The 72,089-nt window shown below is 43.5% G+C and overlaps 3 protein-coding genes across 4 annotated transcripts; 2 read left to right on the top strand and 1 right to left on the bottom strand.

The window, feature by feature from the left end:
• The first annotated feature begins 46,825 nt into the window (after positions 1–46,825).
• On the top strand, positions 46,826–60,710 carry LOC117216618 (obg-like ATPase 1). Of its 2 annotated transcripts, XM_033463480.1 has the most exons (11): positions 46,826–46,961; positions 48,717–48,898; positions 55,209–55,269; positions 56,724–56,851; positions 57,195–57,370; positions 57,953–58,030; positions 58,108–58,205; positions 58,347–58,487; positions 59,696–59,792; positions 59,859–59,981; positions 60,099–60,710. In XM_033463480.1, exons 2-11 carry the CDS (start codon positions 48,718–48,720, stop codon positions 60,207–60,209), a joined length of 1,194 nt encoding a protein of 397 aa, XP_033319371.1. In that variant the 5' UTR covers positions 46,826–46,961; position 48,717; the 3' UTR covers positions 60,210–60,710. The 2 variants fall into 2 exon arrangements, with proteins under 2 accessions (XP_033319371.1, XP_033319372.1); XM_033463481.1 differs by lacking the exons at positions 46,826–46,961; positions 48,717–48,898 and adding an exon at positions 53,753–54,496 and having other exon boundaries at positions 55,192–55,269.
• On the bottom strand, positions 60,399–64,282 carry LOC117216620 (uronyl 2-sulfotransferase-like). The gene is made up of 7 exons (XM_033463486.1): positions 63,793–64,282; positions 63,035–63,244; positions 62,350–62,510; positions 62,135–62,206; positions 61,899–62,059; positions 61,554–61,824; positions 60,399–61,425 (listed from the first exon to the last, which is right to left on the bottom strand). The coding sequence occupies exons 1-6, from the start codon at positions 63,946–63,948 to the stop codon at positions 61,676–61,678; spliced, it is 909 nt and encodes a 302-aa protein (XP_033319377.1). The 5' UTR covers positions 63,949–64,282; the 3' UTR covers positions 60,399–61,425; positions 61,554–61,675.
• A 635-nt stretch (positions 64,283–64,917) lies between these two features.
• On the top strand, positions 64,918–68,743 carry LOC117216621 (protein kintoun). Its single transcript, XM_033463487.1, has 5 exons — positions 64,918–65,594; positions 65,680–66,334; positions 66,620–67,167; positions 67,239–67,666; positions 67,746–68,743. The coding sequence occupies exons 1-5, from the start codon at positions 65,070–65,072 to the stop codon at positions 68,020–68,022; spliced, it is 2,433 nt and encodes an 810-aa protein (XP_033319378.1). The 5' UTR covers positions 64,918–65,069; the 3' UTR covers positions 68,023–68,743.
• The last annotated feature ends 3,346 nt before the right edge of the window (positions 68,744–72,089 follow it).

Here is a 72,089-nt window from a genome sequence, read left to right as displayed (position 1 = left end):
AGGGCCACGACCCGCCCCCCTCGGAGCGACCTTAACGATCGTCGTTATTGAATAAATCCGAGGCGTTATACGTTGCCGGGCCGACGTTGCGCGTCAACCTCGAGGACCTCCTTCGTCGAATGTACGCCCACCGGACGAGTGATCGATTCCGATAGACGAGTCTCGTATAATGAACCGTCGTCGAGGCTTTAACACGAGGAAGTACGTAATACAGCGTGAAGATACCACGGATAAAGAAGCAACAACGCGAACGAGAGAGAGAAAGAAAGAGAAAGAGAGAGAGAGAGAGAGAACGGGACTTTGGAATAGGAAACTGCGTAAAAAGTATCGGGCCCGTGCTTCGTGGACGAAGGATCGAAGCCAATTTAGCGAAAGAGAAAGGCAAGAAGATAGATAAGAAAAGGAGAGGAAAGCCGATTCGATCGCGGTTTTCACAGTTACTCGGGAATATTGCCAGACGAGGACGATTCCAGAGATCCGTTTCGACTTGGACTTGCACGAAATCGGTTCCATTAAATCGGTGATTCCGTGATGGAGAAGCGAGACGTTCGAATCCGGCGCTGTCGTTGAACTCTCTTTGGACAGTCGGGGAGAAAAAGAAACGGGACGCGATCGTTTTTGCGATGCCGGAAGAAAGAACCGACTACGCTCCACTCCACTCCACTCCACTTAGACTCGACTCGGATTCGACTCGACTTGGACTCGACTCGGTGAGTTGCGTGGAATGGAGAGGAATGAAACGAAGGACCAAGAGGAGAAGAGAGCGAGGTGGTGCCGGCGGACGGTAGGACGACGCGCGTTATATCGTGTGTGCGTGGCTCGCGGTTCGACAGCCTCGAGGCCTCGGGCCGATCTGAATTCGCGACCGCGTGTATGAATAAGGCATTGCCGTGACAGAGGCGGAACAACAGCATTGCACGTTACGTCCGCCACATGCGAAACATCTGGCATTTTTCACGTGAAAGAGAAAGACCGGAGAGGCCTGACCCAAAGACGAATTTCTGAAACCGTGTACGCCCCCCTGTCATGCTTCTCCGGGGAGACACACGCCGAGACCCCGGGGAATTTGTATTGTCGCCGCCGCTTTTATTCTACCGGACACGAGAAATTATATCGCGATTGTTCTTTCATCTAACCGTTAATTAGAAATCAATGAGCTCGTTCGTGCGTGCAACGTAGTTTAAACCAAGCGATTTGCCGCCGGTTTACCACCGCGAGATAAATCGCGATTGTGCCAAGGCGTTCGTTCGTTCGCCAACGATACCGCTTCCTTAAACGATATCAACGAACCGTTTCTAATCGCCGAACAAGCGCGCCACGCGCCATGCGTTACGATCTACGATCTTACGCGCATTGCTCCGCCCGACCCGAGCGTTTCGATTTAGAAGGGATACACCTTTGGTTCGATTATGTTCACTCGTAGAAAATTCACGCTCGAAGGAAGAGACTTCGAAGAAGGAAGAGCCTGTAAAAGCATTTCGCGCGTAATTTTTTTTCTCGGTAAGAACAATTTGCCGGTAGCACGGGCCACTAATTGTCGGGCAATTCTATTGGTCGTCACCGACATTCACTCTGACCAGTCGGCGTAAGTAATCTGCTAAAGCGTAAGACAATGCGCGAAGGTGTGGCACGCAGCGGACTCATTGTTCAGCAATTAAAAGCACTTTTTCTTCTTTGTACTTCGCCACCTGCCGCTTTTGTTTGTATTTTCGTCGCGATTAAGCCGCGTCACCGCGCATTTCGCAACTCGCTGGCCACGTCAGAAAACGTTTCCCCGAGCCTCGAACGATTCGATGCGACAGCCTTACCGAAAACGATTTCGCCATTTCCGGCCTGGATATCGGATTATGTATACGCTAACGCCGATTACATGATCGAGAATATTCGCAGGATACGGGTAATTAGGTTCGCGCGATCGGACGATGTTATATTCTCGATAGAGCGACTGCTTGTCGGCTCGACGGAACTCGATGAAAAACACTTTGATCGAGCTACTTTGTCAAGCGAATCGCATAATACTCGTGGACCTTGGATATTGCTTCTGTTATTGCCGTTCTCTGAAACATGGAATTAGCCCTAATTGAATCGAGCTCGAAACGCAAAAAGAGAAACACGCGGAAATCTTGCGTTGCACGACCTTCTCTCGCTCTTAAGGCAGTACAGTGACATTTTAATAATTTTAAGAACATTCGAATCCTACTATCGATGTACCAAATTAATTTTACAATCGGCGATCTTAATAAACTAACAAGATGCGAATTGTAATTTTATAATTTTGTACCGGATAGGATAATCGAGTAACTCGTAGTTTAAAAAATTTCGTTTCTTTGTAATAAAATTCATCAATAGCAACAGCTTGTCAAACTAGAGCTAAGACTTTTGTCGCAATTTTCTCAATTCACGATACACTTTACTCTGTTTTTTCGTTTCAAAAACACCTTCGATTTTATCTAATCTGTTCCCGAGTTAAAGATTTTTATTCGTTTAATCGTGACAGGCGTTCGGAGTAAACCGACCCTCACGATGCACGTTGTTTCGCATAAGCCGAAGCAAGGCTATTCAATTTCCACGCTTTCCTAACAGGGAAGAACCTACTTTTGCCAAAGAATTTCCTCGTTCTGTAAAACGCGATCGACCAAACGACACGTTTAACGTGCAGCTGCAACTTTGCACGATGAAATTCCTACTTTGCGACGGTTTCGCCAAAACGAATCGGCAAATTGAACGGCGAGCAGTTATCAGTCGACGCAACGACTGTAATTTCCCAACTGCGCGCGTACTTTCTCGCTTCGTGGAAAATGTGCTTCGATTTTCCCTCGGCCGTGTAATACCAACGTGGAAGAATTGCTCGTTTGTTTGCAGAGGCGGGCAAGGGTGGTCGCACAGGCAACTTTTACGTCTCGCGTTCTACAATATCCGCCTTTGCTTCTATCCCACGTAATCGTTCGAGAGACGCGGCTCTCTCATTTCGCAATGGAAAAGCATGGCTAGTCGAACGGTACGCCCCGCGTGTGAAAAGGAAAATAATAATCGGCGGCCAAAAACGATCGCTTTCGCACCCCTCTGGCTTCGCGACAAATCCCAATGATTTTCCTACGATCGTTCTATGAACAAGGGGCGTGTACAGACACCAGTAATATACGAGGACATGTGTTTGCTTTCGATCGGTCTCTCTTAAGGCAATCCAACTGTCCTTTGTAGTTCGTTACGCTAAACGGAAATATGGATAAAACGCGAGGACAGAAATCGCTTTTTTTCTAACAAATATACGCTCTGTTCGAATCAGAGGAACGTATACGTACTCTAACGTGTAATTTTTATTTCACCGTTTTCCTATGGAAACGCCACCCATAATCTTTTGTAATAATTTTGTATTTCGGATATTCATCGTTTGGTTGAGAACTTTTGCGTAGACAATATAATTATGGAAATTAAAATTGTTTTACCCAGCTACTGGGTACTAAATATTATAGAAGATACTATACTCCGGATGTTCCATACTGTCTTGCAAATTACTTGGACTTTGCACTTTGCATTTCTGCACTTTCAAATTTCTCGTAAACGCATAATATCCGCAGTCTACTTGTGACTTCTCGTAAAAAGCCAAGTATGTACTTACTTGGTATTATACTTAAGTATGTACGCTTAGTATGTACTTATCAACGAAGGTGCATATACCAGAAGAGGAAATTTTTAGGCGAGGACACTTGCCGAAGAGGTTCGTCGCTAAGCCCGAGAGTATTCACGCAACGAATTTGTTTGGGTCTTCCTATTGGCCTCTTTTATTTCTAGACCCACCGGATCGACTTTCGAGAATACTTGTGTGGTCACAAAGATGCGGTCGCATCCTGAATGGTGGTCGCGTTACAAACCTACCGAGAACGACGTCTTTCTACGTTTGTTGGAAGTCGATAACGACTTTACCCAGATTCGTTCTATGCTTTGTTCGACAATGCGCGTGAAATATCGTGCGGCTGGATGCACGAAACGAGCACAACCCTGAATCCATCCTATCTCGTCGTGTAAATCGTTCTTAAGGTTTCGGATGCCACGATTGTGCCATCGAACGACATCGTTAAGAAGACGGATTTTCTACGAACAGATTGCAAACTTCTATACATTTGTACGCGTACGATCGGAAATTACCGTTACGTGTCGTTTATTTTACTCTTAAAATTCGATTAAAACTTAACACGAACGAATTTCCATCGCTCCTAGTTCTGGTCAGCAGCGTAAATATCGCAAACGAGAAGATGCAGTTCGAGGAAGAAAAAGATCGGATCGATTCAGATCGTTCATTTTGCAGCATCGTTGTCAGGGACCGTACAGCAGTTGGTGGACGATGCGAGAAACGTTTCCTGCTCTCGGTTTTAATCGGGAAAACGAGCTGTTTCGTATTTTCCCGCGGTGGGTTCCTACCGGTGCCTGTGTCGGTCCTAGGAGGTTGAAATGAAAACGCGCGTGGAAGCGGGCAAGCGAATCGTTCACGACATCCGAAGCACTGCAGCGCAACGTGTCATTCCGGTAATGCGGCGCAAAGTACGAGCGTAACAATGCCGCGCATATAGACGTTTAATTATCATAGAGTAATGCGTCTAATGACATACATTAGTCCGCGAGTCGCCATATGGGGACCCTTTTGTTCGCCACTATATACGGTATATAATAATAGTCGCTCACGGAAAGAGTTGTGCACGCGCATGCGTGGCGAGGAGACCAGCCTCCTCTTCCCTTTGCAGGTCTTTCGGTCTTTCCTCCTTCCTTCCATCGCGTTTCCATCGTTTTCTCGTTTCCTCCCTTTCCCATCTAGTCAAGCCGACCTCTCGCTTTCTCGCTCGAGGCGCGTCCTTATGCCACTGTGAATCATTCCGCGTGCGACTGCGTGCCACTGATTACCGTAATCAGTCCGTTCCTGTTCCGGTATATCGGCCACTAATTATAATCATCGATTCGCCCGACGTCACTTCCTCGTTTTCGAGCTGACCGCGGTGCCTAGCTCCTCTCTCGCTCTCTCGCGGATATACGGCCAAACGGATTCAACGGAAAGCCTGTCATTCGTCCACGTCCACGTTCATGACTCGACCGTGTACGCCGGAACTGCGAAACTAAGTTTGCAAACCGACTTGGGGCTCGTCCGACGGTTTAAACGTGGAATTTTCTATGAGCGTGACGCATATCAGATTCATAAATTCGTAACGCAATCAGCCACGATCCTGTTGCGACGTACGTAGTTATTAGATACATTCGCAGCAATCGAATCGTTTCGCGTAGAAGAATTGAAAAGTACCGGACAGATGTTTAAAGATCTTTTGCTTGTTCTAGAAAAACACTGTTTTTCCTACGAGCCTTTTAATTGTCGTTTAAACGCCACGCAATTATCTCGTGATAACGTCCGCTTCTAATGTAATTCGTCGTATAAACGCAGTTCTTCCGCGACATAGTTAGACGTATGTCGCAGCAATTACGTAATTTCACGAATATTTCGACTCGAAAGAAATTGAATGAGAAACGCGAAGGGCAAAAATGGCCATATATAACGTGAAATATCGGACGAAGAATAACATTTGTTTGGACTTTCCGATAAATATCCGATGTCTGGATATCCTCGGTCAAAATACTTATAACCAGAATGTATGTCGCGTTTGACTGGAGACGCTCAAATTTTTGGGCAAATACGAACGATACGAAAAGATACTTCGAATTTAATCCGTCCGAAAATTGTAACGTCAACTTTACACGCCGTCTCGACTACGCCACACGACTTTCGTCCGCAACGCTTTTTCCTATCATTTTTCCGGATATTTGAGTTATGGACGCGTATATGTACGTGCTACGTCGAGACGATGGAACGCAAGGCGCAGAGGAACGACGTCGAATTCAAGGAAGAACTTTAATTCCTGGGCTTTGTGCATCGTGGAAAAGTTCGCGACGATTCGTCCGGATTGTTCGCGACGGGAAAGTCGTCGGAGTGGTTCTAGCCGACAATAGCCGTGGAACTTTTCGTTCGTTTTGGTCGAGCCGTGGTTAAACGAGGTCAAAAACTTTCGCGAATGTGCAAAGTTCTCGGAGCCCGCGAACAGAAGAGAGGCGGGCACGAAGAAATCTGTTGTGCCTGAACGACAAAGAACCGCGCAATTATAATGCTATTGTCGGCGGTCCTATTTTGCATTAAATGCGTTCTTTCGTTGGAACCACCGGGGACAATGCATCGGTCGAACGGATCGCTCGAATCTAAGAGATGAAAGAAATTCGCAAGGGAAATGAGGTGAAACTGGCGCGGAACGGCACGGCAGCATTGAAACGGAAGGCAGATCGGCGGTTATCCAACTTCTTTTCTGCTTCTCGAATTCTGGAGCGAACCGGCGCAACTGGGTCATATGCGACTAAATACAGGATGCAGCAGCAGATCTCGCATGCTCTGCGGTCGCGCATATGTGTATCAATTGGTCAACTTTCGCTGGTGCCGCGGTTCTTCGTACTTTTTTCCATATCCTTTTACTAACCTTTTCTACTCTTATCGACCGGTTGTACGGCCTGTCGGTCGGGTGGCCTGAATGGTCGCGCGATTCGCGACTCGCCGCATCTGCAGCGTCGTCTGCCGCGAAACCGCAACGTTCGTCGCATCTGTTTCCTCGAGGTCTGGCAATCTCGCGATGCATAAACTGCACGAGAAACACGTACCCCCTCCGATAATTGCGATCATATCCCAGAAACGTAACCATCCCTTTCTCCTTTAAGCTTTATTTAACAGATCGTAGTCGACCCAGTTTCGATTATTTATTCGCTCGTTTTTAATATCTATAGCCGTGTACGTATCAGTGCATCTGCCTGACGACCCCTGTGCGACACGGGGTACGACACGAGTGAATATTAGGGCACGTAGATCGGGGCGTGTCCGATGGTGTCGTTTCCTACGTGGCATTGTACGTCCCGGGACGAGACGCACCTGGGAGTGAACCTACCACGCCTCTGAACTATGGCCATGTAAGAGGTCTCCGTCGATGTACCCATAAAGGTACGCATACACATATCACGTACACGAGTGCACGCGTGCATTCATACCGTACGTGTAGCTAGAATGCATTCACGAGACACGATTCTCTAGACACGATTTCCCCGTGAGCGTTGCTCGTACATTCGACGACTCGCGCCTATGACATACGGGATCGTGCGAGAGCTACGCGAGGAGACACAATACGGGCTGGTCATTACGCGCCCGTAGGCATTGTTCGGGATATATAACGCCGAATACGCGGAGATCGAGGAAAAGTAATGGCGCCTCGAACCAGTCGCCGATGTCTAGCCTTTCGTATCTACGCAGCACGTTACGCGTAATACGGTTTTCGGTGATTCGGCGTTCCGTGGAAACGAGAGGGAAGTTCGAAAGGGGATGGGATTACGATATATCGTCGCGTCTTGTTGCTAAACGAGTCGAACGATATCCTGCGGTACCGTGCAGCGTTCGCACGACCCGAATACGCCCGGGGGCGGCTAGGGCGGAGGCGATTCCGCCCCCAGGTGGGTCAGGGTGGCACCCGGCACATCTCGTTCCACTTGTGCATAAATAACGCGACTAGGAGGATATCGGCCGCGTCGTAAATCGTACGCTTAAATAAGGAAACGTTGCTCGTGTTTGTCGGCCTGCTTATTGCATATCCTTTTTACGTCTCTCTTGTTTTTCAACATGGGTACTCATTAGTACACACGCTTGCAAATAGCGTTTGCGTACAGTGTACGTAACATGTTTGCGTACATTTTACGATCACTCTACTATTTTCTCAGCAACTCGCGGACGGTCAAAGTCTCTGCGAACTGTACGCGAACACGAGCAAAGATGTAGTTTTAGAAATCGGATCGAAGAAACGTCGGAAGCGGATGACAAAAGATACCTTATGGCGTTTCCGCACCGCTGTTTACGAACAATTCGTTACGTGTTCGCAACTTGTTTGCATATTGTTCGCGAAAACGATCGTTCGACGAGCCGTTCTTTCTTCCCAACATTCGAAATTCCTTACTCGAAAAGTGTCGATTACACGATCAACATGCGCGATATCTCGAGGTATACTCGTACCCTAATAAAGCGAAATTTCGCGAGGATGTCGTTGATATCGCGTGTCTTCGCTACGTATCGATCGTGTACGCGTATACGACCAGTTCAGTCGGAGAATCGCACTCCTCTGACTTCCTCTTCGTTCGTGTATCTTGCGAGAAGGTTTTTGTTCGCCGTCAGGCAACAATAAGGTAACTGTAATTCTCGGAGGGCAGCGCAGGCGACGCAATGGCAACAGATGGGGAAACGCGTTCGGCGTCCAATGTCTTCGGAAGCGTTTCCTTTGAATAGCTGTCACACATATGCCTGAAGGAATAATAGCACGACCGGTCGATGGAAAGAGAGTTATACACGCATGCAACCGCAGATAGGCCTTTGCGACTCGGAATCCTCCTTCCGCTTGCGAATTGCGCGTATCGTCCTGGCGTGTTCGCGCGACGGAGCCAGTCGACCGTCCCACGGATTTAATAATCGACGTAGAACGATCGTAAAAAGTCGAAAAGATTAGTCTGGTCGCGTTGTACTAACGACCACGGACAGATGGTCCTCGGCTACAGCTATAATCCAAAGATGTATTTCATTAAGCGATCGTTAAACGTAAATGATCTCGCGGTAGTAAAGATGAAATATAATACCTGGAACACACAGGTAGACGTGTAATTTGCGAGGATGTGTGCGTTATTCGTTGAGCGAAATGTATCGATACGAACGTACGAAGACGGTACACGAAGGGGACGAATCGTCTTTACGTGCAATTAATCGGCGTCGTTTTGTTCAGGATTGAAGGAAACTGGCGAACGATCATCGATTGTAAGACGATCGGTTGGTCCGTTGCACGTGCTACGCGGCATTTAACAAGCGGATCGTAAAGCGCTGTTTACAAGGCGACGCCGATAATAGATGACAAATATTGGCAGATGCTCGAGCGGAGAGCCGCGAGGATGCCCCCGAGCGTCTAACTTCGTCCTTTATTGCCGCCACCAAACGGGGGTACCAAAACGCCGCACCCCAAAATAGAGGATGACATTTCCGTGGTTTCTTTTTCGGCTCGGTGTATTGTCGGACTGCTGGTTGGTTTCTCCAGCCCGGACCGGAATGCATAAATCAAACTGAATCGGTGCGAAATGCCGAGCAACAATGTTCGACGCGGATCGCTCTCCCTTTCGAACACACAGAGAGGATAGAAATTCCTGACCGCGGTATTTTCGTGGCGTAGAGGCGCGACCATAATGCGCTATGATGACAAATGGTATCCCTACGATAGTTCGGGCTGGAAAACCTGCAAACGGCGTACCTTTCGTTCGCGTCCTCGTAGGAAAGAGGACACGACATGGTTGGCCATTGACGAGTCGAGAAATCTTTCGAGTAGCCGAACAATGCAGCCCCTTTTCACGCGGCTACACCGTGTCCTTCTCATGCTGTTGCGGTAATCTAGCACGCTGTATACGGTGAATAGCAGCGAGGAAGAATCGAGAGAAAAGAAGAAAGAAGAAATCGAGAGAAAAATCGATCGACGCTTCTACTACGTTGCATCGCGGTATTTCGGCAGAGTCGTTCGTCAAATCGTGGCCAACATACCGAACGCATTCCCTATTGGCGTATAATCGTGTGTTCAAGCACGTGAGAAGCCTCGGACGATCTGGAAGCTTGCGTGGCTCGCACCGTTGCCGAAAATAACCGATCGGGCGTCTCCGAAATCACGTAAAAATGTCTCGAAACGGGTAGAGGCTCGGTACGGTGTCGCTGGTGTGAAGAACTGCTCGTAAGAGTTACGAGTTCACCGGGCGATAAAGTTGGCCCTCCGTAACGCCTCGGCCAGACCCAACCAACGGATTTCTGTCTACGCTAGGCTTATTTTATGAGTCGGTCGGCAGACCGTCAGGAGGAAGCGCGTCCTTCTTTCTGGTCCATCTGCGCTTTACGATCCTTTAAGGAATTCGACGCTGAAAAGACCGATGACGAATTACTCGCTACGCTATTGTCAAAAACACACGGCGATCTTCGAAAACAGCGTAATCCGCAAAATTTTCCAACAAAGAAAGACCGTGTCTCCAGTTAGGAGAATCTAATTCTGATCCGAACGTTCCGATGGCGATACGCGTTGGCTTTTGAGAATCGGCTCGGTCGAAGGGGGTTGGACGTCGTGCAGAAAGAAACACACGGCGTCGAGGTCAGGTGTCAAACAGCTCGACACCGTGGAGAATTCGTCGGACAAGGTTCGCAGGCAAACGCGATGGTAGCGATGGATTTCTGGCGATCCGAGAACGGGGTTTACGGCCTCGTCGAGGCCCAAGAAGAAGCTTAAGAAGATTCCTGGAGGAGAAGAGGGGGGCCGTAGGTGTCTCCGACAGCATGTGCTCTGGGCGTGGACCAACGCGAAAGAGATATACTGCTTCGCCCGAGTATTTATGGCATATCCGCACTTCGTCCGATATATATACATCGGGAGCAGCGCGGAATGCGCGAACAGCCATCCCGAATAATTGTTTCTGGAAGTGCGAACTGCCGAGCTTATTAACGACAGAACCATCGCGTTTCCCTTCGTCGTCGTGTTGGCGACAAAGCGCGCGAACCGAGCTTCACAACACCTCGGAACGTTTATCGAAAGTAAACGAGGATATTCTTCTTTCGAGGGACGATAGGATCGCTGTGTGATTTAAAGAAGCGTTCTTTCCCAGGCAGGATCTGTTCAACGAACGAATATCTGTTTTGGCGAGGACAGAATGCAATTAACGGCTGGGGCGGAGTAAAGATAAACGCGTACCGCGATTCTTTCAAAGTGACTGTGCAGTATAAAGCCGTGCACGTTCCGTGCTGTTCGTCCGTTGCGCCACGCTACCGCTCTCTCGCTTCAGCCAGTATTTTTTCCTGTTCTTTCTTTCCCCCGCGTCCTGTCGTCTGACTTCTTCATCCAAAAGACGATAAATCATCCGGGAATATATGCTTCTTTACACGCAATCCCGTATATAGTACGTTATGCACGTAACAAATAACGTCGGAGCATGCATCTCGCGAGCTGCGATTTCGACTCGCTCGCCGTGCGCCGGTGTGCTTTATCGGCTCCCTCATCTGCGAAATGATCATTAAATTGCACACTGGCGACAGAGGAATCGCCCAAGGATGCACGGACAACCTACAAAAACCAGCCATTCCATCGACGATTTTTATCTCTACACGCACGGTGCTTTCGTTCGGGAATTCTCTACTGGAAACTGGACGATTACCACATTTGTCTGACTCTACGCTATACATACAAACACCATTGTGTACGATATTGTTGCGTCGTTGACGTTTTCGTGTTTTTATTGATAATTACGTCCCGATGATACAATATTTCTACGTCCACGAATTCTATACGGATTGAGCAATCGTTGGTTCAGCGATCGTAGCGGCGTAGATCAAAGTCTCGAGAATTTACAGTATACAAATTTGAACAGCATATTACGCGCTTCAATTTCAGATGGACGCATCAAAATCAGACTATTCATGGATCGACGTGACGCTTATCCGTACGATATGGAACTCGTACGTGACACGTTCATTACAGATAGTTTAATAGCCCACTTAGGTTCAGCCCCTTCGTGTAATCACGACTTCTTGCTTCGCTGATACTACTATAACTAATACTCGTTCGAGCAGACTCGCCACGCGTACGTTTCTACCGTAATCTGCCATATAATAATCACGATCCGTGCAATTAGCTATCAAAGCTATTTTTATATATCCGAAGGTAAAATAGGTTACGCAAACGTAACCCTGAAAAGATTGGATGGATAAAAGGCGGAGAAGGGCAATTAGTATCGAATGTCGATAGGTGGCGATACGTATAGCGACCCGTAAGAATTGGGACTACGGGTTTCTCAGCGGGACGCAACCTGTGCGACTCGCAAGGATCGAAAAAGAGCGACCGTTCATTCATCTGACCAAGCAGGACGCTAATAGCTCACCTTCGGTTCATTCAGAACGAACCGCCGGGGATCCGATTCATAGGAAACCAAAGGGATTAAGCCGCGTTTTTTGACGCATTGCGGTCTCCGACAATCATCCTCTGAAAATTATCTCCGCTAAGAAGACGCGAGATTCTTCGTGGTCGTAAATAAAAATTGGGCAACCTTTCCCATTCGAAGGTATCGACTTTGCCCGGGAAAAAGAAGTGTTTTTCACGGTCGTAAAAAAATCATGGATCGTTGCGAGCCGTTTACATTTTCCCTGCGGTTTTCCTCACGGATAAACGTCCGTACTATTTTCACTTTATGACCACTCTGTGGATATTATTTATCGAGAGGCACAGACGCGCGTGGACCACCCTTGGGATTCGACCAGACTTCAGATTTGCCCGCACGATAAATATCATTCGTTCCGATACTCGAGGACCCCTCGGGTCTCGCTCGAGTTCTCTGTGTAACTAAACAGAATGCCTGTTTATCACCATGTGTTTCCTTCCTTCCAATGTAGGCGTATTTTCGAGGCATGTACGAGAGAAACGATATGAATATCGTTGCAGATACGTCGATATACACCGTAGGTTCACGAAACGTTGTACTAACATTACCAAACAACCCTGCGTATTCACCTCCGCGTATACTCCTTTCAACCTGAAACGTTTCATACCTGTCAGCTCTGTCCTACGACTCCAAAGTATCGAGTTGTATTTATTATACCATTCGCGTATCGATTAATTAGATCAACACGAATCAAAGTTCGTATCATTTGGTAATAATCCCTCTCGTACGACTACAAATATTTGATATGGCGAAAATGAAATGTAGAACCCGATAGGAAAACTAATTCCAATCTTAAGCTTGATCGACGATCAACAGTGTGTGTCGATGGTTTTCGTAGCCATTGTATTTCCTGTTTATTAGCTCGTCTCGTAACAAACACGATTGCAAACCGATAGAATAGTCGTTGCTCGATAAACGATCAAATCCAGCAAACGCTTCTCTGACCAGTGCAAGTAGGTCGATTCGAAGGTCGCTACAACGAGAGAAGCGTTCGTTACGATCTCTTGCGCAAACCTTCTACTTGGGTCCGTTTTTACGACCGCCTACCTCACCCCTTTCCATTCGGTAGAAAGTATCCTTTGGTCAGGATAAACGTAACGATTGCCGAAGTCGGGAGGGTCGAATCCCTCGTACTCGGCCGACCCTCGGCAACTCGTTTCCATCATTAGGGAGCGGCTAAGTGGCCACTACTGCCCAAGGCCGTGGCAACCGGGTACTCGAGGTGGACGCTCCAGAAAATGGCTGACGATAAACTGGACATTCTGGATCAACCCTGATCTTACCAAGCTTCGAACTATTTCCTGTTTGCTCCAGGCCCGACCACGCCGCATACCTTTTCACCATAAGGCTAATACGTCCGCAGGGGTCGTGAGTAGGGTGTCGCGCGACCTACGAATCACCGATTCATCCCTTGCCCTTCTCCCTGTTCCGTACGTGGCTCTCCTTTCACTCTATTGTCGAACAGTACGGATATGGTTGAAAGTTTCTGACAAATCGGCCACGTGCCGACGACACATGCACGTCGATTTCCATCCACGAATGATACTTAAAACGGAAGGAAGCTGTAACCAGGAGACGATAAAACTTAGGATAAATGGAAGTCTGTTCGAAAGGACACGCGTGTTTGGTGAAAATTCGCTTGAGACGTTGTTACGCGGCACATTGACGATACAGAACCCCAAATGTTTCGAAATTATCAGATCGTGAAATATACATGTTCGTTCTGTTTTTACGAATATTTAGATAAAAGTTAATCGCGATTGGTAAGCTGTAGCACGTTTTGCGAAATTGCAAAAACATCGGAAAATAAAGAAAGTTTGCATCGTACGATTCGCTTCTCCATTATGGTAACAGCAAAAAAAAAAAAAAAGTCTAAAAATATTAGGGAAATCGTGTCAGACAGAATCTAAGTTTCACGAATCTGCGCAAAGAACTTTCCTATGCCTTCCGTTTGAATTATCACGACGAAACGTTAATAGCGAATCGACAACGACGCGAGAATTCGTTTCCTGGAAACGAAACTGACGTTCATTGAAAAGAAAAGACGGCGTAACGACGGTTACGACCACGAAGAAGTCCAGCGATCCGCGGAAACGTTGAACGCGTTCCGAGGGGAGAAAGATCGGGTTCGTCGTTCGGTCATAAAGATAAATAGTTAGCCGGCAAATTTACACAATTTGTAGCGAACGACGGCCACAGCGAATCGACGAAGAAAAGAAAGCGAGGCAAGATCGAGAGCGAAGAGGGGGACGGACAGCAATCTACGGAAATTGGCAAGAACGACGAACCAATTTCCGAAAGAGGCCCGCAAATACTGGCCCAGGGGTCAGTCAGGGTGAGGGTTAATCGCCGATGAAACGATTCTCGTTAACGCGTTCGACCGATACGCAACAAGGTTGTGAAAACGATGGGCATTGCTCTCGCTACATTTTTTCATCTCCACGTTACTGTTCCAATATCGCTTGAAACATGGTGTTCGTAGTGGACACGAGAAGCGGGAAACGGGGAAAATCAGCAGCGAACATTCGCCAAAAGGATAACTCGAAGATGCGCAATGACTCGCAACAAGGTTGCAAGGATGATGGCTGTTGCTCGCGCTGTATCTTTTCATCTTCCACGTTGCTTTTCCAATATCGAAATATGGTGTTCGTAGTGGACAGGAGAAATGAGAGAAGGAAGAAATCGGAGCGGACATTGGCGAAAAGGATAACTCGAAGATGCGCAATGATTCGCAACAAGGTTGCAAGGATGATGGCTGTTGCTCGCGCTATATCTTTTCATCTTCCACGTTGCTTTTCCAATATCGAAATATGGTGTTCGTAGTGGACACGAGAAGCGGGAAACGGGGAAAATCAGCAGCAAACATTCGCGAAGAGGATAACTCGAAGATACGCAATGATTCGCAACAAGGTTGCAAGGATGATGGCTGTTGCTCGCGCTATATTTTTTCATCTTCTACGTTACTGTTCCAATATCGAAATATGGCGTTCGTAGTGGACAGGAGAAATGAGAGAAGGAAGAAATCAGAGCGGACATTGGCGAAAAGGATAACTCGAAGATACGCAATGATTCGCAACAAGGTTGTAAGGATGATGGCTGTTGCTCGCGCTATATCTTTTCATCTTCTTCGCTACTGTTTTCCAATATCGAAATATGGTGTTCGTAGTGGACAGTAGAAATAAGAGAAGAAAGAAATCGGAGCGGACATTGGCGAAAAGGATAACTTCGAGATGCGTAATGATACGCAAGAACCCTGTAAAAACGTTGGCATTGCTCACGCTACGCTTTTTTATCTTCCGTGCTACTTCTTCTAATATCGCTTGGAAGTAGACATTATATTTCTTACTAAACGGAAGAAATCATCGACAAACATGCACGCAATGGATGATTTTAAGATACGTAATGATACGCAACGAGATTGCGAAGACGATAGAAAGGAAAACTGCTAGGTTTTTTTCATTTTTCATGGCATTGTTTTAACATCGCTTGAAGGTAGACATTATATTCTATAGTAGATAGAAGAAAAAAGAAAGAAACGGAGGAGGTCGTCGGCGAACATTCGCGAAAAGAATGACAATGTAACGAGTGTTTTTGCGCGCTTCGTACGCTCGAAAATTGAAAACGTAAAGTCGATCTCGCGGACCACCGGCTGACTCGAGGATTCTCGACGATTAACATTCCCAAAGCAATTGCACCCACGACGACCAGGGCAGCCAATTTCTTTTCTCCGGCTCTCCGATTACTCGAATCTCGCAGCTACGGTTCGAACGCGGAGTTGAGAGATGGCAGCACCGCTCGAAAGCCGCATCTGCACGCGAGATCATCCCCGAAGATATTGTAGGGTCCCATCGCGTAAAAAGCGAAGGGCGAGGTAAACGATAAGACGACGAATAATTGAAAATTCCAATTTTTCCCGAAGAATCGTTTGCCATTTCGCGCTAATGTCTCAGACTGGCAAGTTTGAAATGCGGTTTTTAAAAAGAAAAAGAGAAACGAGAGGGAAAGAAAATTGTGCTTACAGGGGTCGAAGGGAAGAGAAGCTATCAACGTTGCTTCTTCTTGGAGGACACGGTCGTTTGCCAAGCCTTCAACCTTGATTCGCGCAGACATTTTTGTCCTCGAGTGTCGCGATCGAGCGGCCTCATCACGCGAATTACAGGCTTCGCTCGTGTTCGTGGGTGCCTTCGAGAGTCGCGTGGATAGGCGGAGAAGCCTGCAAGAGTACAACTGCTTCGGATGAATTGGCAGGCAACCTCCGAGAACCTCAACCTGGACTGCCTTTCAGAGAAAGTCCGTCTTACGTCTCAATCGGGCGCCACGAACGATTCGTCGTATTTCCTTTTACCATGTAAGGCCGCCTTTCTCTATATCTATATATTTTTTTACAGAAAAATTTACAGAATCGTTTGCAATTCGATCGATTGGCGAAAGTATAGAAGTAAATCGTTCGTTCAGCAATAAAACAATGTTGCCGTCCTTGCCAAGTATCCCAGGCGACCGAGAACGAAGAATCGCATCGAGTGTGCGGCACGTCGCATGAAATGAGGAGCGGCAATGGCAAATAAATCGCTTGGCTCGCGTCACGTCTCGATCCGCGCCGAGAGACCGAAGGCTCGCGAAAGCTTATGATGGACTCGCACGAATCGTTGCCGCGGCCTTTGATGTTGCCGCCTTGCTCGTGAGCCACCTCGGGTGACAGAATCTGATCTTTCCACCCACGCTACGCCCGTCTTCCATGCACCGAAACGTCTATCTCGCGATCCAAGTCAGCCGATATCTCCATGGAATATCGTCTCCTCTGACTGAAACCGGATGCGGTTTGATGCGCGATAAACCGAGGATCTCGGTAATGATTCGTTTTCCTGTTTTGCATAGATTAGCCGCTCGTTGCACAACTATGAGTAATCATTTTCTATCACGCAACAGTTTCGAAGAACGCTCCTCTTCCTTTTTTTCTTTTTTTTTTTTTTCCCCCTCCGGTGTAGAATTGCATAAAACGCGGCGGCGGCGGTCCGATCCTTTTTTTCCTCCGTTCCGCGAGAAGAGATTTCGCTTTATCACGATCTTATCGAACGAGTGGATGGTGTGCGGTTGCTCGTAGAAAATCGGTCGACGCGGCCCGATAATTCCCCCGGGAACGAAAGAACCGCGCGCAAGTACGCTGTGCACCGTAATTGAAATTTGCTCAGCAGCGGTGCACAGCGTAATCGCCGTATACGTTTCACCAACATAATTGATTATCGACCTGAGCCGCTTCGATTCACCCTCGACTTCGCGAGCAATTCGAGAACGAGTTCGCTCGTTACGGTAGTTCGTTGCCGAGGCTCGCGTTCCTCCAACGAACGATCGTCATCGCTCGGCGATCGTTCTTCTTCCCGCGTTTTACATGAATTTCGTCAAATCGAGCGGCCGCCTCGTCTGGAAACCGCTTTATCGGTCTCCTTTAGGCTAGGTTCCGCAATTATTTCGCAATTAAGGAACGTTAACGATGCCTCCTCGACGGTCGTTAAAACCTACCTTCGCCGTTTCTCCGTTGAACGGAGGTCTGACTCGCGAACGCTTACTCGCTTTTTCACGACAACGATCGAATACCGTGGCTGGAAAAGTTACGTTCAAAGTCACGCCGGCGTCGCGTGTTGTCGCAAAAGCGCGATCAAATGCGATCCGTTCTTTTTCCGAGCACGCTGCTTCCCCTCCATCTCCGGCATCGTCATTACGTCCTTTCGCAACGAAATTATCGAGCTGTTATTACCCCGGTGGCGAATCTAATAAAAGACCATACGCGCACTCTAATTCATGTGATGCGCGTATCCGTTGGAACGCCGCGCCGGCAACGTTCGCCGGTCCTTCGAACAACGACTCTGCTACCGATCGTGATGTTTATATAAAAGGTGTCTCCGAGAATAATCGTGGAAACCAACCTCTTCTCTATTTTCACTCTCGTACGATAATATCTTTATATATCTTAATATCGATTCGACGACCGATCTTCGCCTACGCGACCGTCGATAGCTATTATCGATTGACTCGAAATGTTCCAATATGATTTGGGCAAGAAATTGCAAAATCAATACTTAATTAACTCGTTATTCTTCTATACATAATTTCTACAAACGATATGTAGATTTTCGATTGTCATCTTGCACACGAATGCAAAATTCCGATCGATAACCAAGTTTCGTACGAGACTAATATGCGTTTTAATCGTTACGCATTACGTTAACGAACGTTGTAAGCGTTATAACACTCGTTACACTTGTTGGAAAAGATCACAGCAATTTTTACTGCGAAGCACACAGGTACGATACGTGTGAAGCGCTAAGCGACGATAAGATATCTAAAAAAAGGAAAGTATTTAATTGGTAGGAAATGTCAGGAAGTGTCTTGATACCTACGAGTACATCGATGCGCATCGTTGACACGAAACTGTGCGTAACTCGCGTACATCTCGGTGAGAAAGTAACCAAGTTACCGAGCAGATGTTTGCGGAGAATGTAATGGTATAGTGGCACTCGAGTAAAGCGCAGTGCCTATGCAGGCGGATATAGCTACATTTTTGGCATTTCGCCTCGACCTGCCTCTCCCAAGGAATTCGACCTTTTTTCCTCTCCTTCGTTCAGCCTTCCGCGGTCTATAATCGTGTATGCAAATCGTCACACAGCGGCAGGGTGAAGCAATCGTCCCGCAATCGTGTCTTATTAAGTCGTTCCGCTGATTTTCTGTATTCGATCGGCGGGAACCCATTGGCGAAGGCCTACCTTGACCCCGAAGCAGCAGGTCGCCGAGATCATCCGTGATCCGGAGCCACTGCATTCAGCTAGCCGACCGATGCGCGTAAAAGTCTCGTAGACGGAAGCTATCGTTCGTTCGATCAGCCGAGAATTATATCGATCGTTTCTCACAAACTGGTTTCCTGCGTCAACGATACCGAGACATTCGTCGTTTAAATACCGGACATACGTGCATACAGTTACGAAAATACAAGTCGCTAACGGAATTCGGTATCCAGTTATTCTACTTTTACCGCGAGGGTCTTAACGATACGGTAAACCTATGCAGGCCACACGGACGAATTTAGCCGCGCTCGGAAATGAGCCGAAGACAAGTTTCTGGTTCGCTGTTTCGATAACAACTCTATCCCTCGATCGTACAAGAGTAACGTTTACCGGACTTGGTAAAGTACCTAGCGATTTTCACGTTGTCCGTACTTGAGCTGAACGATGGATTCCTTTCAACCATACGGCAAAGAACACATTTCGCCTCTATGTTTCAAACGAGCCACCTGCTTCCGCAAATTACCGTTTACGATTCGGATTAACCGCACTGAAAACATCAGCACCGCTCTCGATACGAAGGAAAAAACTCGATTCCTAGGCAACGACTCCTTCTCGCAGTTATTCGCAGTTCCCTTCTTCTCTTCTTAACTTTTGCTTCTATCTCGCGATAGAGGTAGCCGCTTCCATCATAAAACTTTAATTATCTTTAATCACGCGCGCAACTACAGCGACTGATTTCGAGGAGACTGAATCTACGCGCTTAATCTACTAAACTTGACGCTAACGATGCAACGTTATTACGTTAATGCGATACGTTCGAAGCCAGCGCCTCGTCCTTTCCTCTCATTATCGTGCAATCTTCTCCTAGTAAAATATTTTAGCGAAATGTTTTAGTAGGATGATCTAACGACCGGCGAATCAAAGCGAGAAACGTTTTTAGGCATTGCCTTCCCCCTCTAATAAGGCTAATTTAGCTTCGTCGAGCTTGGCAGTCAGACCAGGTGATTTTTTGTTGGGAAATCGAACGCCGGCCTCGCAAGATTAGCCCGATGCAATTCGACACCGCTCTTATTTCTATTGCGTAGAATCTACAAAACGGAAAAACCTACATCGGAGGAGCTCTAATAAGCTGTAATCGGAGAAACTCGTAGCCGCTGTGCTACGACCCTGTTCCTTTTATTCGGATTTCGGTCGGGAAATTTTTTAATACGTCCAGGCTAAATGAATTATTACGTCGCGTTGGCGAAACGTTCCATAACCAACTATTTACCATTTCAGATTTTGGAAAATCATCGAATCTAGGAAACGCTGTCGAAGCAAAGCTGTTGCAGATTCCTTCAAAATAATGTACGCGTTGAAAGATTATTATCGCGTATTATCCTAAAGGACGAGACTTTTTAATCGACAAAGGACAAAGCTTATCGACCACCCTGACAAATTCGAACTTTGAAGAAACGTTTCGTACGCAGCCTCGCGATAAATTCTGGCGGTGAATTTCCATGGATTTAGCGGAGTAAACGACGTCGCTTTTACCAGGAGGATTTGATCGTGAATTAAAGGAGACGGGGTGTTTATCGTGATGCTGCACCCTTCCAACGTGGGAACCTGGGAAGAGCAGGCCTATGGGGAGCCTATGAATCCGGGCACCCCCAAGCTAATCGCCCGGTCGCCTCTCGGCGTTGACAAATTTGCGAGACGGTGATGGATGTTATTGACTACTACGCGCGGTATACGCGGTATACTCTGTTGATCATCGAATGATCGAGCACCGATAACTTCCTATTGAAAATTTCCAGTCTGATCCGTTAATAATTCACCGCCATAGGTCCTGGCTACCCCAAACTCTCTTAATCTGCTACTTAATTAATAGCCCGAAGACTTTTATAAATAGGTCCAAAGAAATGGAATCTAAATAGAAATTCTTTCATCTACCGAATATTATAACGAGTATCGTGATTTATATTATAAATTCACATTTTTTTCTCATTGAAAGCATAATTAGATATTTGATATATTTTTGCCTAGATATTAATTACGTTCTATACGTTATCGCGATACATTATTGCAGCTTTAAATACCCCATAAGTGCACGATCATCCTCGGTCTATCAATTAATACTGCGGCCATTCGATTACTTATGAAAGTCGTATGCCTGTCGGATTACACCTTTGGAATTTTAACCGCAAAGACGCGAACCTCTGCTACGGAAACGCGTCCCAAGTAACAACGAGGAGAGTCGCGAGAGTCTGAAACGATTCTCTAAACGCGCTATGGCTTAACGGATTGGCGCAGGGTGGCTGTAGGGTGCGAGAGACCGTCACTTTGATATGTAAATACACGCACTACAGGGTGTATGCGTACCACCCGTTGCACACAGACGAATTGGCGCGGTGTGCACGTATACACGAGCGACCAAGTATCGAAGCTTACGTATGAACGCGACAGTCCCATCCAAGAGCAGCCGATGTGCATTTGCTCCACCGAACATGCCACAATGGCGCTCTGACTATAAAGGCAAATCTAGCGAAACAGGGGGTAAAAGAGCGACGCAAGGGGCGAAGAGATTCGTCCCGTTTCTCGAATCCGCCGGAAACATCCAATATCTCCGTTATCCCTGTTCTGCATACGTCAATATTGACTGGAAGCGAGTTCTTCTTCGTTGGAACACACCTTTGACTCGTGCACGATTTTCACGAGTTTCCAGAGAAAGCTAGAGAATTCTAAAGGACTTTGCGCATAAAGAATCGATCGTTGGCGTTGGTTGCTTTTTCCCTTTTTAAAGACAGCCAAGTTCTCTTTGATCGGCGGAATGTGTAATCAGCGGTGAAAACGCCGCAACACGGATCGGAAATCGAGCAGCACGAGGTGGAAGGTAGGCGGCGGCTATTGGGAAAACGATCGCTAATACACAGCTAAAGCCGGGATCTCGCCTCCGCGCTCGATATTAGGCGAAACCACGGTGGCGATGGCAAATAATTACCGTACGCTGGTCTAGTACACGCACCGTGAAAGGATAGGCGAGCTAATGGCGTTGTATTGTGCGGTAATCTCAAAGTAATCGGTTCTCGTTTTCTTTTTTTAAATTACACCCCGAGTCACACCCTTTTCGAATGGAACGGCTCGAAATGATAGCGCGGTCGAAGCGACTTCTATCGTCGCATGCCAAACAGCAATGTCGTGGAGAGACGTGGTGCGCCTCAGAGACGCCGACGTATCTACGTGCACGTTCCGAGCTACGAACGTTCGTTTCTACGCCGCACCGGCACCCCTGGGAGTCGTAACCGGCTTGTTGCACATGCACGCGACTGTTGATCCGAGCGTGTATTGGTAGCCGCGCATAATGGTACCCATTTAATGTTAACGACGCCATTTTCTGAATATGGATATCAACTGCCTTTGACTTCAGGCGCTCATGAATTTTCATACACGTTAGGGTTCCACGCGTTCCTCCGCGCCACGAAACCTTCGCTGAATCAACAGCCATTCCCTTTAATTCTCCAGCTACGCACCGTCCTTCTTTCTCCATCGACGAACCAATCAATTTTCTTTCGGGAAAAGTCGTGAAACTGGTATCGATTTCACTCCACGTCGCTAAGTTACGTACGCTGGTTTACACGTTGCGGTAACATCGTGCAGCTACTTTGTCCCTTAATATACGTAGCAACGATCGACGCGATCTATCGATGCATGACAGAAAAATGTCACAAGACGAGACAGTGTCTCCGACAACGTTTACCTGGCAGGAGTAGCGTGACTTTTGTGACGTCAGTGCCTGGTAAGTCTTGCCCCCACTATGAAACGCGTTAGTTGCAGGTGAGCAGGCGTGGTCTTTTCTCAACCAATGGTGTTCACGGGGCAGGACGATACCTGAACAACCTGATAGCTCACCTGAGACGCGCGCACCTCTTACTCGTGTCGAATCGCATTCACGATGAATCGTGACACGCGATTGCACCGCCAGTTTTATTAATTTCGTAACGCTAATTATCGTCCGTTCTCGCCACCATATTGGCGGATTGCTCGCCGAGTAAATAAATTTTAGCTTCAGCCTTCGACAAAGAGAGGAGGAAAGTAACGAACGAGATTCTCGCTGATATTTGAGATATGTTGGGGGAAACGCGAACGCGTTATCGGTAACGGCGAGGGTTATACGCGTAGGAAAGAAACGACAGCGAATTTTCTCGAGGAACAATATGTAAATACGTCGGTAGAAATTCATCGTTATTCGACAGGGATCGTATTCGACGTACAGCGTTTACGATGATATAGCGCATCGTCGCAACGTTACTGTACGTAATAGGAAAATGGCAAGGTAGAGAATGTATAGCCGATGTGCAATCATTTCGAGATATCTTGGAAAACATACAATCATACGCGGTAAATACGACAAATAATGGCAGAGGGAATTCACGTAAAAACGAGCTATCGAAAAATGCTTGTCCCCTCTGTAAGTTATCCACCGAGTGGCGCACGGTACTCGCGTACAAACAATTTCGATGATAATCGAAAGGCCGGCCGCGATCGAATCGCGGCTTCTTACTCGTCGCGTGTAACTCGTTTTCATTTCGAACAATCAAGATAATTATACGTCGCTGGATATGGCGTAAACGCGTGGAATCGTTTTCGAGACGTAAAACGTATTTAACAGACGCGAGGCGTGACAACGGTGTCTTCCACGTTCACGACGTAATCTCAATTATAGACGACTTAAATAATAATACAAATTAGAAGAATGGACCTCCTGAGAAGATAATTTCGCGGTAGCGGCCGATATTAGATACGGCTGAAGCGAGGAGAGTAGCAGGACCTCCCAGCTGTCCTCCCACTGCGCGCAGATTACAATAATTACCATTCTTATTTACCTTCTCTGGCTCTGCGGGGCCCTCGGCCTTTCTCCGCGTCAATTACATCCGTCAAAGTTTCTCGCTTTAATCTCCAGATTAATCGCGGCCCTCAAACTGCGCGCAATTGCAGTTTCGGCACGTGGATGCGAAATCCAACGCGAAAAGATTATTTTCGTCGCCGATCGTTAACACAGCCGAGGCGAATCTGTTGTGTCTCGAGCGTTGCGCCATGAATTTCTAGAATCGCCAGGATTCGACTCATGGAGAATCTTTATCGACTTCTGTCGTGCACAGACGTTATTGTTCCGGATCTGTGATTTTATGGTTCGCGATTTCCACTCGCTGATTCCGACACGCGATTTCGTTCCATAATATGGTTTGGTTAGGTTGTTGCGAAACAAAGTTATACACTGTAAGCTTTCTAATCTATTAATTCGTTAATCTTCCTTCTCGGCCCATTTAGCTACCTACACGAATTGAATTCTATTTGTCGACACTGTGGATTAACGCGAGTGGACAAGCTTCTTTCGATATACTAACTTTGATTCGTTATTTTTCTTCTTCTTAATTTCTACCACATATTCCGGATCGTTATCGCAGGTACGTACTTCTGATCCGATTATTACATTCCATGCGACTAGAAGGTGTCCCGATTTCCACCAACGCCAATGTATATACGCACTCACCGAGTCAGGTTCTCGCGTACCTGATCCGCTAACGACTCGAAGCTTCGCCGCGTACATAGGATCGTATATAGGGGAATAGTATAGACGGGAATGCAGGAACGAGACGCGTCGGTCGACGTAGCAAGGTGTGAACGGGGCGCTAGTAAACCGAGCAAACAACGAAGACAATAAGTTGGCGAGTCTCACGGTGGGACGTAGGCAGGCGGTCGCACGTGCTGAGAGGAAACTCGAGACACCAGCAATCATCGCGGCGTCCACCGTTAAGGGAAGAGAGAAGCGAAACGAGTGAAAGAGGAGGGACAGTTCGGTGCGGCACCTCCTGGGACGATAATTCGATGTAGGGGCACCCTGAAGTACCCGGCGTGCCCCATCGGCAGGAGGTCACCGGTTACGCCCCTGAGATATGCGCAAGAACTGTACGCGGCCACCCTTTGCTGCTTTGCGGACCCGCTACAAGCGTTTTCCTCTCGCGCGCTCTTTTCCCTTTCTCTTTGTGCCTCTTCTTTATTTCTTTCCACTCTTTTTTCTTTTTTTTTTTTTTCATTTCTTTTCTTTTACCATGGGACGTCTGCAACTACGCAGCGGAGGGTTGCGCGCGTTGCATTTCGGCCGGTACCGAAAGAATCGCGAACCCGTTTTCACGTGAACGCCCACCGGAAACAGCTGAACTGGCGCCTGAATGGTCCGTCGATAGAAGATATAAAAGTACTCGGATCCGATTACGAGGACACGCGGTACGTTGGGTGACCGTTTCTCATTGAACGCGTGTCAAATCCTTTTGAGACATTCTCGCTCGGCCTTCTTTATTAATCGAAGTACGATAGTCGATCGACTATACCCGCGGCTCCAACGATCGGCAGCCGTTCCCTCTTTCGATATTTGTTTTCTATGCATCGTGCGAGGGCCAGACAGAGATTAAACGATTCGTTACGGCGCTTAACGAATGGAAGAAATATTGCATTTCGAGACGGGGTTCCTTTTCGGACCACGTTTCGACCAAACGGATGTCGGTAGAACAAAGGAAAATCCTTCGCGGTATCCTCGCTGGATGAAACTCCGCCTACTCTACCCTTATTACGACTTCTTTTCCGTTGCTTTTGTCGGCGAACTAAAATTCCTCAGGAAGCTATCGCGATCCCAGGAATAATCAGACTTTTATCTCGAGCGCAAATATAAGATTGGGCGACGGTACTCGCGTTGAGATTTGAATCGAAGAACGAAAGGTGTCGTGTTAAACACGTGTTAACACATGGTGCCTCGATTTCCCGTGTCACGACGACAGACCGCAAAGGAGCGGTCCTCCAGATGTTGGAGATACGGTCACTTCGTTATATTTTCTGTGGAAGACGAGCATCGTCATCTGGGAGGCAACAGTTGGTCGCAAAAGCACGGTTTTCAAAACCTCAAGTAAAACGGTTCGTTATAGTCTGGACCAACGATCAATGCGTTGCTCGATCGATCAACGAACAGTAAGTTCGATAGACCCTAGTCGGTACGCGAAATAAGGTTGAAAGCACACGGAAGCATCGACTCGTTGGAACGTCCCATCTACCATTCTGATGTCCAAGGAAGCTAAAGTTTAATCCTTTTCAGCGTGCAATTTAACGCGAACCTTACCAGAATCGGTGATATAAAATTATATAAAGCGACATAAGAATTTACATAAAGTTCGACGAACAAAAGGAATAACGATGAATATACGACTGTAAATTAAATTCTGAAACCGGTCGTCTCACCGGACCTGATAAGATTAATGTTGAAATACTTGGTCATTACTTTCTGATAGTCTGTACAACATAAATCTACTTAAAAGATAGAAAGCGAGGAAACTTCGAACGTTTCAAAGAATCTTGAAAAACGAAACGATGTTAAATAGGACACGCGATGTGTCCTCGTTCCTTTTCGTTACCATGCTACAGAAACTGATATCTTATAACACGCAACAAACTTGATCGTCCCGTGCCAAGATCAGGATAGAATTTTAAAACGTCGAAGCTAAATATCTGAAATCCTAAGTCCGGCTTGCTACGTTATAAATAAAGAGAGCAGAACGAAGGTCACGCGTTTTTCCTCGTTCGGTCTGCGTTGAATGTCGAAGGGCAGTCCAGGGGCACGCCCTCGCCCCTGCGAGCATAATTCCGATTTTGGCTGGTACATGCGCTTCGTAGAGCGACGGGTGCAATCTTTATCCACGAGTGAATGACGCGTGTAGAGCTACCGGCTCCAGGGAAGTTCTTACAGCACGCGCAGGGGCGTATCAAGGACGCCTCGTACCAACGCCCCTGTCGACCCCTAGGTGGTCCAGGGCGTCACTGGGTGGTACGCTTTAATTCCAGACCAGCGAGTTCTTCCTTTTCACTCGTTGAGAGCCCATTCCATCTCGGTTCTATAGATTCTCCGTTACCGTCGTAAATATTATTTTCCATCGAGATGAACGCTACGATTTTAATAACTGACCGCGATGTTAATCGTAATTCGTTAGACGGTAGAGGTCGCATCACGAGGAACGAGTCGACCGCTTCTTTGATGCGGCCTTCTTTTCTCTTTTTTTTTTTTTTTTTAGAATGAATTTGTATCAAGTGGTATTTAATAAATTCCAATTAACGATGGGACAGGGACCAGCAGGATCCGGTAGTCGAATCGCAAATCGTATAAACACACACACGTCTCATTAGCCACAGGGAACAGGATCGGTTACCTTTTATAGTCGAAGGTGGCAGAAGACACCGCCTTCTACAGCAGGAGAAAGAGCGCAGGTTTACGACAGGGCATAAAGTCTATAGGCATCGGTCGAAGGAATATCTTCCCTGTGGTCCTTCGTTCTTTTTTCCCCTCTTTTATTCCGACTATGATTTTCACGACGATACGCCACGCGGGCTCGTTATCATTTTGCGATTCCAAAAAGAAAAACCACGCAAGAATACGGCTTCCGTGATCATAGAAAGCTACGGTTTTTGTTAAAAGTTTCCACATAAACGCAAATAGGACAACCACGTGGATCATGGTGGTGGACGAACGGCGCAGAGTGTACTTTTGCGTTAGTCGCGAATAACCGGCGAACCGAAAGTAGCTGGATTCCTGTGACGAAGAAAGCGAGGCGGAGTGTTTCGAGAAACTGAGATCAAATTTCAGAAGCCCATAGTATTCGCAAAAACGAGCAAAAAACGAGAGTAATGTTCAATTTGTATAGTAGATTCGGTCGATGAATCGTGGTACGTATCGCTGTAATTTTAATTTTCCGTAGAGACAAGAACGGTGACTGCACCGGTTGACAAGTTTGGTAAGATCGATACACTTTGAAAGGGCCGATAATGGGAAAACCGATGTGGTCTGAGCGTACCTTCACGGCGATAATGATACGCTTACGTTTACAACTCCTCAACGTGGGGATCTGCCACTTCCTTGTGTATACGATTCGTAAGCCTTGGCCCGTGAGTAATAACAGACTGACAATAAGTAGTATCGATTGCGAGTACAGATGTTCAACTAGAAAAAGGTTTTTTCTTTTTCTTTTTCTTTCTTTCCCCTCTATCAACCAATTATCAACACGGAAGAATTCTACATATGTACGTGGCATCTTGAAAAATCCACGTCGAATATAAACTCGTAACGAGTCTTTTTTTCTATCCCCTTCGCCTTTCCTCGATAATTATCCTTGATTTCCAAGTAAACGCAATGATATGATACATAACGGTGAAAATGGCGCCGCAAGTGAATTTATGCGTATCGAGCCTGGCACGCGAACAGAATCGAGAATAATACAAGGAGGGTTGTTAAACAGAGTCGAGATAATTGAAGCACCGAGTCGTCCCATTTTCGATTCCCATTTTCTGCGGCCGGTAGCAAGTGAATTCTAGTTTGCAAGGGAGGGCTGTGATGATTCTCTACGGTACCTGCGAATCACGAACGCGCGCAAGATAACTGATAGAAAGACAGAGTAACGGTAACGGCAATTCAGAAATCGAGGAACGGGTTGTAATTAGTTGGCATGGAGCAGAAAGCAAAGGGCGTCGAGCCAGCGTCGGCGGTGGCGTAGCGGCAATTGCGCGTTTGTAATTAATTAAATAACGATATAATTGGCTCATAGAGCAATTAGTTGATTGATACGCGAGACTCTGACGAGCGAGGGAAGAGAGAGGTGGCGTATAGACGGGACAAGCGAAACGGAGAAAGAGAGGAACAGGGAGCGATGCGAAGCCAGAGGGAAATTGTTTCACAGAAGTTGCATGCCAGTCAAACGATGAATAGGGGTGTAATTTATTTGTAATTTGCATTCGATTTACGTGTGAAATTTATCGCGATTCAGTCTGCCTCGGGGCAATAAATTAATCGTAAATTAAACGTAAGGCTACAAAAAGTATCTTGTATATAATTCATCATTCCGCGAATTCCGCTAGGAACTGAAAGAAACTAACGATCGTTGTTCCCGAGCGCTAATAGTCTGAGAAAAAACGATTAATTGAGATCGAAGATAAGTCAAGTGTGAGAAGGCAAGCCAAGAGTGAAAATAACCTAACAGTGGTAAACACGAAGAATTCTATCTGTAAGCGATCAATTTGTCGCAGAAGAGATCGTCCCTTCGATACGCGACAATTCTTTCACACTCTGTACCCTTCTTGGCATTCGCCGACTTATCTCCGTCGGAGGGAATTTTCCGTGCGAAACAAAGGAATAACAACGTGTAAAGTCCGATGTAAGTCATCGTGTAAGACGTCGACGTGGTTCTTCGGTGAACGCAGGCGGCGCCAACGAATCCTTTGATGGTTCGCCGCATGGTCGCTTTTTCAGGTAGCCACAGACGCATTAGTCACTCTTCTCGTTCTCTTCGCTTGTCTCTCTTCAAGGGAGAGGATGCTGAGCACACAGGTATCTAAATGAGCTGCTCAGAATTGTTAATAGGCGCTACAGCCGCGAACAACGCGTGTCTCATCGACGTGGATATTTCCTTTTCATACCCGTATCATCCCCAACCGTGTCACGTTCTTTCAATTAAGAACAGTCGTGCCACGTCGCCGGTCAAAGAATATCGCCAAGTACCAACGGTCGAAAGTTTCGCGAAGCTCGTGTAACAAAATGTCGAGGGGGAAAAAAGAGTAACGCGACAGGGACGTATCGTTTTATTTTTCACCGAAAAAGTGGTTCATTCAAGGTCCAGCGTCTTTGTTCTTTAGGAAATCAAGTATGAAGCCATCAAGCTGCCAGTAAATCGCGAGCCGCGGCACAGCCTCTGTTTTTCTGTACCTCCAATCTCGGCGCCAGTCAGAAAGCCAAATCATGGCCTCATTATAAAGTAATTAAAACCCATTACTAATGCTATCCTTTATCGAGAGAAGCAAAGGGCAGAAGCCGACACAATGAAACGGCAGTCAGACCCTCGTCTTCTCGCCGCGGCTCGTATCTAGAACCTCGATTTTGGCTGCATAATCCAATAGTAATACGAAGCACGACAGGACACCTCAAAGTCGGACCCTTCGATCCGTCAATATCCGTCCTACGATGAACTTCCAATAGGGTTTTCGCATGTTTTAATAGAATTTGCTCGCCGATGAACGACGAACGAGAAACGTCCGTTGCTGTGGTGGACAAGCTTCTCGATGTACTTTCATTTTTTCCTATTGCACGACGATGACTAAAGAGTTCGAATCTTCTCACAGCGTAGCACGACTCGTTTCGTTGGACCGTTGCGAAACTGTATTTCGCGAATGTAAGAAGGACAATTTTACGAGATACACGAGAACAAACATAAGCATAGTTAGTACTAAGAAACTGGAAGCAAAACTTGCGCTGCGATTTACTCGATCGTCCGTCTCGTCTTACGGAAGCCCATTTTTCAAAAAGTCCCACGATTATCGTCGAATTTGAATTTTCGTTCGTTCTGAATTTTCCGCGATCTTGTCACGCTGTCGAAGAATTAGTTCGCTGCATAGTCACCTTTCGTATACGCGGAACGTCGATGTAATTAGAAAAATCGGCCAATCGGCTTTCAGGAAGCGACGGCGACAAAAAGTGAGCTGGAAGAAATAAAACTATGACGAAGCCAGTGGCGCCAGGTCTCCTCCAACTCATTACTCGATTCTCCTCGCTAACCCTTCATCAAGTTTCCAAACTGAGTTTCAAAATTTACTTCGTGCGCTAGTTAATATATCGTACGACGGAAAAAAAAAAGATTGTTTTTTAGAAGACCGTAAATGTCGCTATTAGGCGACGCATACCGATCGAAACGATTCGAAACGAGTGGAAATCCGGACGGCGTTACTAATTCGTTCTCGATCGAGGGAAAGCGGCGATTTTAAATGGGATAACCTCGCGTTTGACCATGGCGAACGAAACGGAAAGAAGGATAAACAAACGGGAAGGTGTTCATCGATCATCTTAACGAAGGGAACGAATTCAGGTACCTGAAGGGCCGGTAGAATGGTCCGAACAATCGAATTCCAAGCCTTTAAATATTTCCCGGGAAGACTGATAATTCGCAAAAGGCATTCATCTCGCCCGTTAAAATTTCCTCCTCTGGAACGAACCTTCATTTTCTCCGACTGGTGAGATGGTTTGTGATTAGAGAGGTGCGACATTTTCGCGATCTTATCAACGAGTTAAGTTTCGTAGCCCGACAAAGCCGGCTTGGCAAAGGTACTTGCGATGATGGGTGTAGATACAAATTGGGGTCGAGAGAGTAAAGGTCCAATCAACCAGCGAGAGAGATCTTATCCGTCTAATGGACAAAAGCCACCGCAGGCAAAATCAAGAGTCGCTTAGTTCAAGATGTACGCGCGAACTAGTCGCTTTCTGAAATTGAAATTCTTTTAATCGCCTGGCTACGTTCCCTGTGAGCTTCGTCCTTACGAACGTGGAAAACAAAGGAAGAGAACGTGGAGTGGCTGACACAGGAGGATCAAAAGACAGTTAATTCGATTCGAACCGTCACCTTTTACCATTTACGTTCGTCTCGTTAATCCGTAAAAAGAAATAGAAGCTGTCAGGGAACACAATGGCATCGAGAACGAAGAGGTGACTAGTGGGAACTTTGGCCGACCAACGTTTCCATCATCCGATCGATTTCGAAATACCGAAATAAGTGAGTTAATTAGCCACTTTGCTGGCCAAGTACCATTCATGTTCTAAACCGAAAGAGGATCGTTAGCCACTTGTACAAAATACTTTCTGTTCGATGCCACTGATTTCCGACGATTATATACCATCTGCTGGAGACTCGAAACGGCACTTCTCTGAAAATCTAAAATTCTCTTTCGGTGACGACGAGAAAGCGAAGAAAATAGTAAGAATCCGGCTTTGCCTGGAGATTATCGTGTAACGTAGATAAAAGAAGCGCGGAAGATGAATCGGTGTGCAAGAGAAATGCCTTGGTCCTTTATAGATTTACTCACGCCCCCGGAACCTTGTTTACGTGGCCGTAACCATCCGTCGCTAAACATTTATCGTCTCCTTGAACAAAACCTCGATAACGTTATTATTACCATTATACTGTACCCGAGGCGTTCCCTAAGTGCTTTTCGCTCTGAAGTATCGAAAGTGCTTTTTAAGATGAGATCGCGCCTGGATCGAGAAGCATCTCCCGTTGCATCCGGGATCGTCCGAACGCGGTAATGCTGCAACCGTAAATTGATGGACGTTCACCGTACAGTAATTGAAACTCTTGAACTTAGCAAATGAAATCTCGGACCGGTGATTGGTATTATTATTCCGGACAAACGTTCTGGCGAAATTATAAGCCTCGTACGCGTAACTTTATCGAAACTCTTGTAAAATTCACGGTCCCCTCTACGCATATGTAATTGCACGTATTTCTGCGTCCTTTTATTTGCCTTTCCACCATGTTTCGCTTAATAAAGGCGTATTCTATAAAACGCGAACCGTCGTATCGTAAAGTTAGCGCAACCATAATCCCTGCCGTTGTCCAGGTTGTTCGTCGTTGACGAGGTGTTAAGAAACCATCGTTCCTCGCGTGGCTATTTACGCGGACCGTGATTTACAGCATCGTATTCAACGTCGCGCCGTTTCTAAAGACTCGTGGATCCCGTTGACCGGGAGTAGAAGTTTGAAACATCCTCGAGTTTCACGTTCCGCGTTCTACCACGTTTCCCTTTGGAGTACGCGCGGCCGCCACCACTTTCAACTTCCACGTCCCGATCTTTTATAGGACGAGAGAATCGATGCTGTTTGGTGGACCCTCGTAAATTGTACGCAGGCTGGCGCGTATTGTGCTCGGTGATTTACCGGTGCAAGTCCATTAGTCGTAAAGCAACGCTCCTCTCGCCATTGCTAGATGACGGACGATAAGACAAACTGCGTTTCCAGCGTATAATACCTAGCGGCGGTCGCTCTATGCAGCAACGACGCGATCGCTAGTGCCAGCAACGGTTCCAACTTCTCTTTCATCGACAGTCGAAGCTTCGCTCTTTTTCTCCGCCGATCTCCGTTCCACTCGCCGCCGTAATTTACGATCTTGGCCTCGTCATTACGAGTCGAATGGCTCGACCTTCGTTACCGCTCTTCGCAGATAGGCAAAGATAAAACCGACGAACCCCTCTCTGCTCGGTAATGCGCGTTATAACCCTCCTATAACGAGCTGTAGTATACTAGGAATCGTTGAAACAACATAATCCATGCTACCTGTCTGTGTTTGTTCCTCGAACGTTTCGTGATTCGTAGATTTCGCTTAATAAGAGTATCATACAGCGAGAATTATTTATCAAGCAAATACGAGTTCGTTTAAAACATGCCGCGTGCAAGAAAAGTTTGTAATCTTCGCTAATAGAGACAACAGCGATAAAAAGAGATGATTCGGTTCTTTTGATAGATACCGCGGCGACGACGTTTAATCACGCGAGCACGGAATATTATTCGCATTCTGCGATCACCATCTTTCCTGTAAGCGAGATTTTAATTAAACTCCGAGCCCTATTCGCTGCGTTGTAACGCGCAACGAAAATTTACAACAGCCCGTTTTGTTTGCCATTTCGATCGTCGCTCGGTATAATTATCCGCGTAAGACGTGGATAGCATATACCGGCGATTCTAATGATAGCCCGCGATAGACCGCTTTCGTAGCAAGATTTAAACACATTTTACAACGTGACGCGGCAAGAAAACGCTCGAGTTCTTTCCACCCTTGCCGCGCATATCTTATGAGAAGGCAGGGTTCATCTGGACGATGAGGCAGATAACAAGGCTCCTGCACGCGTACACGGTAACCTCGATACAAAATCCTCATTACGCTCCGTGGAACTCTATTTTTGTTCGACAAATAATGGTAATTACGTTGGTAGCGAGCGATTAAAGACGCAAATGAGGCAGGATACGCGGGCATCGCGCAGTTTCGCCAACGTTCCGCCGTGCAAAATCGCGTCCGCGGAAAAACTGGACGATAGGCGAACGCTCGTCCTACGTGTAATAATTGCCACCCCGCAAGAAACCTAACGAGATGGGCATTAATGTACCCGTTGCACGCGCATACCAGAAAGGATGTCTACGATTTTATGAGATTTTGCACGCAGCGCGAGATAACGTTCGATGCTGATACGTAAAACCAGCATGGGCATAGTACTCGCGATTTTAGTTCGATATACGCGAAACACCTAACATCGAAGTAGGCGAAATACGCGAAATGCACGATTGTCCGTGTTCGTGGGCGGTTTAACGTAATAAGAGTATGATAGACGATGTTCCCGTAAATGAGCGACAGAGATCTATTATGTGTATTATACATCCTTCCTGTGTGGTTAATTATAGGCACGATTGCGTCACGGCGCAGGGAAACAATGAATGCCACGAAACGACGGTCTTATTATTCAGAAAGGATGTTCATTTACGTACGTTTGTTGGTAAAATCGACGTTATCGAACTGGACTCGCTATACCGGAAAATAAGGGTGAAGCAGGTTTATCCAAGTCAGCTAAGATTAGATATCTCGAAAGTCGGTCTGCAACTTTGCACGGAATAATCGAACTCGTTGTATCGCTTATTTCCAAACGATCTGCGTCGACTGCAAGAAATATTTGCACGTCGTTGTAACATTTATATACCGATTGGGTGCGAGTTTGTTAAATATCGTCTTTGACACGCTCTCGTGTCGTATTTAGCGACTACGAAAAGCTTGCCACTACGAAAACGAAATGTAGAATCTGGTGAAAAAGTCGTCAAACTCGGCTAATCTCGACAAACCTATATAGATAGATATATTTCTCGTAATTGAATTTAAAGAATTACGAGATGACGCGAGTACCAAAGGAATATTTCGTAGCTTTGGAAATCGGCGTCTCGAGAAATTCAAAGGAAATGTAACAGTACTCTGGAATCGCAGCTAGCGAATATATTTACTAGTCTGGTTTTCTTTGTGATGCTGCATTTCCGTGACAAGCGACGGGTCCCGTTCTTATTGTATCGATTTTCCTAGTCGGTTTCCTAGATCAGAAAAAGTCCTAACAGGATCGCGACACAATCGTACCTGGTCCGAGAAACATAATAAAACTGTAAAACGTATCGGACAGGAAGCGTCCGTGGGCGTATCAAAATTTGTATACCGTGGAAAATATATATCGTTTTACGAGAAGCAAAGGTGGACATCGAATTCTCTACCTAAATGACTAAATCGGACAGATTTCACGGTAATTTTTACCTCTGTTTCTTGCAGTTGTGATTTAAAGATACGCACGAAGTTTCTATCGACGGATGGAAAGTTACCAAGTGCCAATTGCTTTCTACGATTATCAGAGATACACGTGGCTTTTTCGGGACATCAGCTGCCGAAGGATACCGAATGGTACACACATACACGCTTTAGAAAACAACATGCTTATTTCGTGATTCGATCAGATACCATTGTATCGTTGCCGATGATTGCAGTCATTACGTGCCCGATGCCGCATTAGAATTCGTACCGGTAGAAGAACGATTATTCGGCATCGAAACGTACACGGTCGGCAACAGATTTGTAGGAAATTTGATCGGATGTATCGAAACAGAAGCGAAAGACCAACTACTGTTTTACGAACTATCGTTATTCTCGGTTATTTAATAAATGGCAATAAACTTTCACTAGGATAAAAATAACATAAATCGCAATGGTCGAGGGAAACTTGAATAATTTGAACTTGAGACGTCGATAAGACGATCGAAACAGCTTTCGTTGTTCCAGCAAAGAATCGTATATCTTAAAATTCTTATTTAACTTTTTGTTTGATAGAAGGAAAGTAAGATATACGAAAGGTGTACTGTTCGAATAATCACGAACCGCGCTGTAGACTTTTCAAAATATTGAAAGAGTTGGTAAATGAATTCCCAACGTTATACGTATAGACGATTAACAGGATCAGAGATAAAATACTAAGAATTATAGCGATGTGAAAGACAGATTGTGATTTAAGCAGTCTGCAGGGGCATGAGAATTAATTAATCTTCGAGGTATCATTAATCAGTTTCAACGAGAAAAACAGGTTAGTAACAGTTCTTCGAGATTCGAAAGATTTCAGGTTAAATCCGTTCATTGGATTGTAATTAGTAGATTGCGGATATTTATGCAAATTTATACTTTTATGAATAAAACTGAACCAGTGTAACCTAAATGGAGATTTCTTTCGCCATTTAAATATTACTTTAGTTGAACATTTGGTATACTTCAAGTACGCTTTTGCATGTTTAAATTCCCCACAAATCAGTGAATAATAACGAATAAACGTTCCACAGTAAGGAATAAATGATCACAGTGTAATAATCATGATCGACAACTGTCATTTTTCCCTTCCGATTTGCGGGTAGCGAGCCTACGACGTTTACATCGCATTTTCTCTATCCATTATAATTATGATAAAAACAATTGTAATATGCCGTATAATTTGAAACGTTTTCTTTTCTCTTTTTCTTTTCTTTTTGAATAGCGATTAACATACTAGATATTTGATTACAATTTGAGAGTACAATTATCGTTGCCAAATTTTACGACAATTCGTGGAAGCAAAGGAGCGCAAAACTCAAAGACGGCTAAATTTCCTCAAAGGAGCCGGAAGTCTCCTGAAAACGGAGAACACGCTTTCTCGTTTCGTTCTTCCTGTCACTCGAGACCCTTTTACCGGCACCCTAAAAACCCGCTCCTCCCTCCGACGCACGTTAATAGCTGATTCTTTACCTAATGGGGTTGCTGCTGGTCGGCATTCGTCATTCTTCTTTCGACGCTCGCTGTCGGATGGAAGCGCTTATTATTTGGCAACAGGACCATCGGTTCTAGTGGGAGTCGACGGTCATGCCCATCGCACGAGTCTCGATACATTGTATTTTTAGGGCGTGCACGCTTCAAACCTTAACCTCTGTTTGTCAATTTGTACGTACGTGTCACTGCGCCATCATCGATGATCGTACACTATCGCTGAAAAGTACGCGGACACTCGCTTACTTCTCCATAGAACGTAATTTAGTTAGAAAATCGCGAATAGAAATATCCGAAACGATCTTATCCTTTGTCAGAGCTATCGTAGATTATTTATTTATTTCCTTGTTCGATCAACGAGTTACACTCTTTGATACGATTCGTACGGTAATATAAAATACACGCGAACACAGACCTACGACTCGACGAAATTTATCTTTAAATGCTACTGCATAAGAAAATGATCGTTGTCTGTAAGAAATTTAGGAGAAAGCGGCAATTAACGCTTTCGATCGTTAGCTCTGATCGCTGGTATTAATTCGTTCGTTTCAGTAACATTCGCGTACGGTTAATGTATCGGGTTGGCAACTAAGTGATTGCGGATTTTCTCATTACCACCTAATGACAAAATCCGCAATCACTTAGTTGACAACCCGATAGATCCATCAAAGTAACAGCACGCGAGAATCGATCGTACCACGAATACAGTTAGTAAAATCGGGTGAACAGTCTCCCTTTGCCACGAACCAAAGAGAAACCTCGAATTTCCGCACAAACTACGTTGTATCCATATAAAATTCTACTCATTACGCAAATTAATAAATATTTCTCGTTCACACTTCTCTGGGCGTTACACGGGTCCGGTATAGAAGACGCGTGCAAAGCATGAGTGTGCAGCTGCAACTATCACGCCCCCGACACACCCCTAGGGATGCAGGGGGTAGCACGCGTTATTCGTTTTCGAATAACAGTGTATTCACGCGAACGCGTGCTCCCTTAGCACTCCCTCGTCTTCTATGCAAACGAAATACACGGTCGACGCGACACCTTCGAATTCCAAACACAGACTGGCTAAAATTTCACAAATAGGATCACCTTAGCTCCGAAGCCACCGATACCTGTCATCGAGGACAACCTTGAAGATATATAGGATTATTCTCTCGCTAACATATACAAAGTTACACGTCGAACCTCGTGTATACTTAAAAACTGCCATTTTCATAACCCGATATTTTTCTACTCTGTTATTTCAATTCGAATGATTCCCTTTACTTTTTCTCGCTACGGTGACAACTTATGAAGCGTTGAAAATTATCGACGTCGGATTATACGTCACTGAAAGTCTAGCAAGTTTGACACGATGTTTCTTTTCATAGAATTTCATTCGTTCCATTTCATACAGATTATATCGGTCAAACTTGGAACTGATCTGAAAATAGAACGTGGAAGACACAAACGATTTACTGCAAATATTTGGTAGATGGTACACGGTATGAATAGCCACCTTAAAGTATAACATCGAAGGAAAATATTGAAACTTATTAATCGTTTAAATGCTTTCGCGATCTCTTCCCAATGTAGCTTCGTAGCTTCTACGTACGATTTCGAATTTGTTTCAAACTTTACCGATAAAACTACGATGCGACTAGGATATTCCATTTCGTTACAGTGTTATTCTAATGAAATTTCCGAATGCTTCGTACTACGTATAAAAGATACGTACAAATGTTGGAATATTTTCACCTGCAACAACTGTATAGATACATCGACGAAACATCGAAGAAGAAATGGTACGATCATTGACGATGTTAGAGCTTTCCAGTGAGTCTTCTCTATCCAGCAGTGTGGTAGATCATGAATGGGTGGGGAACCCTAAGGGTCCGCCTTTCGAGTAAACTACTACAACTACCAATATCGGTACCAGCACTACCACCTCCACCGACGCCGTGGCTGCCACCCCCGGGGGCAGTAATCTCGCATGGAGATCCGGCTTAAACGATAGGCCCTGTTTCCAGCGCCGCCCTCGTACGCGAGACTCTTAATTTCCAAGCAAAACGAGTACGCCGCAGCCACCACCCGATCGCTCGGTTTCCACGAAAATACTTTGCGTCCAGTTCTTCGTCGCCGTTTACCGAAAGAACCGCTCGATGCCATGTTATTATACGTGGCTTGGATATTTCCATATCGCGCGACTAGGCGAGGTTAATGCTACCATCAGAACCGAGCCAACCCCTTTTTCGAAGATGGCGCGCTATTAAAGAGATTCCCTTTTTCTTTCTTCCTCTGGAGAAAATGGTCCCATGTCCCTAGCACCGAGTTGCCAAGCTACATAGTATGGCTACATGCTGGTTATGTTGCAAATTCGAGCGACTCGATGCACGTATCGCTTAATCGTCCATGTTACGCACACGGTGCATCGTTGCCTGGCCGATCCCTCGATATCGACACGAACGAGACGATTCGTTCCATGGCACGCAACGCGCCAGAATTCCTTTTGTTCTGTAATTAGCGGAGGAAAGATTGTCAAAAGTATATACACTGTAGAGCGTAGAGCGAAGGATGAGGTTAAACGCGATCGCGTGGAGGGAAAGAAGCATCCGTTTACACAGAGAAGAAGAGCGAAATTGCGAGCGAGGTGGAGGGAAGGAAAGGCAGAAAGGGACGCAGAAAAGTAGACGGCCATGATGGTTTGATATAGCCTGGAGGAATATAAAACGAGGAGAGATATCATCGCGCCGGTGAGTCGGAATAAAACTATAAACCGGAGGAAACAATTACCCTGACTGCTCGGTAGAAGATGCGGCTAATGATAAGTGGTTGGCTGCTCTCGGGCCCTTCCATAGTCGCCGTATTGCCTTTGGTCGTCTCTTCCAGCGCCATTTTCACCGCGCCGATAGAAACCGTCCTCGCCTCTTTCTTTCTCCGTTTTCTCTTCTTTGTTTTTCCCGATTCGCGTAATCATTGCGCAAGATCGTTGCAACGACGCGAGCAATTATTTTATCAAGACAGCCGACCTACCGGTCGACCGTCTCGCCGAAAGCCGGCGTAACATTTTTCCGTTTTTATACGCGCCGAGATCGACCGGCAAATCCCGGTCATTTTCAAGATTACACGGACAGGTGACACGTAGGTATGTAAAAAGTAAGTAAAGGGCGGCCGCATGAAAAATTCATGTCCACGTCCGAGATGGAAAGCAACGTTTCAACCGCGACTAAGTCGTAAACGAGCCTATCCGCGATTACATCGATTACGCTCGATGTTTTCCGTTTATTCCACTTTACCGAAGGAAATCCACGGCGAGCGGTTGATACGAACACGTGCAAAAATCCTCCGACGATGGAATCCTCTGCTCTATCCGCGCGTTTATGGTTTCCTTTCGGCCGCTCGTATACCAACGTGAAATCGGAAGAAAAAGAAACTCGCGATCGGTAGAACACGGTGCTCGCGAGAGCACGAGCAAAGCGATTTTCGTATTTCAATTTCCTTGTCTGACCGGGCAAAGTATGCATCTTCTAAAAAGACTCGGGAGCTTTGCACACGGTCGTTTTCTTTCGCGTGGCGAAGATCACAGTGTTCACAGAAGGCATCTAATTGCCAACCTCTCGCATCTCGCGCTCCCCCATAAACTTAACGACCGGCTTAACGGTTGGCCCTGCCGGTATGCTAAAGAGCGTTTCTTCGGCTATTTCGCGAAGTACCCTGTTAAAGACTCCGATGGGCCGTTGTAACGTTTGAACGGTGCAAAAGACCGCGTTCTATGCGAGACGCCCGTTCATTTGGCCAATGCGGAATCGTAAAATCGTGAAATTAATACGTAACGGACTCATTAACGCAACGACCTATCGTTTTGTCCCGGTGTTTCGCGCACGAAACAGGCGAACGCGGTCAAACAAAGACACCTTTCGTCCAAGGTTTCTTCGCTACGCGACGTTTCCACGGGCGCGAAAGTCGACGGATAAGTCGCGGATGCCGGCCGTTCGCTGCGTCTTCCAACCAGAGCTGACGTTATTCGATTTTTGCAACAGTTTGCATGATTCTGATTCGAGCGATTGAGAAAAAGTGTAGGGTTTGGAGGGGGGTGCAGACGGCGGAGGGTCCGTGATTGGCGGGACATTAGTGTAATGAGAGTCTTGAGTTAAGGGGTAAAACGTGGTAGCAGCTACCGCGGCGTGTATCCGCCATGATTAGAGCCTCTGCTGCATTTTCGCCGATATCGTGAGTTCGCGAAATCGCTCCTGCAATTTTAATCCGGTCTCGAGACTCTTCTTTCGTCCAAAGGGGAAAAAGGAATGTCGGTGGTGTACGATGGACTCGTACAGGCCGGCAAAAAATAAAAAGAAAGGCTGACCGAACGGAAGGCAGATCCAATCTTGCCAATCGACAGGTAGAGTTATATACCGATGGATATTCGTACGCGCATCTATCAAAGTACATTAATCACCAACACATTCACCGCGCGCAATGTGTGTGAACGATGAAAACGTTGTACGTTGCTATCAATATGATTTATGACTCGACGTAACGATGTACTCCTGGCGTCGCAACACGCGCTACGCGTTTGCTGCCGTGTCACGTTAACGGAGAACGCCGCAATTTCTGTATCATTGTATCTTTCCGAGTCTATCTTCTCGTGAATATTTTACTAAGGTTCTACGTCGTTTCCTAGTTCCCGTGTATTGCAATTTGCCAACCTCGTACAATCCACTTTTGCCGTACGACTTTTTCTCCAGCCGATTCCTACACGTACTTACACGCACGCATGCCTTAGCGGTTGCCTGCATTTAGGGGCACACGGTTCTCGCGAACTTTACGCTTTGTCCCGTAAAACTATTTTTACCCCATTATCCTTTCCTCTTTGCGATAGTCGTATGCAAACGATAAGCAATGGCAAAAAATTCGGAACCTTCGAGGCTATCGGCGCTAACCATGGGATCGTAGTCGAACACGATAAGCAGCGTAAATTTTGTAACAATGTTTCCTTCGCAGAAGAGGTTGTACCGAGGCACGATAGTCGTTGTAAGTTACAGAGTTACCCTCTAATCATAAACGCGAGTCTGACTGCAGTCCGGATGCAAGGAAGCACGTGTTGTGTCGGTTCCGCCAGCAGGTCGGCCAGTCTCGTCCATGAGCATTACGTATTCAGTGGCCAGCGCCATTTTGCCTCAACCATTTTTGCCGATCAAATCTTAATTGTTGGCTGGCGGCTGTCTAAGGAGGCGTGGCCACTGGTTGGTTCAGTTTCTGCCACGCGATGCACGAACGCGTTGCTTTTCTTCTTCTTCTTCTTCTTCTTCTTCTTCTTCTTCTACTACTACTTCTTCTTATAGCTGTACAAGGAGCGCGATACATCGCGACTTTCGAATCGTTTTTGATCCGCTGCTGTTCACTGGTTAAAACTGCTCGGCCCGTGCTCCAATCAGACCGGATCGTTCCAGCTATGCAAAATCAAAGACCGATGCCTCATCTTCATTCTCGCGTAATACTCGCGCAACGATGCACAAGCAACAAAACTGTACCATCGCGAACGCGCACCATGCCTACCAATGTCGAAGACGTTACGTAGCCTCAAATATGTCGCTTTCTTTTAACCTGTCTAACTCGTCAGCACGAGTCGTCTCTTCGGTAAAATCGTTTCTTTTCTTTATCAATCCTCTACCTTCTGCTGCGTTCTTTCATTTTTTAATTCAAATTAAATTACACGAATAACGTTACTTGTAAATGTTACTATTCGAAATTGATTTGTCTGCGTTAATATTGAATTTCCTAACTATAAAAATTTCTGTTTCTTCTTTTTATTTCTTTCTTACTGTGTGTACGTATATCGCTTTGTAATAAGTTAGCTGACAGAGCGTAAAACAAATGTTGGAAAATGTCGATTATCCTGAAAGAATCGCGGACATCGTTTGCGCGAATTTGCAACAAATCTGCAGGCATAGAAAATCTCGGAGCAACGATAGACGGAGAACACGTTCGCAGACTGAAACACCGGATTTCTGCGCTGTAAAACTCACTGTTGCGCCATCGTATGCCTTGTGTTAATTAATTTTCAACAAATTGTCCGTTGAACAGCGACAGTTAAAAGCGCGTTAAGAAACGAATTCTCTCTGTGTCTCACTAATTAATTTTAATCATTGCGCGCGTCCAGATATAATAACAGGTGTATACGACTTGCGCGCGTTATAATAACGCGAGATAATATTTTTATAGTTTGTTCTAATTAATAGCATCAACAGCCTTGAGATATTATTAACACCTTATCGATTAATCCCAGAGCTGTAGGATATTATTATATCTACGTTGCTGATGGGACAAAGCAACGTATCACACTCGCTTACCGCGTTAACTATTAACGCGATATGGCGATCGTTCGTGATACTTCGACGAGCAAAGCATCGACAAAAAATAATTAACGAAATTGTAAAACGTATTCGTTGTGTTGGAGTTCACGCGCGTAGAATGCGAACAACGTGATTACCCGTTGATAATTATCCAAATTAACATTGTTATCGGGGCAATCTGTTCCGTAGGTACATGACAGAATGATGGTTGTGCGTATTGCTGCTAACCTTCTCGCTATAATGACACGTATTACTCTGATTGGTAACAATTGGTAACAATTGACGGGCGGAACCGAGCCTCGGAGGTTCCGCTACTTTGCCCGTGTTGTTTACGACCAGAACTTCGAAACGTTACACCTTAATTGCGTGGCTACATGCTCGAAGAATTATCAAGGCTTCTTTACGCCCCTATGCAATTAGTTATTAGGGATGTTCTTCTAGTCTATCTCGATACAGTGTTTATAATCTGTTTCATCCTGAACGTGTATAATTTGAAAGTTCTGTAGGATAAAAATCCGACGATTTCCACATTAACGTGCCGTTTTTCGATTTTATTTCGCGTTTCCTTCCTCCCCGAAAGCATAAAATCACAGCAACGTATCCTAAATTAGAAGATAACGTTACTTCTTAACAAAGAAGTAGTCGAAGGCGCAGTATTTCCACGATTCTAACATTTGTTAGACGATCTCCGACGACTCGTTACCTAACAAATTCTTTCTAATCGCTGCGTATCTTCCTGCGTAATTTTCCTTTTCCTACGGCCAGTCATATGCCGAATATGGTTATGCAAAGGAAGAAAGGAAACGGCGAGTTATAATGCTCCTAAACGATGCAGCAACAGCTGAGAAAAGCGAGAGCGGTCATTCTATAATCTTCAATTTGCCTCGTAAAAACATGAAACAGCGGATGCAACGTGGAAGCAGCATCGTATTTTATGAGCTCGTAATGCAGCCAATGAACCGTTTCTAGCGTTTATCCGACTTGCTGGCGAGTTATTACAACATCGTTATCTTCCAGCAACATTTTTTTCAATTTTATTCGCGTTAAGTGGACCGAGTCGCTGGTTAATATCGAGTTATTGAATGCACTTATACGCATGATTCTTGAAGCATCATGTGCGATCATGTGTACAATGATAGGTACACCAAAGGCTTTCCATCCAACTTAAATCAAGTTGAAAGTAAAATTACCATTTTATACATATAATACGTGGCGCGTAAAACAAAATGGGATAATTTTCCAGTTGCTTATCGTTACGCTTTAATAATTTTATGTCTGTAATTATCATGGTTCAGAAAGCGTCAATGCACCCGGTAGATCTAACAATTAAAGTTTCGCGCCAATTACGTATCAATTTACTTGTTCAAATACCATGCACGTGTAAAGTTTGACATTTGACCGATTTTACGACCTTCCTATATCATAGAGATTATCATACCTGTCGACAGTAACTCGCTTCTTGCCATAAATCATCTTATAAATGTCTTTTCTCTCTACCTCGTTTCCGATAGCGATACGAAAGAGACGAGAAACTCGAGAATACGAACGTCGAATTTAAAGCTAATTGATAGTTTCATGCACCTACTTTTCTAGTTTCGAATGTTAAGTAAGGATATCAATTAACGTAGACGTCGATTAAGTCATCTTTAACGATGATTGCAGTGCGCGTATTATAGCGGGATACGAAACAAAAATTTTATGCGCCGTCTAATTGGCCCACGCTCGATAGTTTCGATGTTATTTCCTCGTAAAGACGAGTCCCGCATGTTTCTCATTAAACGATCGTTTTCTACATTTATTATCTACCAATGCAAACTCTGTTCTTATTTCTCGCACCCTGTTATTCGGTGCTCCATTTACGGTCCGTCTTCTATTTTTTCTAGTAATAAAAACACCCGGTATATTCGAGAACACCGCGACCAAACGACTCACTGCTCGAATGTTACGATGTGCAATCGCTTTTAAGTAATTGACAGCCCGTAAGGTGTGTACTATTTGAACAGATGTTAAATGCCCTTTCTTTCTTCGTTCTTTCCGCTTGGAAACATGCTTTCTTCAAGAGACTGCTACCTTGAACGCTGCTTCGAACGAGCAAGTTACTTATTATTTACCATAGTATCGATTTTATTGCATTTCTTTGCCGTTTGCTTCGTAACTTTGCCATTTACATTTGCTCGTACCTCTCGATTGACTAAAAACCTAATAAATATTGAATGTTCCGAATGCTTCTGATTCAATGGCCAGGTATGGCGGTTCGAACAAGTTACGATTCGCTTTCTTCGTATTCGCGTCTTTCGGAACATGGTTTAACGCGAACACGATTCGGATAGAAATTTCTTACGCAACTACGTCACAACTAACAAGATTATTCTTCCGTTGCAACCCGGTGGTGCATCGTGGTCAAATAAATCTTCGAGCAACGAGCAGCGCGTCGGCGTTTTCGCCGGAATTAGTAACGCAATCCTTCAATTCGGCGCATATCTAATCTGCCGAAATTCCTATAATTCGCCGCGCTTTAATATGCTTTTCATCGAAATTGTCGAAGCAATAAGAAAGGGCAGAAGGCAGAAGAGTTTCGATCGTGCGCTACGCTGGCAAGATGCTCCAGTGCACCAGTGACGTCAGCGAGTTTGCGGTCTTCAAATTACAATATCACGAAAACGAGCGAGTTGAGATGGTACGGACTACGGGGCCGAACAGAGGTAGGAGAAAGGTCCTTTCCGCCAGCCGTGCGCTCGTGGAATAATAGCCTCCTGATTATATGCATTATATGGGCCGAGATTGATACGGTTCGTAATAAAATAATTGAAATAATCATACGGCACAAGGTCGACACAATGTTAGAAATCTGTTCGCCAAATGAAACATCGGTTAACGCAATATCGTGCTCGCAAGAAATATGTCTGTGACGTAATTGAAATCTCACGAAGTTATGCAAATTACATAATACGTTCGGCTTCCACGGTGAACGTTATGCGTTCTTGCAATTAAAGGGAAATTAAGCAATTTTGGAAATTAAGAGAGCAGCACGAGGAAAACTCTTCTCGTGTAACGACCATTTTCCTGCCCAAGGTAGGAAACCAATTTCTCGTTGAAATACAACGTCGGTGTCAACGATCGTCGCATCCTTCCCTGATCCAGTCTCACGGCGCCAGACATAAAGGCACGCATACACGCGAACGCGTCTGCATACTCGGTTATCCTTTTTTCTCCATTCCGAGGCAATCTTAATATTATCCTTCGAATTACGGCCCTCCGGTGATCAACGGCGTGCGTTCCCATCACATACGCACGCCGTCCAATTAGACTCCGATAATCGCGGTCGTATTTCGGAGCACAACACTCCTCGTTGCATGGATGTTGCGTTACGTAACGAATCACAACTAAGTCAACGTTAGAAAATTATTGAACTCGCGAAAGCGAAGAACAAACCATATGGCATTTGCAGTGTTAGTTGCATCAACGATAAGGTTTAAAAGGCGTTTTTATTCCGCTTGAACGAAATCACAGTTTTACGCTATGATTTCAATCGCGAGTATTTTTTAACGTTGAAGTGGTTTTGCACATTTGTTTGGGGAGGAACGTGCGTGTTTATGGTTTCCACGAAAGCATTGCAATCAACCCTCTCTGATGGCCCCTTTTTCTCCCACGGATTAAAGGTAGCGTTTCATTCCACGAAGCTATTCCTAGAATCATAATGAACTTGTTTGCGAATAGATACTTCAGGATCAGATCATCGAGACGAACGAAGAAATCGTTTCAGAAAAAGCAAGAAGTAATTAAATATCAAAACAGCGGATAATAGTATATAATAATGGAAAAAAACAAATGAAAAGAATACGATACTATTGTTCGAGATATCATTCAAAACGTATTTGATTACTCATTTTTTGTTTTAATTTGTAGCTCCGTTGTTCTTTTTTCCTTTATTTAATCTTCGTTTATCCAATCGACAAAACTCTCGGCTGGTAATATAGATATCTGTTTCGCTACTAAAGGCCGGTCGAACGTGAGACGTCGACGTCAGTGCAGTGCTGTGTTCCTATCTTTGCCACGCGTTGTGCAGTGATATTTACCTAGGAACAATACGAAAAATACTCGAGGTATTTAATCGATACTTAATTATCTAATCATCTCTGTAGCGGGTGAGAACAGCGTTATTCTCGTAGATTTTCATATAATTTCCACACAAGCAGGTAACGTACGTGCATGCAAAAATGATACAACGTTTGTTGTGCTGATAGAAACATACACATGGCTCTTACGTACGAACGAACGACTCGAGCATACCCTAAGAATGTTAAAAAACAAATAACTGGAAATTGTTAAAGCTAGCAATCTATAAATAACTCGCTCTCCTTCTAAAGTAAGGTTAAGATCTGGTGTGCATCTTGCATTTGGTTCGAGAATCTAGTGCTACGTGGCAGCACTGTACAATACACCTAAAGCTCGAAGCACCCCCAATCCAGCCGATACGGTACTAAATATTGGCGCCTCTTTCGAATTTCAAATTTCGAAATTTATATCACGTACGTTTTACTCGATTCGTTTTAACTCGAGAAACTATCGCCTTTAATAAAGTATTGTTATATTTCCATCGAGGTAAAGGTAGAGGAGGTAGAAGAAGCGATCGATAAAGCGGAGGCAACGATGGCGAGACAATGTCGTAAAAGCAGAGGCGACGGTGATACCACGGCGCCAGAGCGGCTGTTGAGTAGCATCGCGGGCGGGTCCTTTCTTCTCTTCCATTATCGTAATCTGCAAATTTCGTGGGTACCGTGATGAAGAACGGTTGGAGGTGGCGCGGTTTCGAGTTAAACTGTTCGAGAGAGTAGATAGTTTCGGGGATAGACGGAGAGGAAGAGGAAAGCCAGTCGGGATGGCTGATCGTGTGAAAAGGAACGAGAAAGGAAGGGTAGAGAGAGGGATCCGAAAGACGAGACAGAGGAAGAGGAATCGCAAAGTCGGTGGCGGATTGGCGGCCTAAGGCGCGGTTGCAGATTCCCGGCGTGATGCCGGTGATTCGCGGCTTTGGTGCCCAGTAATCGTCGGTCCCCTTACCCGACGTATTCCTCCTCCCTCGCATCTTTGCTCAGGAGAATCCACCTCGTCCCTTCTTCTTTCTCGTCGAATTCGCTTCTCCGCACTTTCGTTCGCCTCCCTTTGCTTCCCTTGGCCTTCCCCGGGTCTCTCCCTTCGCCTCCCGTAGGCGTCTCGTACCTGTTTCATCCTTTTGATATGGCGCGGGCCCCGTTGTACAGCGAGCGAAGGATGAAAAGAAAGAAGGGGGGCAATCTTGCGGTAAATACAGCAATCGCTTGATGTGCCGTCCGCATTAATATAATTAGTCACCCCGAGCGCTCGAAAGCGACCCGATGTTTGAGAAGCCGACTCTCTCGACTCTGCTCTCTCGCTTCATTCTACTCCGCTCTGTCCGCCGTGCCTTGATTCTGTTCGAAGTATCAAGAGGCCGGGGGGCACTGCGTGCATAGGTAGGTGAAACATGGTGGACTGTTAAAGATTCCGAGGGTTGGAGGAACAAGGGCGTGGCCCATGTTGGATCATTTTCATTTCTGTCCATGCAAACTGATATATCACCCCCCCCTCTCTCCCTATAAATATGCAGACGCGGTCATTTTTGCATGCTGCGTTAGTACGTAGACAAAGACGAATCGGTAAACCTGGCCATTGCGAAGCGAATAGTGTCGCTGTGGAAATGAATGGAACTTCTCGAATCGAAGCGAACCTTCGACAAACGTGTTACAAGATTTGATTCTAATCAGTGTTGGATTCTTGAAATCGCGATACGGTTTCATATGAATGTGTGCAATGACGATAGATTTATATTTCTGTCATAGAATGGCGCCAAAGAAAATCGAAGAACCTGAAAGGAAGCCGCTTATTGGCCGCGTAGGTACTAATTTGAAAGTTGGTATAGTAGGCATACCTAACGTAGGAAAATCAACCTTCTTCAACGTTCTCACGAAAAGCCAGGCTGCTGCTGAGAACTTTCCCTTCTGCACCATCGATCCCAATGAAAATAAGTATTCATATTTTTTTCTTATGCATGTTTATTATAGACTGCGGACTTCTGTGCAAATTTGTATTTCTGCGAGTAAAGAACAAAAAGAAAGTAAAGAAATGGAACTTGGCTGGAGACTCGTTTCGCTTACTAAAAGTTACGACGAGCACTTCGCTTTGGAAACTTTCTGTATACTTCTATATTACATTGACTTTACCTTTAAATTTCATCTATGTTTGCATATACATTCGCAGTCTAATAATCATAACAGCGATATCGTGTTGTACGTCATAGAAAATATTTTCTACAGCACATGATATAATCGAATTGAAATTTCATTCAATTTTTACTATACAAAGCAACATTTTTTAGATGCTCCGACCTAATAACGTTAATCGTAGTTCGCGTCTGCCACTGCAAATATTTAACCTGATATTAAATCGCATGTCGTTTGTTTGCAACTCTGTGTAAAAGATTTATATAGTAACCTAAAAATGAGATATATCCAACGATGTGTGATAAAACATCGCGTCCCAAGATAAAAGAAGAGCACGAAGACGAGCACGAGAAGTTTTACGCAGATGCATCGTTTATTATAAAAAAGAGTTTCTTCCGATTCATCAAAGGATATCCTCGCCAGAAGTATTCTCCTTCCTGGCCCGAAGCTCATCAATGTGTGTATCCAAAAGCTAACTCTTACTACGTCTTCCACGAAGATACAAATCCATTTACTAGATTTCCCGCCAAATGCGAGTCGAGAGAGTATGGAAACGTCCGAGCACACTTTGAACCCTCTCAGGAACCTCACGAGATTCGCGATCCCTATGACGAAACCGAAGCGAGAAACAAATATCTGGCAAGCGAACCAACATGTTTCGTCGTTCTGGGCAAACCTGACTTGAACACTACGAAACTTGCGACTATGATCGCGGACTCTTGGAATTGCGTGTTGATTTCTCCGTTATCGCTTATGCAACAGGAGATCCAGCGAAACAGCGAAAAAGGTAAATTCATGGCAGACGTGTTGAAAACAGGTGAATGTTTAGGTGCAGAAATTATCATGAATTTGATAGCGAGTCGTCTTAATAAAAGGGACGTGTTTCACAAAGGGTACGTTGTAGAAGGATTGCCGTTAATTCCAAACGAGACACTCGATTATTCTTCTTACCCAAATATTTCCACCGAGAAGCTGGATCCAGAAAATGACGAGAATTTTATGAAGATTTTTAACACGTCGGTTCCTAGAACCTGCGATACAGCGAACGAAGAAGCGATCAAACATCACGATGTGTCGGATAATAGCAAAGATATTTCGACTTCTCGCGAACAAAAGGTAGAGAATCAAGCATGTGTCGTACTGGAAAATCCACGTTACGAAGATTTTATTTCAAGTCAGATCGAAGATATTTTCGCAACGTGGCCCATAAAACCATCGATAATCGTTTACGTAATGTGTCCTGACGCGGACGCGACGATAAAGCGTGCACATTTTCGTATAGATCCGACAACTGGTCGCACCGTAGACACGAGTTTCGCTGGTATGAGCAGACATATTGAGATGTTATTTTCGCATAACAAAATGCAGAATAACATGAACGTTTCCTTTGAATTGTATCAAGAGTTGACGAAGGAAGAACGAGTTTTAGACGAGAACCAGGGGAAATACTTACTGAAACGACCTTCTGACGAAAGATCCAACGTGGAATCGCAATGTGCAATGTACAAACGCGTGGCACTGCCTACGATCGAGAAATGGATCTTGCTATACAACCCACAGAACATAATTCGCGTGGATGGTCGTACACCTGTATCGCTAATGTTTCAAATTTTTATCTCACGGCTACGCACATTGCCAGTGCCGCGTGTAATTCTTCCGCGAAGATTCGCGAATCACGCTGCGTTAGAATTCGAGGGTGAATCGCCAATGATACCTGTAACTGGCGACGAATTCGAAGATAAGTCGAACGAAGAAGCGTTTCAAGATCTGAGAAACAGAGAAACCGTTTCGCCTCTATTCCCTTGGAGACTGTCGTCCTGGAATTTTCTTTGTCCCGTCGAATTAACAAAGGGAAGGACCGTGGAAGGATTAGCGAAACACGCCGTTCGATTTATGAACAAAGTCTTCTTTCTTTCGTCGAACGAGGCTGCTGATTTATTTATCGAAAATCCAAGAACTTTTATTTCTCCTTTGTCTCCGCGACCGACTTGTAAAATCGTAGTATTTGGACCTGACTATTCTGGCAAATCTGATCTCTGCGACGAATTGACACGAGTGTTAAGAGGTACGATAATAAACGCGAAGGAAATTGGAAAATATTCGGCGAACGTTAACTCGTATATTTATTCGTCGGATCATGCGATTGTGGAGGCTATACAGAGCGTGCCGAGAGAAGAAATCGATATTGAAATATGGAGAGACGGAGGTTACATCGTAGATGGTATGTATCCCAATATCGATTCTTGGAAAACAATCGTGGAAGATTCGGAGATTATCTTCGAGGATGCGATTCTTTTGTTCGACGAGGATCCTTACGATTATTTGATATCAAAATGGCGCAAAATTCGTGGCATCGAAAAGGATGGGCAATTCGAGGAAAGCTTCGAAGACCTTGGAGATGAAGAGGGCGAGGAAGAGGCGCAAGGTCTGGTCGAATATATTAGACACATTCAGAGGTTTGAATCGGATTGGGAAGCGATACGAGAAAGAGCGATGGATACTTGCAGAAATCTTATTACCTGCGATGTTGGTAAAATCACCGATATCTCGAAATACGTTATGGATCGAATTAACGATCGTTATATGGATAAGGCAAGAGTTATGACTGACGAGGAGAAGGAAAGAGAAAGAGATCTTGCAGAATATATCGGCATGACCGATGACACGGAAAATATCGAGGAAGAAGAAGAAGAAGAAAAGGAAGGTGAAAGAGAAACGGCGGAATTACCTTCTAAGGAAGATAATCGTCGCTTTGGAGACACTAATTACTACTGTCCAGTGGCGTTATTAAGATATAATATATTTTGGAGAGGCAAAGAAGAGTTCAGCGCTATTTTTATGGATAAGATATATCATCTATCTAGTCTCACAGCTCTCGAGGAATTTTTACGTGGCCCGCAAAAATTAGGTCTTCCATTGAAAAGGCCTTTATCTTTAATTCCACCCCTTCGTATGAGTATCGTTGGTCCATCAGGAAGTGGGAAAAGCACGTTGTCAGACGCGATATCTCGAGAATACGGTCTGCTTCATATAGATTACTTTAATTGTTTCACTACGTACATGGGATCCCGTGGAATGCGACCATTATCCCACAGAGATGTTCTTGTTTTATCAAACGAACTTCCCGATGAGGTAGAATTGCCAGCAGATCCGAGCGACGAGAGATACAACAGCGACTCTAATACAATTCTGACATTTATTCGAAGTTATTGGAGAGACGGCAGTGTGCTTCTTCCTGAAAGAATGCACGACGAATGTTTAACGCGATTTTTCAAAGGACTTTACGGCGAACCCGGTGCCGTGTTCGATCAGTTTCCAAGCTGTCCGCAAGACGTAGAAACTGCTATAAGAGAGTACACGGTGCCCGAGATAATAATAGAACTTCGTTGCGGTAGAGAGACGGTATCGGACAGAGTAATACCGAAATTACTCGCATCGTGGGAACAGAATTTGGAAGAGAAGAAACGCATCGAACAATTACGATACGCTACACGGCTTGAAGATTATCGAAGAGATCGAGATATTTGGGTGAAAAGAATGCTGGATGAGATGATCGGTCAACGATATATCGGGGAAGAAGAAGATAACGCGGAGCACGAATACAAGGACGAAGACGACATACTCATGGGGGAATACATGCTGAGCGATGACACGGATTTGGAAGAAATGGAAGTGAGAAGGTTTGAGTTAGAAGAAACGTGGTATCGAGAGAATCCCGAGCCTGTGCTGTTCACCGACTGGGAAGATTTTGAAACAGCGAGACGAAGAATCGAGCAAGAATTTTTCAGCAAGTACGAAACTGATTCTCAAAAGATAGCTGCTATTCGCAGCCTTCTAGAAAATGAATCGATACCGTATATCGTAGTGGATGCCGAAGCAGATGTAAAAAACGTTTTACTGCGAATTATGAGAATTCTCGAGCCCTACGTTCGTCGAGATATTTCTATCCTGGAGAAGATCTATACCATCGATCTTGAAACAGCCGACACTCTGCTTGATTGCGGCTATTATCTTTTAAGTTCCTTTGGACGCTGGTGTCCTGTGCAGTTGCGTCAAAATAACGTTCCTCTGCAAATGTTCCTGCCACTGGAATCTGTGCAGGAGATTTATCCCGTCATACACAGACAATTCGTCTACTTCTTCGGCGGCAAAGACGCGCAGACCGCATTTTTAGAGAGTCCGTTCGAGTATCTCGAACGAGATTCTTGCGCACCTATTATTCCATTCCGGCTCTCTATCATTGGCCCACCGAAATCCGGGAAAACGACTCTTGCACAACGATTTGCCAACAAATATGGCGTAAAAGTGATAACACGAGGAGCCGCTCTACGTTACATCGTCAAATATTTTCCTTGGACAGAGTGGGCGCAATTGACGGAATCTTCTCTTCGTGCAGGTCGAACGGTTCCAACGGAATGCGTAAACCGTGCCGTTGAAATGTATTCCATCGATCCTAATGTGATTTCTCAAGGTTTCGTGCTCGATGGTTTTCCCTTAAACCGCAAAGAATACGAGCAACTGACGTTTCTAGGTCTTCAACCAATGATCACTCTCGACCTGAAAGCGAATCTAGCTTTTTGTCTCGATCGTTTGTCTCGCGCATCCGACGATCGAACGATAAAACCACCTACCTTCTCGAATAGCTTTTTATCTCATCGCTATACCGTTTGGGAAGTCGATCAGGGACACTTTCGAACTTGGTTAAAAAGTTTCACCCAGAACGTAATAGAATTAGACGCGACTAAATGTATGTGGTATGTGTGGAGCCAAGCTGATCGACGCGTATGTTCCAGATACACGATCATCAGATCGTACTTTCGTGAAAGTGACTACGATAAAATTCACAGCTTGAAATATATGAGCGTCTCGCCGTACGAATTTAGGAGACGACAAAGCCGGTTCGAGTCCTATTGTCCTCTTTGCTTGTACTACGAGAACACGATGAAGACATCGGGACCTCCGGATCATCGAGGCACGATTCAGTTTAGGGAACACTTCTACTGGATTTGTTCGCAACATACCAATGAATTTATTCAACACCCGCAAAAATATCTTCCACCGGCGAACAATGCGTATCCACCGGAAGATCGTCCGCGAATTTTAACGGAAACGATCGACTTGGAACATTCGTGTTGGGCCAAACGTTTGCAAGTCAGAGGATTTTGCTTAGTAACGTACTTCGATGGATTACCAAGTCGAAAACTTGTACCTGGAAAAATAGTTACAGCAGTTTTGTACAAAGACAATTTATACCTGTTCTGTACGGAAGATTGTCGCGATAAATTTTTAGCGCAACCCGATAAATACGCGAACGTTCAAATGAAATTTTTATATACGATGCCAACGATCGACGTAAAATCTCTGCCAAATGTTGGTTTCTTGGAACAAACGGTTTCCAAGTTAATAATCAAAGCTGTAAACGAAATCAGCGTAGATCGGCCGAAATTACCAGGTTTATCGCCTTCGGCTACCGCCGCCGTTTACATCGGTGTATACTTAAAGGCTCGTAACACATGTTGCGGCTTAAAAGAAACTGAGTTGTACAAAACAATTAGCAGAAGAATGTACAGTCGTGAAATGATCATCAAAGCAGCGACCCGAACGATGAAGAAAAGGATAAACCCTTTCATACATGCACCTGTATATAAAGATCAGGCTAATCCTACTCACAGATACACTCGACAATCGTCTATGTTATCTCGCATATATGTACCTAAGTCTACTTCAATTACGTTTCGTCGAACATCACCGACACAAATTTTAGCCGATCCCGACGATAAAAAATCGACAATAATAATAAACACATTGTGAATAGATAATTTGTCCTATTATTTTCTATTACAGATTTTATCGAATCCCGACGACGAATAAATTAGGTATTTTGTACTTTAATCGTGTCTAAATGTTATTATAAAACTTTATATCTCAGTGTAATAAACACTTTGTAAATAGACAATAAACAACGTATAGATAATCTACTGTCTGACTGGAATTTCTTTTTCCAATATCCTATTATTTTTTTATTCCCCATGTGAATATACGATGACGCGTGTTATTTGTTAAGAAAAATTGACCGTATTTGTCGTCTAACTAGATTTTATCTTTCAGCACGTCGCGTACCCGTTCCTGACGCAAGATTCGATTACCTGTGCGAATATTTTAAGCCAGCTAGGTACGTATCAAACCAGCTACTACATACCGGTGAAAATATTGTTCGATCGTAACGACAAATAACTGATACGCGTTATTGTATTATCGAACAAAAGTGACGAGTCTACCAGAAAATGCGCCCTCGCAATGGGAAACGAGTTGGAATAACCATTGACATTTCCATACTCCTTTGCTTTTATTTTCACAAGGCAGGGATAGGGAGGAGAGAAAGCGGTACGTGATCTGCAATGCAGATTCGACAAAATTCGTCTACGCGACGTATAACTCACGTTGAATACCAGCCGACTTCACGTACGTTTTTCTTTTACTCGCTCGTGGCATACTATTATTTAAGATAACATTTCGTAAGATATTTCTAAAACTTAGATTTATATGCGATATTGACTGGATTATTTTGCGTTAGAAAGATCAATGTATGCCCTCCGGGGGGAGGCTAGAAAAGATTAATTAAAATTTCACGTGACACTCGAAACTAATCAAACGCGATGAAAGTTCCACCGAAACACATGGAAACCGCTATACGTGCTGTGGTATGCATCAACTTGTCGATGAAAGCCGTGTTTACCGTGCCTCGCGTTATCACGCTGGCTCGTTCACACGACGAGATTGAATGTACAGAGCAGCAGGAAGATTGGAAAGCAAAGCGTATGTTCGGTCCACGGTAAAATATTCTTCGACGCTGTTGTCGCTGGTAAACAGTTAAACTTAACCATGGCAGAGCGCAAAAGAGAAAGAGAGAGAGAGAGAGAGGGAGCGGCATAGAATCGATGAACTTCAAAGTATAGCGAAGTAACGAAAAATTATCGAGTGAAAAACGAATCGAGTTTGCTTTGCGACACGTGCTTTCCTCGGAATTCAACTAATTTGAAGAGATTAAAACTCGCTACCGTGTTAGATCAAAGAGCGTGTCTTGCATCCTGGTCACCCTGGCACCCAACTCCGAAACACTGTCGCCAACGGCCAACGACACTGCAAAGTCCGAATGGCTGTCACGTGTCAGATGATTCAACGATCCCTAATGAAAGCCACCTAACATGGCACTCCCCTTCTTGCTCATTTTACTAACGCCTCTCTTCAAAGGCTAATTGTTTAATGATGCTACTTGCATTAGCATTTAAATACAGCTCGTTGTCACTGCGACGCCCTCCTTTAAATTCTAGGCGCGTGCATGTTACAGTGTAAATACATCATCAGTCGTATTCTATTCGTACTTACAAGAAAAAGTCGCGGATGCTCCCGGCTTCGATTTGGATGAAACTTTGTAGGAAGGAGGAACAGCCGAATATAGTAGATATATCTATATATATGTGTATATCTTTTAGCCGCGGTGACTCAGGTTCGAAGGCTGAAACCACCCTCCGAAGTTCGAACTCTTAAGAGCAACAGAGTTCGCGACTTTTGCTTCTTGAACGAATCGAGAATCGCGATGAGACGCGTCCTTATTTACGGTTTCAGCAAAGTTCCAGCTTTCTTAAATGTCGTGGACATCGCTGGCTTGGTCAAAGGTGCCGCGGAGGGACAAGGCCTGGGAAACAATTTCTTATCGCACATCAACGCTTGCGATGGGATTTTTCATCTTTGCCGTAAGTCCAGCATAAACATTCGATTCGATACGAAGCTCTTTATATAGGAGCAAGCGACGACGTTGCTGTCCCAGATGAACAATAACTGATAAAATCGATTACGTTAAAGGGAAGGTAGCGTTGCCGATGAGATCGAGAGATTAGTTTATCATCGTGTTTGCTCCTTCCGTGCATTGCACATGCAATCATGGACACGAGTTTATCTTGCAACACGCACGAGTAGCTTATAGACGTAAGAGTACTATACCGTTATAGCTTTCGTTAACAGTTTTCATAGAACTGCATCGATTCTAGAAAATAAATTTGCCAAACTAAGCGGATTAATATCGTATTTTATTCGTAGGAGCGTTCGACGACGACGACGTTACTCACGTGGAAGGAGACGTGAATCCCGTGAGAGATCTCGAGATAATTAGCGAGGAATTACGGTTGAAAGATATCGAGTTTTTAAATGGTCATCTGGAGAAGCTGGAGAAGCTCGTTGTCCGAGGAAACGACAAGAAACTAAAGCCTGAATACGTAAGTAGTAATTTATGTTTGAAGATTTGATGCGTTTTAACGTCGTTAACCCTGCACATCGAAAGAAATACATTAGGACGTTTAAAGAAACTCGTTCTCTTTTGACGTTCGGATTGAGAAACGAAAGAAATCATTGTAAATGTAGGCATATCGTAGAGCCTGAACGAAATTACCGAGGAAATTAAGAGAGCGCGGTCGGTACACTACTTCCTAGAACGAATCAATCGAATTACCCTCTTTCCGTGGATTGACCCACGGCAATTTCCGATCTCTCCCCTCGTTCTAGACTTTGCAATTTGCTAAAACTTTTCGAGAGTTCCAAGCTACCTCCTCGTCTTCTCTCTCGGTCAAAGTAATAGAGAGGCGTTTCGTTAGTGTACAATCCTCTAATCACAGTTCGATCTCGGGATTATTCCACTTGGTAGCGTACTTACTTACGAACTTATTCGTCTGGCCGACTATTATCGTTAGCGGAACACTGATCTTTTTCGAATCCAGTATTTTCGCACGGTAGTGGTAAAAAATACAATCTGTTGGAGAAAGCTAACGCTTACAGATATAATCGAGTGCTTTTCTGTGCAGGATACGTTATTGAAAGTGAAAGGTATAATGGTGGATGAAAAGAGGCATATCAGGTTTGCCGACTGGAGTGCTACTGACGTAAGTTAATCGTATAGCTTTGCAAATGAAAAATTTTAATGCTATTCCAATGTTATTCTGGTCGGTCGTGTTTTTAGATCGAGGCTCTCAATAAATATTTATTCCTCACGTCAAAGCCAGTCATTTATTTAGTTAATCTGTCCGAAAAGGATTACATACGTAAGAAGAATAAATGGTATGTATATATCGTTTATTATCTGGGATCTATATGTATATTATCGTTATTTGACGCTTTAAACAAACGACGATCGATCATTAATATATTAATTAACATACGAATTTTTCTTATGTCTTAACACTCACATGTCAATTTCAGGTTAATCAAAATCAAAGAATGGGTTGATAAGAACGATCCAGGAGCTATTTTAATCCCATTCAGTGGAACTTTCGAAAATAAACTTTTCGATATGGATGACGCAGAACGTGCGAAATATCAAGAAGAGAACAAAGTTACGAGGTGAGTAACGGTGTCTATAATTCGTTACATAGCTCTATCTGTATCTTTTAAATGAACGCCAAACTATCTTTATACTTGCAAATGAAACGACCGCCAAAATAAGCAGTGTGTTGCGTGAATTTAAAAGAAAAGAAAAAAAGAGAGAGAGAGAGAGTGAAAGGAAGGGAGAGGAACGAACGTAAAAATCGTAAAATTCGTAAAACCTAATCCTCCCCTGCTTTAAAACCTAAGAAAGTCAGGTTCCCATATTTAGCTATGCACCAGGTTATCTACTAATGGTAATAACAATGGAGGGCTCGGTTTAAGCGTCTAGACTAGCCCTACTTTCATGTAGGGTGACCAATAAAAACTGCGGCATCTTTACTGTGGCGCATTATATTTTTACGAACGGCTATTCAAATTCTTGCAAAATTGCATAAAAACCCCTCCTATCCTCCCGGGCACACCGGTATAGCCAGGGAGACGAGTGGAATGAGGATCAACCGGTTCAGTTGGCTAGTGGGTCATTCGCGAACAAACTCAACCCGTGTTATGCACGGTAAACTCGATCAAGTTCGCGTACGTTTTCAACATTGTTATACTGTAACATACTGTATGTTATACCGATAAAAGTAATCGACGTACAGAACTATAATGCGTTGGATAAAGAAAAACTTTGTTCGTTATATAAATTTATGTTGCAATTATTTTGGACCGAAGGGGATTGCATAATTATAGCTAGCGTGGAAAATATAAAATCGTTACCAATGATACCTATAATCTGGCATTGATGGTTAGAAATCTAAATTCTTCGGCAAATTTTGTCGATCCCTCGAAATGATCGCATAAGGTAGGTTCTCTTGGTAATCACAGGGGACAAACGAAAGATTTCTAGATACCGCGATTTTATTTCGAGACCGCAGATAACCAAGGCGCCGAAGTAGATCTCGGACAGAGTTAGAGTGATAAAATTGCGGTATTAAGTCGTTCAGCTTTATGTGTATTCTCTGAAGTCTCGAAGTTCGTCGGGCTCACGGAACAGGATGGCTTCCCTTCTTGTACCCTGTCATTAGACGATATTCGGTTCGAGACAATCATATTCCACAGTCCTGTTTTTTGGCCACCCCTTCTTTGAACCAAGAATTCATTTTTTTCTGCTCCCCCCCCCCGTCTTCTTTTTTCTAATACGAGTTGAAAATTTGCTGTTTCATCTTACGAATCGTTTTTAGCGCGCTTGACAAGATTATCGTTCAAGGATACAAAGCGTTGCAATTGCAGTACTTCTTTACAGCGGGACACGATGAAGTGAAAGCATGGACGATCCAGGTAAATCAAAGTGATCCTTTTCAATGTTCTTTCATGATCTTATCCGAGAATCTTTCGTTACTTTAGAAAGGCACAAAAGCACCTCAAGCTGCTGGCAAGATTCACACAGATTTCGAGAAGGGATTCATCATGGCTGAAGTCATGAAATTCGACGATTTTAAAAACGAAGGATCGGAAGCAGCGGTAAAGGTGAGTATCGTACTGTGTGATATTTAACACCAATCGAATGCTTTTCATTGTTTTTATTTTCCAGTTGTTCTATGTAAATGTGGCTATATTAATCTTCTTTTTTTCTTTTTACTATAGGCCGCCGGAAAATATAGGCAACAAGGACGAAACTACGTCGTCGAAGACGGAGACATCGTTTTCTTCAAGTTTAACGCTGGTGCTGGATTAAAAGATGCAAAGAAAAAGTGATGGCACGTTTTACTCATGTTGTTGCTCGTTCATCTGTACATCAACATGATCGCCATGTTTTGTTGCACGCGCGATTTGCGCATGAAACGATCAAAATCGCTTTCTGATACTCCTTAATTTCATTTTTCCTTCAATTTAAGATCGTATAATATCATAGTTGGTATCGATAGTAACGTTTTTATAGCAAGATTTCGAATTGTACTCAAATAGATATTTTTATATGTTCTATTACGCTATAAAGATAAAATATCCTATGCTTATACGATCAACGTAATTTGTCAATTCAATGCTTTTTCTTTTATTTTATACAAGATCATAATGATGGTAACTTGCATTTTTAAACAACAATAAATGTAAATAGATGATAAGAGCTTGATGATATAATACGCTGATTTTTACCACTCGGAACAACCAGTAAACCACAAAACGATCATTGTACGTTTTCTAATGTTTCTTTGTATATTTCCATATTTATTCTAAATATATTTCTTTAAAAGATAATTATCTAATACCTTCTCCCTCGAGAATAGTAAAACCGTGTTTGAAGCTTGCTTTGTACATTTAAAATATTACGATTATAAATATAACTATCTAATCCAGCTATAATATAGGTATTTTATCGGATTTTGCGTCGTACGAACTGAATATCAACGAAATATCCTCTTTATATCATGCCTAAAGGGGAAAAAAGGCTTAGATTCTTATACTTTTAATTATATGCTAATAAATGTAATTAATATCAAGTTTAAACAAATTATTATAGATTATTGTATATTACAATAACAAAAATTACGTATTTGGAACTTCACATGACACAATTTTTGTACGTGCTGTGATTATTCCCAATCGATGATCACTGCTCAATAAAAGTTTCGATTGTTGTCTACCCTATGAGTATTATCAGAGAGAAAATTTCTACCAATGCATCGAAAGACAACGAGGATACTTTAACGTAGTTTACACGTTGAAAACAGCTATTATAGAAACATAAGTGTAACGCTGACATGGAAAACGTATAAATTATTGCTACCGTTACAATAAATTTATAATAAAAATGTAAAAATTAATAAATTATAAACTATGAAGATTGAAAAATAGTTTCTTCTGTATATCCTATATTTTCTAGGAATTCTCACTAAGCAAGAGGAGTCGATTCTAAGCAAATGAGATGCATATCGTTCCTGTGCAGTATTCTAATTTTACAGGAACTAAAATCCTGAAAAAAATCAAATATTTTGTTGCGCTCTGCACAATTTAGAACAGTACGATACATCTATAGCATATTAAAATAACAATACATTATACCATAGTAAAAATACAAAAGGGAAAAATCCGTGATCATACCTTTCTTCCTAAAAAAATTTTTAATCAAATTTATTTCTCTATAAAATCATTATTATTGGAATATTTAATATCTTTGGTATATTTTGAAACTAAACACTTATCATCGTGTAAATTTCATGGCTTTAATCAATGTCGATCAATGTTTCGTTCAAAAGTCGATATTTTAACCATTGATAAAATTCTATCTCATCCTCAAGAAGCTTAAATAAAATATCTCTTTCTCGTGCTCTTAGCGTAAGTGTTGGATCAGAAAAGTGTCTTTTTCTCGGCTCTAAATGAAACGAATCGAAACTAGATTGAATCTGAAATCTTACCGCCTAATTATACTTAATTATAATTACTTACGAATCTTTCTGTAACTACGTTTAGCACCTCGAAAGAAATATGGAAATTTGTACTCCAGTACATCTATGGATTGTTCCATGTAATTTAATATACCGACAACAGGGTACCATTCAACGATATTTGCCTTTGCTCGTTCTAACGCCCATTTGTTATTTATCTTTCTACAATTGATACACAATGCAGGGAAATAAAAAAGTTACCATGTGCTACAAAAATGTAATATATTAAATACTCACGCGCATCGAGGATCTTGACCGCAGAACGTAGGTATGGCTCTATGAAGCATGTCACTTCGCCTTTCACGATATCTGAAAAGTAACAAATGCATCTTTAAGTATAATTAATAGTTGTGCACCACGTTCATTCATATTTACATCCATAATATGCCAGTAACAATTAACAAAATACAAATAAAACGAAAAATTCTACCGAAAAGAAATTTGATTTTTACCTCCGCAAATTATGCGCACACATAGGATTTCTCACTAGGGAAATAAACGTCGGAGACTCTCTTCCGAACTTGGAGAAGTTCAGAAATCTAACATCTCCGTCGAAACTCAAAGGAATCGCTTCCTGTCTAATGATATTAGTAATTTCTTCTACTAACAGTTCCTACAAAATAGTTAACCAAAGTTATTTATAAACTGAGAAACGCTGAACAACCGGCTGCTCCTGTATCGTCTAAAACTGCAAACTAAAAATGTCACGATGATTATTTACCATACTGAAAATACATCGAATCTTTTAACATTTATCAACTTTCCTATCGTATTTCGCGCAGTCGCGCCACCTCTATCTGGCTTTAGCTAGACTTGCTCCAAATAGGTATTTCCGACACGGCTACTTTAATTGGAAAGATGAAAGTGGCACAACTTCGATTGCAACACTGAAAACCGACTCTGACATGAGCGTAAAGTGCAACAACCACTACATGGTACTATGATTAAATTTTCCCAAGATTTATGCGGCCAATGAATCAGCAGCTGATTCATATTTCTTACGTTATTGTTCGGCATTCGATCTATGCAGTTGCCATTTGAAATAGTACTACCATTATTTCGCGTTATTGGACGAGCATTAATATCGAGAACGGTAATTCAAAAACTATCTTATGAACGTCGTGTACGAGATTATACCTCTTGCAGAGTTGATAGAAGCCCATGATCACCAGGTGGTAATCGTATATGTTTAAACGCATTGTAACCCTGCAGACGTTGTAGGATCAAGACTAACAATTCAGCTCCAGCATCGGGTACACGCGTCAGCATTAAAACATGCTGGTTCATTTTAGGCAAACTTCCACGAGCACCCAATTCAGCAAGAGAAGGTGTAACGTATCGATACGTCTGCACAGTAAATCATATTAATAATCGTTGTATCATAGCGGCTGCAACAAGCTAATAGTTTAAATTAATAAATAAACTGGCAGATTGCGATGAATTTATACATGCAAATTCAAGTTTACATGAAGACGGCTAAAAGAGTAGAAGCTAGACAATGATTTGTTTTACTTAATTTTTATGTATTTTTCCATCTTTTCCCGTGAACGTATAAAAATCTCTAGTCCATTAATAAAATCAACAAAATGTGTAAAGTATTATACGTAATCAGGAAACTCTCCAATTCTCTATCATACGCAATAAACTCGTTTGTAAATTGTAAAAGGGAAAGATCGCTTTCCAATAATTACATCGTTCACAGACGCACTTTCACTGCACTACAATCTAAACGCGACCAGTATCCTATTGGAAAAAAGAACAATTCTCAAACAGTACCATATCAAATTATATGAAAAGTCGAAAATATTTCATAGAAAATGAAAGATTTCACCGTATACATACTTTGAAATATCTAGTTTACCTTCGTCTGAATCGTTTAATTGGATACAATTTACCTGACCTTTATGGACTTCCTGTTCTCCAGCGTAAGGCTTTTCTATGCTACTTCCTGTATCGTTTACAGTTTCCACTGTCGATTTCGAATTTAAAACAATGAAGAAAACTGTCAAGCAAACAGCAACACTAGTTAGCAAGCCACGATTTCGCCGCATCTCAAAACGAGACTCGACTGGTTGTGATCCTTCAAGATGACGGCTATCTTTCTTCTTCAGATACTATTTTGTTAATAATCCTGATCACGAACATCGAAAGTCTGAGTCACGAATTATCAGCGTTTGTTTCTACCAAGTAACTAAAGAGAATGTCAGTGGGTCAGAGACTTCGTACTGCTTGATCCCCACATCTTCACCTAAACTCCCACCAATAGTGGATCTCACGAAAAGCGAAACTTAGCTTTTCCAGATGCATTTATCGCGTTCACTGCATGCATAAACCGCGGTTTCCAACTAAACACCTGAGAGGTTTAACCTACTCGAGATATCAACAGAATAGACTAGAGTACAGGTGTTTATGCATTTTGATATCCTTATGGGCATAACGAAGCAACTGCGAGCTAAATAAAAATTCGTTTCATCCGCTAAGTATTATAGAAAGTACTTTACATTCGCTATATTATACATTTTTGGTTCTTATATGCACTAAACTTTTGTACCTTTCAATTCTCGGGAAGTGCAAAATAACAAATCATTTCCATACGACATTTAGAATATAGGTCTATTCCTGTTCAACTAGGTTGGATCCTTCGTTTCTGTTACAAATTTTGTAGTGCATCCATCGACATACATATTCATAAAGCGGGATAGCAAAAACGGTGAAAGGCAGCGCAACTCTTTCATGCTAAATGATGATTCTACTTCTTTGCTATTCGATGCTTCTATCGACCTTCGTAACGCCGTTAATGTTTGTTCGATACGCCGGCATTTGCTTAAGCAGCAAAAGAGGATGTTCGACTGAAAATTGGAAACGTTGAAATTAAACAGATTCATACGATATTCCAACGTGATACTGTCTCTCCCAGTGAAAAAAGGTAAAGTGTCTTGTCAGAGGTCAGAAAAAAGGTTTTGATTTAACGGTAAATATAAAAAGGACAGAGATACATAGCGCTAAAGTAGAGAATACTAGAAAAAAGTGGCGCGAGCGCCATTAGACGTTTCGAAGTTCCGTGTTTGACCGCTATTCAACCGGCCGGCGTAGTGGCGCAACCGTCCACGTGGTACAGCGGTTCGCGATCATTCTACTGCGACTTTATTTGTAAACACTATTGGGCTGAAAGATGGACGCTTACGACATACATAGGAAAAATTGGGAGGATTTAGACGTGACCAAAGAAGAGCTGAAAAATTTGACCGAGTGCTTGAAAAAGGAGGAGTTCCGCAAGATGTTGATCGAATACGTGGAAGAGGTGACTGATCCGAAAAATATGGAGGTCTATCAAAAAGAAATTACGTTGTTAGAGAAGAAACGGGGCGTCGACGTTACATTCGTCGCCCCACAGCCTAGTTACGTCATAAAAACCAGCATAAACGGAGACAAAAAATGTTTTCTAAATATTTGCACGAGCGAACTTACAGATCCGCCGAGCAGTCAACCTTCCTTCGAACAAGGTCATCATGGACAACAATGGTCTATTCCTTACTTGTTAACACCACCTCGTGATGACCTTGACAAAAAAAATGTACGTTGCAAAGTCTTCGATGTGATATTTCATCCTGATACCATTTTCCTATCGACGAAACACGCAGAACTTCGCAAAATCGTTAACAGCACGGCTATAGACGGTGTCGAAAATAATTTTAATGTAAGTACCACTATTTTCTTCATCATTTTTCAGATCATTATACAAAGTTACTTATCTGTTCATTTGTCCTTATCAAATTGGATAGGAAAAATTGATAAGATACAAAGGGATATGTCATCCAACTGTGATCAGAAAACCATCCAAGAGTCAGCCTGAAGAGGAATTGGACATAGAACCAGAAATCTATCAGAAGCTAATGGCCAGTTACGACAAGAGCAGACAACCAAGACCCAAGCGTATGGAGAAAGTGCCAAAGCGGTCACCTTCTACCAAATATTATAACAAGAAAGCAAATAAAAGTACAGACACAGATAACAAATTTACGACACCAAAATTTTCTATAAAACACCAATCCGACGTAGAGCTGGAAGATTTTAGCACGAACAGAAATGCAAAAATGAATGCTACGGTACCTAAGAGATTAATCATCACTATAGATCTACCCCTACTAAAAACTGCCACCGATGCTTCTCTAGATGTACAAGAACGTTATCTCAGCATAAAGAGCATAAAACCTGCAAAATATTTATTGGAGCTTCCTCTACCTTATCGTGTGGATGCAGACAGGGGTAATGCTAAGTTTGATGCAAAACACAAGAAGCTTGTTGTTACGCTACCAGTTATACAACCAGTGGTATCGGTATCTAATACCAAAGAGGACAGTGGAGTAAATAGTGATCCTTGTAACCTTGGTAATACTGTGCCGCTACTACTAGAAGATTCCATGGAAGATTCTTCTAGTCAGAGTCATGAGAGTAACCGTACACCAAAATTAGTTGAAGAATGTGAAACAGTGCTTGAGTCATGAGATTCTTCTAGTCAGAGTCATGAGAGTAACCGTACACCAAAATTAGTTGAAGAATGTGAAACAGTGCTTGCAACTACAAAAACGGAATATGAGAGCGAAAATGTAGAAGATTCTCCTAGTCAGAGTCATGAGAGTAACTGTACACCAAAATTAGTTGAAGAATGTGAAACAGTGCTTGCAACTACAAAAACGGAATATGAGAGCAAAAATGTAGAAGATTCTCCTAGTCAGAGTCATGAGAGTAACTGTACACCAAAATTAGTTGAAGAATGTGAAACAGTGCTTGCAACTACAAAAACGGAATATGAGAGCGAAAACGTAGAAGATTCTAGTGATACGACATTACGGACTAGCAAAAAAAATATAAGCACATTTTTAGATCCTAGCATTAAGTATTCACTGCCAACATTTATTTGTAATTTATGTAAGAATCAATTAACGATTACTGTGAATCTAAAAAATGTCAATCCAGATTCTATTCGCTATAGAATTTTACAAAATAATTTAGGGATACACGCTTTACTAACATCTGTAGGTACAGGATTTTTTCCACAGCACTATTCGTTATGTTTAAAAATAACCGAGAATTCTGTAAATCCCGATTCGGTCACGGTCGAACCATGGGATAACAATGTTGTATTTACTATTATGTTAAAAGATATGGAAAATTTAGAACAGTACTACGTTGGTATAGACGAAGAGTTCATGGAACAGAAACATTTTTCTAAAGTTGCGTGTTTCGAGAATCAACTAGAAAAATTAACGGTAAGTATTTTAAATATCTATAAAAATTGAAGCGAAAGATTATCTTGTACTCATCGACTCGTGCTTTACAGACTAAAGACGATGACGAGGCGAATCAAGGAATCGAGGTACAAACAGAGGATGGTGGCTTCGTTATAAATATTAGCCCAAACCATTTAGATACGGACGATGAAGCTGAACGACACAGTACAACATCGATGGAAGAACGACCAAATCTTTGTCATACTGTAACAAAGACTAGATCTGTTTCAGAGAGCAGCGGAGATGAGTTGATAAGTAATAATATAACAGGTACATTCCCAAAAAGTATATTAAGATCGCAAGGCAATCATAATCTTTCGCGTTCAGTATCCGAATCGAGTGCCGATGAAATTGGAACGGCTGCATCGTCTATAGATTGTCATTACGATTCGATACCGGATCTAAATTCTGAATTAGATTGTTCCAGCTTAAAAAAGACAGTACGATTCAACGACGTAGTATCGCGACAACTATTCAGGTACTATCACAATGGCGATTGTATCGATACTTTCTTTTTTAATAATCATATATATCGATCAACTTGTTTAATTTTTTAGATCGAATTCCAGCATTCTTGGTCAACGTAAAAAGAACCAACGTAAATTACGAAATAAAAGGCGTGCCTATGAACGTAAAATGAGCGAAAGCGAAATTTCCGAAACGGAGGACCGTGATAAGTACAAAGGAAATCAAAAAAATACAGAAGTCTCTGAGACTGTAACGAGTATCAAAGAAGAAACGAATGAAATTCGTTCGAACAACTCGGATAACACTGCCAAGGACGAGGTTAAAGCGCAATTCAAGAACGACTTGATATTCGACCTTGATATGTAGATTTTGTTAGTTCACCAACGGAGGCGTTTTATAATGTGTATGTGATAATCTTTTTAAAGCGAATTTGAAAACTTTGAAAGCTTTTAAAGCGAATTAAGATGGTTTATTGACCGTCTTCGAGGAATTAGATAAAAATATGGAATCTACTTAGAATTATGTGATAATTTGGTGAAATTGTATATTCGTACTAATGTAGAAGGTTCTCAAAGAAACAATCCTAGATAGAATTTTTTCGTTCGATAGTTCAAAAACATCGACCTTACTCTATATAATATTTTATCTTCTATATTTATAAAATATAATGTGAAAATAAGAATCTTTTAAATGTTTCTCGCGCGATCTATTTTGAATTTTAACTATTTCGTATAGAAGAAGTAGAAGGATCATGTTTTTTAAAATTTTTTGGGAGGAAATCTATTTTATAAAATGGAATGGAACGTAACGAGTACACCTTTGCAACAATCACGATATAATCTACGTCACGATTACAACATGTAACTCCATTGTCGGAGTAAATAATGCACTTGCTTTCTTAGTGAAGCGTTTGCCATATCAGCATGCACGTAACACAATACTAGCATATTCTACTCAACAGAGAAATGGGAATAAAACTTCACGATACGATCGACTTTAATTCATCGTTTCTATGAAATTTGATTCCAAAATTCTCAGACCGTACTATCATTATGAGAAACGTTTACAATATATTTTAAACAAATAACTAGTTGATTTTATTCACCCTATTTATATACCAAGTTATTTCCAACAGTGAATTTTCAAATTTTAATGAAACATCCGATGATTTTCTGTGTTTGAGAATCCTTGCCTCGTTGCTAGGCATTGTTTGTCGCGGCAGAACCGTTTCTATTCGAAACAGTACAAGTTCGCTTATCGTCGACAAGCAGTGGCCGTAAGGTGCGAAACAACGTTACATCGTAGTAGTAAAATGCGACAGAAAAGTGGGACAACCAACACGGTGGAGGAAGTTGGCCCGCGGTAGGAGCTGCGGATGTGAGGTTGCTCGCAGTTGAAGCCCATCGATCCCGCTACCTGCGGGGGTGTAAGGTCGTTACACTCGCGTCTACCTATGTGCGAGCTACATCGCATAGTTCCTCGTATTATTCCTATTGATGCCCCGCCACGGGAGCGAGACAGCGACGACCCTCACGAATGCAACGTTCTAATTTCGCGGCACAGCCCCCTCTGCGACCACTACCACAGAACCATCGTGGTTCGCGACGACGGAGACGGGGTCGCGGCCTAATTCGCAAACACTCTAAGAGACGACCTAGAAGGACAAGGGCCTCTCGTCAAACACTACGAAGGTACTACCCTCTCTTGGGAATGAGAGCTAAAGAGTAGAACACATATCGCAAATCTGTCGACATCTCCAAGATTTTTTTATCTTCTCTCCGTTTCATCTTAGCATCGATAGCATACGTTATGATATAATTAAAAGGATTCGGTTACGAAAATATTGTAGGTACGATCTGCAACGAATGAAATAAAAATTAACCATTATCGCGGAGGATCGTTCTGTTTCGCGTTTCCTCGGTCAGCTCGATTTCAAATTGATTTAAGTTTGATAAAACTCACGCGATCAAATCGTGTAATAAATTTCGTGATTGAACCTGCTGACGAGATAAAGGTGGTAGGCCTGACTAGCACCAGGTCGATAAGTCGTCCACCTCTAGAGAGAGTCAGAGGTTGGCGTAGGTACACGAGGGTACACGTACCCCATGTACCGTAGTTACTGTAGACACGACATCGGCAATGCGGCAGCCGTTACGTCGTTATACCGTCCGGCCATCGCACCTGGCACCACTGGAAAACACAGACCAGGCCGACCGGTATCTAAAAGAGAATTACAGATGTTAAACGTCAGCGAGTTATTTGCCACGGCGGAGATTTTAGCAACCTCGTTCACCGGTAGAGATATTCGCACACCAGGATCACGTGGAACCAAAGAACTTATTGATAGATATTTATAACATAATTCCCCAGCGTGGGTGGTAGAATCACAATCGAATTCAATATAATAGTACCGGAGCTATCGGCTTCAAAGACTTATTAAAAATTTCTAATGTCTCAGACGTTTAAGTAATAGGAAATTTCTGTCTGCAACGATCGCGTTGTTTGTACAAAGATGTAATAACTCCTTTGAGCTTTCAAGAGGTCGGCTAACCTCGGAATAACTTCCCTGCGACCCAAAAGCGCATCCAGAAAGCTGCCATACATTCCGTGCTTAAACTAAAATAAACGTTTTGAGCATGTACTTTTATTATAGCGTATACATTTATATAATATACATTTATTCTGAGCACAATTCTTCGCGCAAGTCTTTTCTCGCTGCGAGAAAACTACGGTGCAGGAATATGTCAGTTTCTCGTTCAAAGGTAAAAGAAAAGTAAGGGTTGAATAGAACGGGAGGTAAGACGACGGAAAATGGACTCGTTAATTTTACCATCGTTCATGGTGAAATTGTTCGTACGACTTTTTGTTGTTTCGAACATTCCTTGGGGAAGCAAGGAAGATCCTTCAGTAAACCGGGAGGGAAAAGAATGGTAAGTATCCTTAGAACCTCCTTGCCTCTTTTTTATCTCAATCCGTCTCCTTTTCTCCATCCCTCCCTACGGAGTCAGGTATTCGAAGTAGTGGAGTATCGATTATATGGACCCTGCTTCGTGACCACGCGCCGTCTATACGCCGTGCTGCCCGGATAACCCACTGACACTGACAATTTTCGTGCTACACAGGCATTTTTTTATAGATTATTTTTTCTTCAGCCTATCAATATCGCGTTTTTTGCTACACATTATTCGGCGTTACGTTCCCATCTTATATAAGCAGAAAACATTCATTCGCTTGTATCGTGAGTTGATATTTCTTTCGACATGGTGAACAATTGTAAATTCGTGTTTGAAATTCCACGTTCGTATCCGTTGTAGCGTGTACGATAGAAAAATAAATATATTTTCCACTTCGTGAAAGATTTTAGTCTCGCGCACCTTATAGAGACCTTCTGGCTAAGGGAACCCTACTTGGATTATTATAGAAAATGTATCGAACACCATTGTGGCAGACGAAGTGGGGTTCTATAAAGTAGGTGAAATCCACTTAAGAAGAAAGCTGAGAAAAAAATTCGAGAAGAGATCGAAATAGATTTTCGCGAAAGTATCGAAGGAATTGACGTATTGAAATTTTTTCTATGAAATGGGGGATTACCAACTGATTGCAAGCTGATATGTTACCTCCAAGCGCTACTCTCGCAAGTGCATTGACGTCGCTGCTGAATTCGTGCCTGAAAATAGGCCGACATGTCGGATTTGCCTTTTACGTACATCACGTTTGAAGAAACTCTTTTTCGTTCGAGCAAAGAATATTTAACTTGCAAAGATGACAAACGAACGGGAAAATTTTATTACAGAAGCTTGACAAAATGTATACGTACAAATAACGGAAATTAATATAAAAATGAAAATGATACGAGGACGATACTCTAATAAGACACCATTGATTCTTCATTGGTCTGAATCTCGTGACTCCTGCCGCGTCTGCTATGTCACATACCGGTTCTACTGTCCATGTTTCGCTAAACCCATAGACTATAGAATTAAACAGTCGAAGGGGATTTTCTTTTTACAACGATCTATATCAGAGACGCCTACAGATTGCATGCTCTGTTCACGATGGACTAACACGCAAATACAGTCATCGACCCTCTTCGGTGCGGCCATATTATACAATACTACGAAACTGACCTAAGTTAACGTTTCATTCAATATATACTCATACGTACAATCACCACAAATACATATATCGTGTTGAGGGAAAAGTCGATGAAACGGTGCATGAAATCACAACGATGGTAATTTTCTGAGTTCCCGATCTATGATCGCGTTTCATTTATTACGGTACTTTCTACTCGCATATATTCCGTGGAAACAGGTTGATTGGAAAAGAAATAACTTTGATCTAAATAAACACGGATATATAATATAGTGGCGGCATAAATAGGTACAATAATAAGTACAAGTTCTTCTGATAATTTAACTGAAATTATTTAT

This window comes from Bombus bifarius, unplaced genomic scaffold, assembly GCF_011952205.1.
Source record: "Bombus bifarius isolate JDL3187 unplaced genomic scaffold, Bbif_JDL3187 scf7180000010271, whole genome shotgun sequence".
In the NCBI taxonomy this organism is placed as follows: Eukaryota; Metazoa; Arthropoda; class Insecta; order Hymenoptera; family Apidae; genus Bombus; species Bombus bifarius.
Note: the sequence above shows the minus strand (reverse complement) of the source record. Positions and strands in the feature narration are given on the sequence as shown.

Excerpts from the sequence above, each read along its gene's own strand:
- LOC117216618 (XM_033463481.1), top strand. The coding sequence starts at position 53,847 with ATGTGGTATGTGTGGAGCCAAGCTGATCGACGCGTATGTTCCAGATAC. Across the intron at positions 55,270-56,723 it reads GAATATTTTAAGCCAGCTAG|CAAAGTTCCAGCTTTCTTAA; the intron begins GTACGTATCAAA and ends TTACGGTTTCAG. Across the intron at positions 58,031-58,107 it reads CCGACTGGAGTGCTACTGAC|ATCGAGGCTCTCAATAAATA; the intron begins GTAAGTTAATCG and ends TCGTGTTTTTAG.
- LOC117216620 (XM_033463486.1), bottom strand. The coding sequence starts at position 63,948 with ATGCGGCGAAATCGTGGCTTGCTAACTAGTGTTGCTGTTTGCTTGACA. Across the intron at positions 62,511-63,034 it reads TTCTATCAACTCTGCAAGAG|GAACTGTTAGTAGAAGAAAT; the intron begins GTATAATCTCGT and ends ACTATTTTGTAG. Across the intron at positions 62,207-62,349 it reads TGTGCGCATAATTTGCGGAG|ATATCGTGAAAGGCGAAGTG; the intron begins GTAAAAATCAAA and ends GTTACTTTTCAG.
- LOC117216621 (XM_033463487.1), top strand. The coding sequence starts at position 65,070 with ATGGACGCTTACGACATACATAGGAAAAATTGGGAGGATTTAGACGTG. Across the intron at positions 66,335-66,619 it reads TTCCATGGAAGATTCTTCTA|ATTCTCCTAGTCAGAGTCAT; the intron begins GTCAGAGTCATG and ends AAAATGTAGAAG. Across the intron at positions 67,168-67,238 it reads ATCAACTAGAAAAATTAACG|ACTAAAGACGATGACGAGGC; the intron begins GTAAGTATTTTA and ends CGTGCTTTACAG.